The sequence below is a fragment of the Parasteatoda tepidariorum genome, chromosome 5 (assembly GCF_982258835.1).
Source record: "Parasteatoda tepidariorum strain Cologne lab strain chromosome 5, Ptep-v5.0, whole genome shotgun sequence".
In the NCBI taxonomy this organism is placed as follows: domain Eukaryota; kingdom Metazoa; phylum Arthropoda; class Arachnida; order Araneae; family Theridiidae; genus Parasteatoda; species Parasteatoda tepidariorum.
In genome coordinates this window covers 52,250,647-52,304,721 of record NC_141759.1, presented here as the reverse complement: position 1 = coordinate 52,304,721, position 54,075 = coordinate 52,250,647, and the positions used below count along the sequence as shown (strand labels likewise).

The window sequence follows — 54,075 nt, the reverse complement described above, 5'->3', positions numbered from 1 at the left end:
CTATTGGCGACGGTCTGGGAAACATCCCTGAGGATGATCCGAAGACATGCCATCACAATTTTGATTCTCTGCGGAGGGAATGGCACCCTCGCTTCGGTAGCCCGACGACCTGCGCGCGAAGTCGAGCACTTTACGGTAGCACAGTTTAACGAGGACCAATACCGCACACCCTCGGTCCCTACGCAGACTGATCCAAGTGGTCACCCACCTGCACACTGACCGCAGCCAGTGATGCTTTGCTTTGGTGATCTGCTGGGAACCGTGTCTTAATGATCAGTCCACTGCGGGACATGATTATGGATTAGAATCCACATGGTTTTGAATGGCAGTCAGGCTAACTGTGATAGTTTTTAGTTAACACAAATGCAAGTTAGTTCAATCAATAAGTCATGCATGAAGACTAGTTTGTCCAAATGCTTTTTCAAATAGTTCCCATGTCTTCTGGGCTGAATTCAAAATAGCAAGGATATGTAATTGAACATTGATAGTTGTTAACTCAGAATAGGGTCGGCCATTCAACGCTGGTTATAAAACAAAACAAAAAAAAAAAAGACTTGGCGATTTTTCTGCCACAGATCATGGCATAGAAATTTTTCTTTGTTAAATTTAAAAATCTTTCGTTAGTTGGAGGGTACTGATCAGCTTTATATAATAGTTATTAATAGACTAAAAAAAATTTCGTAAGTAACCTGCAAAATTGTTTCTATCAGCAATGCATAACATGGGAACATTTTGTTTAATTATAGTTCGAGACTCGGAAGTTTTTAAGTTAGAGAACTATATAAAGTTTAAGGAATCACCTTATTGTAGCTGTAAATTATTAAAACGTATTACATTATGAGAAGAGGAAGTAATGTTAGTCAGCAAAACTAATAACAAATAAATATTTTTAAAACAGACAAGGTTTGGGCACAAAAGTTTGTATAAACAGTTTATAGTTGCTCATTTAATTTAGTCATTCAAATCAGGTCTCTTATATTGTAATTTAAAAACGATCAATTCCTTACCTATAATATAAAGTATTATACTTCAATAGCAAACGCCAATAATATTGTTTAAAACTTGATTCAAAAACATAAATAAAAGCACAAACACAACCAAGATCGAAGATCAACTCAAGCTTCTTTTTTACGCCTACGGTCACGATCATGAGATTTTATGAATATTTCATTTACATATTTTATTGATTTACTAAAATTTATCGTTTTTTCATTAAATTTAAATCGATGCGAATTTTTAACAGTGAATAATGTCGTTAAATTCGTACTATTTAAAAAAAAATTTAAATAATGAAAGCGAAGTGAAGCTATTTATAGGAGACATTTAAACCACATGGTAATGGCATCATTCTTTCTGAGTAACATTTTACCCGGCTTTACACGACGTTTCTTAGCCATTTCAAATTTCAACGTATAAAGTAAGTTTTACAATTGTGAAATAATTATTTTATGTGTAAATTGTTATAAATAGTGTTCTAATTTTGTTTTATGGTATTTATATTTCTTCTATCTTGGTTAAATAATTATTTTAATCTAATATACCGCCTAGTCCTTTGTTTCCGCCATTTGTCAATCCTTTTTTTCTTTCTAGTTTATAAAGTATAGTATAAGTTAAATTATAAAAATATTAATAGAGCGACATATTATATGAGACTAAGTTTGTACCGCAAGTACTTAGGATTTCCATAAAATTTCGACCAAATACTTTAGTGCCAATATACTTAGATAATTTTCCCGTTTGTAGGTAGATAATTATTTCTTTTGTACTTGCCTAGCTTAAAAATAATTTTTTATATGTGTATTATAGGTATATGGCACTATTGCAATTAATATTTCGAAGTCATTCTTGTATATATTTTATCAATCTATGTTGCATGTCGTTACAGTTAGCATTATAGTAAATTGTTTTAAAAGATTTTACCCTTTATCTCTGGAAACTGGATCGTTAAACTAATTTTTTTTAGTAATTTTAAACTGTTGTCGATTTGAATGATTTAATTAATGATTATAATAAATTGTTTAACAATGAAATAAAATCTTACATGCAAATTTAAAAGGTTAAATTATGTTGCTGTAACATAAAATGAACCTTCGAATAAATTTTTATTATAACATATTATTAGGGGATGTTTCTGTATTCTTAGCTGATCTCTCCATCTATAATTAACTAGATGTCAGACGACTGTTAGTTTAAGATCAAATATGTAGTATTTCAAGGAATAGCTAAGAGTTAATGTCATTCAAGTTGTGCTCCTATGATCTTCTGTTTATTATTTTCTCACATACAGTTGCTGTTTAGCGGCCTATTTTCATTTAATGCATCTGATATTACAAAAATTCCATATAGCTGTCTAATCAGTTGAAATTATCTGTAAAAAAATTTAATTACTATTTGTTTAAGTTATATTTATTAAGTAATATTTTTTTTATTAAACTAGTTTTCATTAGCAGTATTTGTAATGAGTAATAGTTCATATAACTTAAAAGAAATTCTTTAGGAAGTATAAAAACTATTTTATCATAGTGCCTGGAAACGTCATAACTATTGAAATAATGCCTTTTCTATTCTAATCTGATAACACTTCCTTGCACCGATAAGTTTTCAATCCCTTTGCATGTTTATTAAATTTTAATGTTGAAGTCAGGATTTTGATCTCTGGCAGAAAAAAAATGGAGAATTTCTCACCCTTCTCCAAAAGCAGTGTGGTTTCTAAAAATTAAAAGAGCACGAATAGGCTTTTAAAAAAGAAATTTTTCCTTAATTATATAATTACAAAATGTCTTTTTTTTTAAAGCATTAAATCTTTTTGCCTCATCATCACTAAAAGATTATTTTTTCATCAGACTTGAACTTAATATATTTATCTAATTTTAAATAATTTTATAAGCATTATCCAAACTAATAAGTTGCTTAAATAGTGACCTTAAAAAAATTAATTAACCTCGGAAAATAAATGAGTGGTGGTTAAGATTTTTCAAGACTACTAAAAATTGTGAAATTTCTTTCATTTTAGGCATTGTGAAATTATTCAAAAGTTATTTTTTTGCACCAATATAAATTTCCTTTAGATTAAATCTTTATTTATAGCTTAATACATCGAGATATCTCACCTTTTTTTCCACTTTCACCTTTTTTACCACTTACCGTGGGATCTAAAAAATCGAATAACAAAGATAGAAAGAAAGAGTCGGTCTTTATTAATAATTAAGTTAATATGTTAAATGCATCATAAACAAGAAAAAACTTAGCTCTAATGATTAAATTTAGTTTAGGAGCAATTAAAGCTCGAAATAAAAATGCTGAAGAAGGGAAAAATAAGGTATTTCTAAACAATTGCTTCAGTTAAAATTGAAAATATCTATTTAAGTTGCGGAATTTCTAGGATAGAGGGGGGGGGGATATTTTTAATAGAATTCAGTTAAAATGCAAAATGTATCCAAATCATCAAAAAAGAAAGAAGAAACAATAATGGAGAAAACAGCTCTAATGTAACAAGTCAGAAAAATATTCCTTTGTTTTGTACATTTATAAATTCATTTTCACTTGGGTTTTGCAATTTCTAAAATTATCTGGTTGAGTTCAGACGTATTATGAGTTATTAAATTATAATCAGAATTATTTTAATGACACAAATTTTTTTCTTCTTTTAGATACTGAAATGGCACCTATGTCAGTTTTTGTGGGAGGTTTAGGTAATGACACACAGAAAGAAGATCTCGAAAGAGAATTTAGTAAATTTGGTAATTTAACTAAAGTTTGGGTTGCTCGCAATCCTCCTGGTTTTGCTTTCATTGATTTTGAAAATGATGATGATGCAAATGAAGCTATTAAAGAGATGAATGGAGCTACAATTAATGGTATGGAAATAAGAGTTGATGTATCAAAGAACAAGGGTGGTGGACGAAGAGGTGGCGGATTCGGAGGTGGTCGAGATCGAGGTTTCTCCCGCGGTGGTCGTGGAGGTTTTGGAGGAGATGGTGGATTTAGGAGAGGTGGAAGAGGCGGAGGATTCCGAGGTGGACGTGGCGGTAGCGGAGGTGGTTCCAGATATGGCGGCGGTGGAGGAGGAAATGATTATGGCTCTGGTGGCTACCGCAGCAGATCTCCTATGGGTCGACGGTAATTTTTTATCCTATTTTGTGTCTTTTAAATTATTGTCTTATGTGTTTTGGAAAAATCTTGTCTTAGGTAGTGAAAGTTTTATTGAAGTTAAAAGATAAGAACAAAGTTACTACTTTATGTTGATGATCATCTGAAAAACTACATATATCAATGTTTTTATCATAGTTAGTCCCGAAGAAAAAAAGTTACAAAAGTTTTTATTTGAGAATATTGTTCACATCCACTTCTGCATAAAATTTTTCTGTTTAAAAAAAGGAATTTTTAGCCATGCTGATCATATAATTGGTCAAATATCCTAGATGGAACATTTGAAATTTTAAAAAAGATAGTGCAGGCTTTTTTTTTTTTTTTTTTTTTTTGTAACATCTTAGGCATATCATCTTTAATTTGATTTGGGCATTTCTAGCTATATAAAAAAATCAGTTAACTTTAAAAAAATTCTTTGAGTTCCTTGGATAAAGTTTAAAGATAATGTCTTAAAAAAATTTCAAAAATGTGAAACTGGAAAACAAATGTTTTCAAACTGCTAATTCTACAGGCGAATTAAATCTGTTGATTGACACATAGTTGATTTGATTTACTAACTCTTAACTACATTCTAGAATCTAAACAGATTCTATCTTGCTGTTGATACAAAATCCTGAATTTTCAAAGAGATAATAAATGTGTTAAGTTTGTACGAAAATAATTTTAAAAGCAACAAATTATCGTGTGATGATTGTTCCTAATTGAAGTCATTTAATTTTTTATGCATGATTTATGTTCACATAATTTTAAGAGTGAACATTGCAAGGCTGATTGTGCTCCGGATCTGTATTTCCGGATTTTTCGCTAACAATGATCCGGAAGCTTCCGGAGATCGAAGGTCCAGGCGTTTAAAAAAATCATTGATCACAGAAGGTTCCGGAAATCAAATTTTCAAAAATGGAACTTAAAATGCAGTTTATTTTTGTTTGTAAGGGAGAGCCAGAGAGATACTTAATAAGCTTATATCCATGATTAATATTCATTTTTTATCAGTAACTAGTTATTATAATCATAAACTCAGGAAAGAAAGACGTATTTGTAAATTTTAATTACTTCTCCTGGTCCTCATAAGTATGTGTAATTTTGTATATATTTTAAGTAAACTAAGAAATATTGATAAAAAGGAAGAAAAAAACCTTTTTAAATTCAATTTAAAAGTTTTTTTTTTTTTAAACTCAAGAAATATTCCGGAATTTTGACTTGGGCTCACAATCATCCCTGACATTGTTTCCTAAACTTATCGATCGATTCAAAAGCTATAAATTCATTTTAGCTCTGTTTATAAATGATACATTGATTTATTCTATGTAAAGTAATTTAAGATTCTCCTATCGAATTATTGCAAAATTAGTACTATTACATGAAATTAGAATATAAACTAAAAATTTTAAATAGGTTACAAACAGTCTTAGATGTATGATTAAGTGGCAAATTTAGAGTATTAGATAATCACTTTCAACTGTATTTTTAGACCTGTAGTTCTGATATGGCTAAAAGTAATAAAATTTAAATTAGATGAGAAAAGTAGAATGAATAATGCTTGATACTAAGTTGTAAAATTCAGTGAGTTAACATTTTTTTACGGGTTTATATTTCTCATGTTAGATAAGGTATTTATGTTAGTCTTGTGATATTTTATTGATGTCAACTTTTATTTTCAGAAATGAGAGCTGGTAATTCTTTTCAAGAAAAAGGAAAAGCTCCATTCCGAGGATTCTCTTTCTACAGTGGCAACATAACAGCTGGGTTATTCAGAATTTTTTCACAGACTTCAAATGCATTGTAGTACTTTTTTATATGTTCATTTACAAACAACTTACAACCTTTCATTGTAACATAACATTCTTCCATTTTGTTCAATTTAGTTTTATTTGCCATAATAAAATCTAAACCTCCTACAAATTATCTTGAAGTTTTTTTTTTAACGAATTATAATTTGTTGAATTAGGATAATTTAAATTAATGTAAGGTAAAACTTACGTGTTCGTTGATTGTCTAATCTCAATTTTATTCTTGATTCTCAAAATTTGTTATTACTTATATGCGGAGGAGCAGAATGTCTTTAATTGTGTGAAAGAGGTTTTGAGGGAAATTATGCAATTTGCTCGAATTATAAGTTCATCATGAGCACATTTTAATTCATATTTAAAAAAGACTTAAAAAGATGTTTTATGCCTAGGGGTGCAAGAATATTCAGTGAATATGATTCCTTTCATCAATTATCGATTTATAATAATTAGAAGAAAAATATAAATTCTGAAAAAGTGTATGCTCACAGAATGAAAGTGTAAAAAAATACATTTAATTAAAGAAAATTTATAGGATTTTACCAGAAATTAAAACCATTATAGTACAAAATAAGATTCTATATTTATTTGGCTTTACTATTTTTTGAATTATTAGAAGTTTTATGAGTGTTAAATATAAAACGTTTTCTTTGTTTTTTACTAAAAATGTCACCTAAAGCCTAGCCTAAAAAGCAAAAAAAAATGCTAACAGTGAGCAGTTTAAAAACTCGTTTTCTACCGGTTTTTGAATTATTCAGGTTGCAATAATCTTCTAATTGAATATCGGGATTCTAAATTCAGTAACGTTCGAATGCATGGCTTTGTGTTAAATAAGAAATATATACTGAGAGAATTGAAATCTTTGTAAAAGAATATAGAATGTGTCACTTAGGAGAATTGATACTTAACGGGTTTGGGAAATAGAATGCAAAGAACAGTTGATAACGTAAACAAATGCTACGTTTCAACAACCAATCTGGATCGAGATAACCCATCGCGGAAAAGTGAAGTAATGACTGCCTATAAGAAAAATGCTTGGATTTACGATGAAATCATTACAAGTAAAGCAAGTCAATAAGTAATTTAAATGCGTGATAAAATTCGCATGTTAAAATGGAGTGATTTATGATGAATTCAGAAAAAGAAGCGCTTTATTATTAATTTAAATGTGAGAGTAGTAACTCGCATGTCTTAACATAAAGTAACGGAATGGTCAAAATCTCGTGAATAAGGGTAGCAATAACTCCCTTTAAGAAAAATACTTAGATTTACAATGGAGATGGAAGCAGTACAAATAAAGCGAGTCGATAAGTAATTATTTAAATGAGACATTAACAATTCGCATGTAATAATAACCACGTGGGAAAGCATCACAAAAACTGACGAAAAATGGTTGAAAATACCTTTGATTTACGATGGAATTGGCAAAGAAAAAAAAATATCGTGTCAGAAAAGTATTTATTTAAATGTGCGATTTGAAACTCGCGAGAGGTAGTAAAATTGCGGTATTTTACAAACCAGCAATAACTGCCTTTAAAAAAAAAAGATTTTTTTTTTCCATAGTTACAATGAAATCGGCCCAAATAAAGCACAGGCAAAAAGCCTGACTTGAGTCCAATTTTGCGCAAAAATCAGCTTTGTTCCAAAACAGTAAACAATTTTCGTTCTTCACCTAACTGTTGATTAGTGCCTTTGGTTAGGTGTGTTTCTTCTCCATTAAATGTAACATGCCAGGAAGTTATTACTAAAATAACAAGCTTCACTTGTTCAGCTTAAGCGTTAACGTCCAATATTTCAAAATTCATAGAAGGGGCACGAAAAATAAGTTAGGATGTGTCCTTTTTAACATACAATATTCTCCAACAAAAATCTTTTTCTTATACCCTTTTAATCACAACAAATAACACTTTTAATATTAGGTTAGAAAACCTTGTGTTTGTTATTGAAGATCAGATTATCTTGAGCTGTTAATTATTGAGTTAACTATTATCTATTCCATAATATATACATATTCTATGAAGTATAAGTTGAGTTCTAATTTATCAAGCAATTTAGCTGTCAACTACCTTAAGTGTAGGTTCTAATAATTTCTCTTATTTTTCAGAGTCTAATTGAATCTACTCTTAAGATTGATGGTAAAAAAGTTTTAAAAAATTTCTATAGCTTTTATTTAACGTTCAGTAATAAAAAAAACTAAAAACGACATATTGCACTTTATTACATCACTGGTACATTATTGCATTTAAGATATTCTTTGCATCACATAATTATAATATGAAAACAAATTTAAAAGAATACTGCTTGACAAGAGCTAAAATGTAAATAATAATTAACAATATATTGTCGGTAGAGTAATATATAATATAATGAAAATTCACTTAAAAAGTATTGGTATGCAATTGGACCCATAAATAAAAAATAGTCAAATTAAATTTATAGGAAACTATTAGCAGTGTAATATATTTTTGTATTTTATTGACTAAAAATTCCTTGTGTTTAAAATATTCATATTATACATACAGGTCATGAAATTTATATATATTTTTGAAAAATATATAGTCTATATAATCTATTCCTTTTTATGTAATAACTTTGATATTATTCGTAAATACGAATTGATTAGTTTATGAAAGCAAAATATAATTATTTCAATATTTTAGTTGCTAAGACTTTTAAAAAAAATATAGATCATGTTAATTATTGATTTTATTGCTTCGTATTAGGTAAAGCTGTATTGAAGGTTAAAGCAAAATTTGATAATTTATTTATTTTAGAATTTAGCTCTCATCTACCAAAAATAAAATTTTAGTTCAGCATTTTACATTTTTAAACTCACCAGTATTGAATGAGTTAGGATTGATGCTTATATGTGAAAATTTTTTTATTCGATACAGAAGATTCTTTTTGATACGATATAATTACAAAGGGTTAGTTAAAAACATCGGAATAAAATAATAACACCGGGTCACTAGCATGCTTGGATACGAGTCACAAAATATCAAAAGAGTAATGTATGGTGAAAAATGTTTTGGCTTATTTTATTATATTAGTACAATATTTTTAACATTCAGATTAGTGAAGAAACAGGCATTTTCAGTACAGCAGAATCTCACATAATAAAAAATGATCTGAAGTGATACTACTTCCTAACAATATACATAAAAGAAATAGAATCTTAAAAAAAAATTCACTAAATAACCAAGATAAAACAACAGTTCGATGAATAATACAATAATTTTTTTTTTTTTTTCAAAGGAAGACAATATGGATTTTATTTAAGGGTGGACCATGCGAACTCCCACAAAATAAACTCTCATAATCTCAAATGCTAGAATTGCTTAAGTGTATAAAACAGGAATTTCCAACTGGCGGCCCGCAAAGCCTTTTTTTGTGGCCTGCGAACTAAAATATATTAATAACTAAAATATATTTTTGCGAACAATTTTCGTAAAAAATCTGTATGGGTTTAAAATACTTTTCTCGTTAATAAAAACCTAATTTCTTCGTTTCAGTGAAATTTAACATACTAACGGTGCAGGAAAATTTATTTCTCAGGTTTTGCATCAAGAAAACATTTATTCAAATACAAAAATAATCATGTATGTTGCTCTTTTTTATTTAGTTTTTTTTGTATTTTGTGAATATAATTTAGCATGTGCGTATCAGAAATTTTCTCGAAGAAATCCTCCGATTTAACTTTTTGAAACCACTCGTTTTGGACGAAAATATTAACACACACATTTGTAAATTTTAAATTTAAAACGTAAATATCTATTCTCCGGTGGTTGCAGCAGACAAACCTCAATTTTCTCATTGAACATTTTGTGGGCTACTACGTAAGTATTAATACCAACCTTTTTAAAGTTTTATATCTTAACAATTAGATATCTGTTGCACATTAATTGTTTAATACATAGGTGCACATTAAAGTTATTGTAGCTCAAATGTTTTAATATGCTATTAAATATTTTTAAAATCTACTTACTTTAATTTGTAATTCAATACTATTGTTTTGTACAACTTGGTAAAAATCTGACAATAATATTTAACGTTCCTTCAAGCATAAAAGAGTCCTACATAAAATTTTGATTAAGTTGCAGCCCGCCATTTGATTTGTGTTTTTAATTGTGGCCCTCGGCCTCATGTAAGTTGGAAACCCCTGGTATAAAACAATCATAAAAAAGTGTTATATAGATTAATTGGAAAAAAAAAAAAAAAAAACAGAATTACACTGCAATGTTATTCAAACGTGAGATTCATAATATATGCGAACAAAAATCTAAATAAAGTAACTGAAAAATTGCGACTCAGTGTTTGTAATTTGTTTATCTTGTGAATAAGATTGTCTGTACAATGTCAGAAAATGAGCAGCAAAAAACATGATTTGTACAAAAAAGTATTACGTAGTAAGCGAAAATTTTCAAATGTATGCATCTCTTTAGTGCATCAAAAAAAAATAAAAATAATAATTTATGAAATTTCTCACAATTATAATTTTAGACAGTACAAATTTTCGATAATCGGAAGCAACAGTCCCAATTAATGAGGCTCTACTGTATTTTTTTTTAAAATTTTGCTTGATGATTTAATTTCTTGGACCAAGTTTTTTTCACCACACATTACTAATTTATAATAACAATAGAATAAGTCTATAACAAAGAAAACAAAATTGCATTGATGTGCGAGATTCAAACTTGGACGCTTGTAGAATTGCAACATAGAACAATTTTTCTTGGTTTCCTCTCACACTTAACAAATTCAACAGTTTATTTTCCTTTAGAAACAGTTTTCCTAAATTAAATAAATGCATAAATATAATTTTATAAGAGCTTAAAAATTTATTTTTGTAAATTATCAGTGAGAAGTCAACAACTTACTTAGAGGATGAAGTTGGAATTTTACTTTCCGTGTTAAAGCTGTTAGTAGTGGATCTTTTGAGAATTTCTATAAAAAACAATTAATGCACTTAGAAATGCTAAAAGTGAAAGATCTTTTTCAAATGTTAAAAATATAAATATGTACACACCTTAAATAGCACTTAAATAATGAGATAGTACTTTTAAAATAAATAAAAACAGAATTTTCATCCACTGATATTAAAGTGTTTTCATTGTGTTGTTTACTTAAATCGTATTGTTTACTTAATCGTATTGTTATTGCTTACTTAAATTGTATTGTTTACTTAAATTTGAGGATTTCAACTCTGAATTTAGTGTAAGAAGTATATTACAAGTTAGTAATGAAAATTAGCTTCTCTTACTCACAAATTTTTTTGAATTTTATTATAAGCTTCGATTTAAAATTTATAAGTAAAATAATCTTGATATAAAAGTGGATTTATAAATTATTAGAAGATTAGATAAAAACTGCTACTCTATACTCTTCTATGAATGTACATGGGAGGAAAGAACAAAATATTCATAAAATAAATTTTATAAAACTTCATTCTAAAATAATTAAGTAGATATTTGAAAAGCATACAAAATGGGCTAGAAACATGTAGCTTTATTATTAAGCATCTAACTATTGTTTTGCTTCGTTACTGCCGGCTGACAATCGGAAGTTAATTGTATTTAAAATATTTTGGTGCAACTGTTTGCTAAAGTTGGCTTATTTTATATTTGTTTATAAAATCTTTCATTTTAAAACTAATTAATTAGTAGGAAAAATATTGAATAAGCTGTTGTTGTTGTTACTTATTCCACCTGGCTCAGAACAAGAAAGTCCAGAACACCGTTTACCGACAGTAAATCATATACCATCGTCGGACCCTTCAAGATGAAATTCCTTTCTAGCCCCATACAGGACAGCAAATAATCAGGTGTAGCCTGGTGCACATTGCATTGAAGGAGAAGTGTGCAGCTTCTGTTGGTACTAGAACCGTGGACGAACGAGGGAAGAAGACTGACTTTGTTTGTTGCCTTTGTGCTTTAGCTGGGTACAGTGGAATGGCCTTCACACCTTGGGTGACCCTACCAGGAGTATAAAGCTCCGGACGTACTTCACCCATTCCACCCAGGGCCACCACCCCCGCCATGAAGTTTAGACAAAGAATAAAATTTTTCGAATTTCTCTAGATATTTCTAGTCAATCAAAACTGCAAGCAAAATCTTGATTAATAGTTTTGCATTAAATAATAGGAAATTCTAGGGAAATGAATGTTACTTTGAATGTCCCAATATTTTGAATCATCAGCATTTAAATTACACAGAGTCCACTGTATTATATGAAATTTCATTATAATAATAACTAAATTTTGTATAATTCAGTGGATTCTCTTTAACTCGAATGTTGATAATACAAAATATTGGCTAATTTAAGGGAACACTAATTCTCCTAGAGTTTCCAATTATTAATGCAAAATACTTCAAATCAAACATTTAAAAAAGTTTTTTTTTGGGGAGGGGGTTTGGGTTCTATTAACTAATTTAGGTTGAGTTTACTATAAAAACTTAAATAATTTCATTGTTATACCTGGAGATGGTGAAAGTGATCCTTTAGATCTTCGTCTTATTTCTATAACTTTCAGTGGTGATGAGGGAGAAATTTGGCTTATTTTGGATGAATGATTTCTAAGTTTGACGGGAGATTCTTTAACATGAGGTGATGAAGAATTATTACTTAAAACCTTTTTTTCAGAACTGGTTAAAGGTTTATTGCAATTTTTTTCTGAAGGACTGATTAAAGGTTTATTGCAATTTGTTTCCAAAGGACTGATTAAAGGTTTATTGCAATTTTTTTCTGAAGGACTGATTAAAGGCTTATTGTTGTGCTTTTCGGACGATATTTCTTTGTTGCTTATATCTGAGAGACGTCTAGGAGGCATTGGTGATGGGCATCTGTCAAGTGAATGCTTTGGTATGAAAGATGAACGTTTTTGTCGAGGCCACGTCCTTTGTTTTTGTGCTGGACTGTGGGGTCTGTAAAATAAAATCAAACCTTTAGTGCAATTAAATTCTTGATAGCGAATTCTTATTGATTTAAAATATGAGAGATGTTTTGTGAAATACACAAACAAATTAAAAAGTAGTAGCCCAGCAGGAGAAAAATGATTTATGGCAAATCATAATTCCAGACTTTCTGATTTAACTGCACAGTAAATTAGTCATTAATACATTTACTCAGAAATAGTTAGAAATACATAACTCAGAAATGCTGTCATAATAAAAGTGCTGATAGAAAGAAAAGCTAATAAAAATATAAAAGAGAAACAAAACAAAAAATTGTTTTCAGTTCTAAAATATGACTTTAACGTTGAGAATCACAGTTTTCTATGTTACTAGTTATTTGTCCCATACAAGAAAACATGCTTTGTTTAAAGTTAAAAAAGAAAAATAAGCAAAAATATTTTTAAAAAAAGAGTTCTCGTTTTTTAAGACATGGAGTGTTAAAAAAATGATGAAATTGACTTGCATGAATATAATTAGAAAGAAAGAAAGAGAATCAGCATTACAAAACTCATGGTACAGTATAACGTAATTTAGTTTAAATTCTTCATAGTTCGCTTTTCCACATGTCTTTCAAAACCTAAGTTAACAAGTTTTAGAACTTAACAATTATGCCTTAAAACTAATAATGAATAGTAAAAAACATTATTTTATACAATTCTTTATTGAATCTTGTAAAATTTCCCCCAAAAAAGCTTTGCCAAAATTTTTTTTCTCCAAATCCTCAGTTGAACATTCGGCAAAAGAGCCGGATACCGAATAGTGGCCGAACATTCGTTACATTAGTTAGTTATAAATTATGAATGTAAGGTAAACCTAGGCTTAACTGGTTAAAGGTAGGATTACCAATTTAAATTGTTTCAAGCCTGAAGAATATCTTGCACTTTTACATTTAATTTGCTAAAACAAGATCTAACCAATCTTGTTTGGTTTAGAAGTTACGTTATACATGCTGAAAAATAAAATATTACTCGATAATACATCACTAATCAATGTCTAGTAATAATGCCTTTGTACAACATTAGGATTTATTAGGTAGATGTTTTATTCAAATTTAATAATGATGTATAGAATAATCTGTACTGTATTTGATAGTGACTTTGGTTTTAATCAACTAGGATCTGTGAGATCCAATTTTAGCAAGTTAAATGTTAGAGATTCTTAAGTCTCAACCAATTAGGATCAGTAATTCTCAATTTTATACTCTATTCGAATTCTTGCTTAATACTAGATACATGTGTTATAGATATAAAAATTTTTTGAAATACACTTATTACCTATGCTTTGGAATGTTGTCTTTGGCTGAAGAACTTTTAAGTACATTGGCATTGGGTGACAATGATCTTGTAGTATCTTTATTATTAATTACTGGTATAAGTAAGTCAGTAGATAATGCAGGACTAGAAATGCGTCTTTCTTTTTTAAGAACTGCAAGACATTTTATAAATTAATAAATTAAAAAAATAAATAAATAGACAATTTCACTCAATAAATGCACACATTTTTCTACATTAACATTTTTGATAAAAAAAAAAAAACTTTTGAAATTGAAAAATTATATATAGTTTTGGTATACATTTGGTTACATAACCATACCATAACACTCATTTTTAAATGCTTAATTTTAGAGCTTAATTGCCAAGGAAAAACAGTCATTTCATTAGTTGAGGATATGGTTAGAGTTAAGTTTAAAGGCAGCTTAAAAAACTAAGGCAGCTTAGAAAACATTAAAAAGCTTAAGAATTTCAAAATTAAATTTTCTTTCGAGCGCGCTTCTGACAGTAATGCACGACTTCAATGCACAGTTATTGGAACAGCTTATCATACAGCATTCAAATATTGCAAAACATTCAGAAAGCGTGTCATTTCACTCAACAGCTATAATCCACGACTTGCGAAATACTCCAATCTTAGCATTTGGATATTTTGCGTGTGATAACAGGATGTTTCGTCTTGGCTAGCTCTCTCTATTCATTCCCACACCAACTGATTTTAAAAATAAAAATTTTGGGAACAAAGGACGATATAGGAATGAAACAAATAGTAAAGACGGCATATATTTTATGCAATAATTTTGGAATTTAGTTACAAAAGTTGCTAACAGATGCTCCTGTATGATGCACAGAGTCCTCGTAAAGGATACAAATGTATGAAACTATAGCTAATCAGTGATATTCCAGTGCTAAAAAAACGCAATATTCAATTGAATATAAGGTTCAAACCTCCTTAACTGGTAGAAAATGCTCCTATCACTGTTTAACGCTAGAAGTAATCGGTTTGGTGATTGGTGGTTAGCTAGGTCATCAGATTTTAAATTTTGAAATTGGACAATACTCCGTTGGACACCTTGTGTATACTACAAATATTTTGCAACTAACAATGAACTGAAACATATAAGCGACATTCTAAACCGTGCACTAAAGAATTTTTCATAACAGGAAAGGATAAAAGAATGGGAACTCTTAACAGGGAGCACATTTTTTAATTTTCTCTTTTAATCTATGTCTATTAGTGCAAATAAGGTTACTTCAAAATTTCCTGTTTTCCTGTGCTACTCTATGTTTGAATTCTAATAACACAAAATATTTAAAGTTTAATAAAAAAAATATGGATGTGGTAATGCATCATAATATTTGAAATAAATGTATGTAATTAAGATTACAAACTTCTTAGGGATTTAGGTTGACTAGATAAGGGCACTTTTTCAAGTACTTCCTTTGGAGAAGATTTTGGTTTTGATTGCTTTGGAAGCGTACCACCTAAAGAAGTAATAAAATCTGTTTTAAAATTACACATAATAATATATGTACAATTCCACTAACAAGCACTCATTTTTCAACATAAAATAATTAAATTAAGCTTTATTATTAAGAGCAAAAATTTAGCCATTTATGCTACATGTTTCAGATTTAGTTAATTATTAAACAATACAAATGCAAAAAAATATAACATGGCTAATTGTGGGTTTTTTAAAATTTTTTTTTTAATAAAGACTCTTTAAATTTTCCCTTCTTTATATTATTTAGGGAAACAATTAACTAAAAGAACACAGACAGATTAGCAATATATCATATCTAATTTATGACAATGGACTAAACATTTAAATTAAAAAAAAAGTAATCCCATGATTCATAAATGAAATTTTACAAAATAAAAAAATGTTGTCTTCAAAATTACTAAAGTGTTAATCTTGTAAATTGAAAATTAAACTGTAAATATAGTAATGGTAAGATACAGGCAATTTCATATGTAATTTATTTGTTGATTCTTACAATAAAAATGATTTATTTGAGCAATATTTAATGTTGTAGAATGAATAACAAAAATATAAATTGATGGCAAATATCATGCAATTCTTATTTATTAAGCTGAAATACATAGTATAAGTCAAAAAGCAGTGTAATTACTCAGAGAGAAAAATATACTAATATCTTTCTTAGAAGAATCTTAATTCCTCATTACCACTACAATATTTTCATGAAAGCATAGTTACCTATATAATTTGGATGGCATTCAATAGTTATAACTATATTTATAAATTTAAAAGAAAACATGATTGTGCTTCACTCACTGTTGTACAGTGTACTGAGAAAATTAACAGATAGCATCTACAATTTCTTTTTTTTATTTTTTATTACATGACTTGTCCAATATCATTTCTTATAATTAAACTCTTTCATGTTTTCAGAAAAATTGCTTAGTTTTTTCAGATTTTTTTTACAATTTATTAATCAAAATTTTCAGCATTTTAAAATATTTTAAACATAATATATGAGTGCAATAAAATATAAATAAATTAGATACGTGTAAGGAAAAAAAATTCAAACAAAATATATTTCAATACAATATTATCAATTGGAAATTTTTGGTTCAATAAAGAAAAATATAACTATAAAATTTTCTATTGCAAAACAATTGGGTTGCTTTACAAAATTTTCCCTTGTACAAAAATTGGAAGGGAAAATTATTACCGCAGAAATTTTTTTTACAAGAAAGAAGAACAAGCATCACCTAGATGGACAAAAGTGAAAAAAATATTTTCTGTCATGTTAAATGAAAAATAATATTTCTCTTACGTTAATAATAACATGAATGTCTGGTCATTTGTCAATTTACTTATTTATTAGTTAGAACTCCTTAAGTTCTATCAATATATTTAGTTTTATAAACATATTTTATTTCAATTTGTTTTAATTTTCATTATTTTCAACAAAACTTAATACTAATTTATTCAAGAATTGAATAAAATCAAAGGATTTTTTTTTCTTCGTTGATGAAAAAAATTATAAAAATTTTTTACAATAAGTTTCTAAAAATACTTCAGTTTCTAAAAATATTTTGAAAAAAGTATTGTTATGAAAAAAGCACTAGAATTTTGCTGGAAATTTCCAAACAAAAAAGAACTGTGTTCTGGGAAAATATGAAACTCTGAGAATTTTCTGCACTCTTGTCAAATACTATGAATTTTTTTAAACAAATAGATAAACCTTAACATAAAAGCAGTCTTACTTTTTCTAACAGGAATTTTTCCTGCTTTATTTACAGCTCCTATAGAAAGCAAGGTTTGAGGTAGAGTATTTTCTTGCATACATTTTGAGTTGAATTCCTAAAAAGGGAAGGAAAAATTAAACTTATTGAATTATATATAAAAAAAACTGAGTTTGTATTATTTCTTAAAAAATATATGTTAGTAGTTTTTAAAATAATTTGGTTTATTTCATCACTATTATTGCCATACTGTTAATTGAAGGATTATTGCTGTTTTTAATAATTGAAACAGTAACTTGGAATAAACTGTTCTAAATTTTGAAATTGCAAAGTAAAATATAATTATCCAGTATTATAATTTTTTTTTATTTATTATCATTTTTTTTCTTTTCTGGGACATAAAATTATTCAATGAAGTCTGTTTTTAAATCCAATTGGTGCAATATTTATATGCTTTCCTCAGCACATGCAATGAGAATGCTTCCTTTCAAATAAGTTTATGGCAATTTTGAAAACAAGCTAGGCAGAAATGAGAAATTGAAAGGGTGATACTTTATAAATCTAACAATATCATGTTCAAACAAAATATTACAGGATCTTGAAATAGAAAATTGTTACTTTCTATACATAATTTTTTCCGATGCATATAAAAATATTAATGATTTACAATCATCTAGAAAATTTCATAATTACCTAAAAGTCACTCTCCTTTGCCTGACTAAAACTTATTAAATTTATTTAAAAAATTTTCTGCCAACATTTCAATAATTAAGTAGTGTTATTAAACTATATTTGAAGGTGTAAAATAATATTTTTTGAATCTATTCAATTTATTATGTTGCAACGTTTGAAAGTTTGTCCAAAGGTTTTCATGCCACTCTCCTGGCCCAGAGAATTTTTTCATTATTTAAAAAAAAAAAAATGTATAATTTCATAGCTGTCAATTTGTCAAAAACAAAAATAGGAACACAAAGCATAATAAGCCACCAATTAAAATTTTCATAAATGAACAGTAGTTAACACATTTTTTTATACATATTACAGATTGATACAAAAGTGACAGCTAGACAGCTTTTTAGCATTTGATTATCTTTGAAACAAATCACGTGAATATGAAGTGCGATGTTTGATTTTTAAATCAGGTGAATATTAATCACGATACATAGTTTTTAAGATAGGGACACATTCAAAATGTATGAATTATTCTTAGCATATTGATAAAGAAGACAGACTCAAGACGACAGTCACACTATATCAGAATATGGATGAATTCATTTCTGTAACCAGTTTTGTTACGTTTTATTCAACCCGAAAAAATGCTTCGTAAACGAAGTGGGTTTTAGTTACAAAATAAACATATATAAAATTTAAAACAGAATAAAATACAAACTCCACTCACTGAAATATTTATATTTCACTTATTCTCACATTCAAATGTGCCTTAAAATTTTTAACCTTTTTTAAAATTAATTAATGCACTAATGCATTGATGAACATATACGTGTAAACATCAATTGCAAAGTGTGACACTTAAATTGCAAAAATATGAATTGCGATGTTTGATTTTAAAATAGCAAGAATAGGAAACACGTTATTGGATTTTTAAATCCTGATGAGTAATTTATTAATCTTTTGAATCACAACATGCAGTATTTAAAACAAATCATCTTGAATGGAATTTGTAATTTAAAATTGCATGAATACCAATCATAATGTACAATTTTCAAATAACAGGAATATGAAACACAAAGTGTGATTTTAAAATCGCATGAATACGATTCACAATATGTAATTCTTAAATTAGGAGATTACAAATTGCATTGTGAGCTTTTTTAAATCGCATGAATACAAATTACGATGAGATTTTTAAATCACATAAATATGAAACATGATGTGCAATTTCAAATCATATGAAAACCAATAATTTGGTTTCATTTTTAAATTATGCAATTACGAATGTGATGTTTGATTGTTAAATCGCTTGAATATGAATCGCAATAAAGAATTTTTAAATCACTTTTAATCACAATTTTTAAATTACCAAAGGATTTATGTCATTCGATTTGTAAACTATTATCAGGAAAGTATTAAAAAATTAGAATCTAAACTAGAATTATAAGAAGGAAAAAGGTCCTTTTTAGCTTCATACCATATCACTTAAGTCACAAAAAAGTTGTTTTTAGAAAAATATCTTGAAAATGAAGAACTTGTTCTTTATACAAACATTGAATCTTACAAGCTATGATAGATATTGAACCGAATTCAGAATCTTTTTATTATTAACACGCAAAGAGGAATAAATTTTATACAATCAAAATAATATTTTTGATTAAAGTTTATAATAAAATGCATTCACCATTTCTAATTGCCTTCTTTCTTCTTCTTCCTTAAGTCTATCTTCTATATCTAAAGCGATTTCTATGCAAGAGGAACGTCTGGAAATCTAATATACAAAATTTTATTTTTATCAGCTCGAAATTTACTCAGAAAAATATTACAAATATAATATATATACTTGGCATATTAAGTTGCAAGTTTGACATTTATAATACAGAAAACAGTGTATACTTGAACAACATACAATACTAAACACAGCATTAACAGCAATATTCTATGGCATTTAGGAAAATCCTTTCTCTTCATAAATGAAATATTTTGTAACAATTGAGAAATAAGTCATGTGAGACAATAACGAAAATTTCCATGAATGGTGGGTTTTTAGATTTAATTTTTTTCTGTAGATCAGATAACATTCTATTCTCTCACAATCAAAAAGAGTAAATATTATGTATTATTATTTTCCTAAGTTGTTCAAATCTAATTTTAAAATGAGATAACTTTCTCCTGTATGGAATCAACTGACAAATACAATTAAAAAAAAACAACAACAACAATAAATCGAATAACAGGCATCAATCCCTAAATCAATAAATCGAATAACAGGCATCAATCATAAAAAAATCAATCCCTCAACAGATAGTTGTGGTCAAAGTGTGCCAAGGAGTATAAAGCTCAGAGTCTTTAGTTTCAAAATTGTGGTGCCCTTCCATAACTTTGAGACAATAAGCATGATTACGCATGTCCAAGAAAGATCAAAATTACTGAAGTTTAAGAAAGCTGGTTCAAGTAATCAAAAGGTGGTTTGGCTTCAACCAGCATAACAATAATAATAATACATATCTCAAATAGTCAGTGGAAATAGGACCTCAACAACAGTGAAATTTCAGTGCCTTACTATGCCATCACAATTTATATGGCTTTGATGCAAAATGTAATTCTTTAATTAATTTTGTAATACTTCATTTTTGCACATAAAGTCATTTTAAAGCAGGGCTTATATGTTTTTCTTGATTAAAAACTATTTTTTGTAAATGCAAAGAAAATGTACAAGAAAGAAATTTTACATTTGGTAGATAGTAAACATAATAACAGGTAACTTACTGGTTCAGCTGTCACTTCGATTTTGTCAAGTTCTTCAATGGCCTATTGAGACAAAAAGAATGATAATTCAAGTATTAGTAAAAGGGTTATACTTAAAACGTTCGTTCAATTATATCAAAACAAGTAGAGGTATTTATATAGTTTAAATAACCAACTTATATAATGTGTTTTATCTAATACAGTCAAATTTGAAACCAAAGTGACCAGATAAAAAAGTTGAAATACCTAAATATTCGAACTACATATATTTTTAGAAGTAGGAGAGATAAAACTTTACAGCTATGTGCTTTTCTGATGATATTGTACTCTTAAGTAGATGTAGATAATCAGTAATTTCAGAAAAAAGTTTTAAAATAAGGACAATTAGAATGGAAATTTATTAATAATTGCACTTGTGTATGTAAAAGATTTAAAATATAAAATAAAATATAGTTTCCTGAATAAAAATACAAAAATCAACAATTAAGGATTTTAAAAATTGTCAAAAATTGGCTGAATTCAAATTTGATGTAAATTATTTAATTACCACAAAGCTTCTTTTAAAAATATTTTATTTTAGATTTACTTAGTTAAAAGTCACAAAAGATAAGATTTATTTTTGAATTTTAAAGCAACAAAAACGGCACAAAATTTTAAACTGATGAAAATAATAGTTAATAGAAATGTAATATTTTATAACTAATATGAGGAATAATTAAAAAATTATTGGAATAAATACTTAATTGACAAATATATAAATACAAACATACTTTGCTAACAGAAAAAGAGACATCTTTGTCACTTTCATCTGTCATTAATCTTTTGACACATGATTCTAATTCTTGAAGAAGAGAGCTATCTTTTGGCAGCTTAATTAAACTCTTTAAGCGAGGAAGAATTGCACATAAACGCAGGCGTATGTTAGGCACAGGATCAGCTAATATCAGAAAAAATATAATGATTTATGAAAGAATGGCAATGAGTAAATATTTAAATTAGAAACAAAAATGTAGCTTTACTAGCCTGTTTAGAATCTTGACAAATGAACAAATTACAGCAGTTTATAAGTGATATATAAAACCATTATATATCGCTTATAACTGTATTAATGCATGCTAAAAAGTCATTAAATTTTAAAATTCACAAAATTTAACCATGTTTTTTATATGCGAATTAAATGCTAAAACTGATTCAATTATTCCATATTTACTAAATGCTAAAATTGAAGATAAATTATGTTAAAAATAAACATTAATTACGGAGAACATTAAAGCTTTAATAATAAATACATTTTTGTCTAATGTATTTTATTTAAAAGTGACATACATATTTGTACTAAAGAAAATGATTAGAAATTATTATTTGTTACAAATATCAAAAACTAGTATGAAACCTTTTTATCAATAAAATGGAAAATACTAATAAAAAATAGCTTATCTGTAATGTTAAAAGGACACTTTGGGTTCTAGATGGTTCTTCTTGTTAAAATTTTCGAATTTTTTGAAGAAAAAAAAATTTTATTCTGAGCGATTTGACACCAAGTATAAGATAATATTAAAAAAACTTCCAAAGTTACAGCAAAAATAGTGAAAACCACTTATTGAAAACAGAAAATAATACATCCATTTTTAAAATTGATATCACAAGTATTTTATTTAATTTTATTCATAGTTTTACCTTTAAATCTGTTTTTTCTCCTTGCATGCAAGATTTCTTGAATTTGAATATAGCATGCTGCTTAAATTCACACTAGCACTTGAATATTAGTGAATATTTTATATCTTTTTTGTCATTTTTTTTATAATAAAAGACATTTTTTTCTAAATTAACAAAACAATTTTTTAAAAAATGTTTTGAGCTAGTTTTCAATTTTGAGTTAGTCAACTGCCTATTAAAAGATGTTTCAAGTTCATAATGTGATTATTATAATTTTAATCGTGTGAGCAAGACATCATAGTATCCTTTTTTTTTCTTTTCAAATTTTAGCTCTAAAAGAGAATTAAATCATAAAAGTTTTTTGCATTGTTTCAAAAAGAAAAAGAAACAAAATATTAGCAGTTAAATAATATCTATGCTTTTGTTAAACTCCAGTAAAAAATCAGAATCCCAAGTAAAATTTTACATAAATTATAGAAAGAAAATAAAAAGTTGAACATTGATGCTTTCTTGATAAAATCAAAACCACATAAACCCCTTAAATAAATATTTTACACATATTAAAGCTTTACTGTATTTACCTGATAAATTGAGCACTGGTTTGAAAAAATAGGTTTTAAAAAATGCCTTAGAAAATAATTCTATTACAAGCTCGCACACTTTTATGAACAGCATTCTTTTATGACAACTTCTGCCATAGCATAAATCTGAAAAACAATTTAATAACTTGCAATTACAAAACTTAAAAACATCATCATAACAGATCATTATAACAGATCATCATAACAGATAATAATAGGTTATCATAACAGATATTTTAAAAGCTGAACAATGACTTTCTCAGGATTAATTTTCTTTCTTTTACATAATTAGCTAAATTGAATAAATTAACTTAAGCTAATTAAACCCCTTACAAACATGATGCATATATTTTTGAATAATAATGATAAAAACATATCATTTAAATAAAAATTAAACAGTTATTTAATTAGTAGCACTTTACTAATAAGTTTTTATTTCTAAGAATATATAGTTTGTAATTCGATTAAAACATAAGTGCACTTTTAAATGCAAAGTTAAATTTAAAAAGAAAACAACTTTTTAAATAATTGAAATGGAAAAACAATTTTTATACTCAAAATCTAACTGTAATATAAATAAATACCTGACTAAAAAGTGTTTTAAACAATTAAAAATTGTTAGATACACATAATTAGAAGTCTGATTAAAGAAGTTGCATTAAATTTCATTTCAATGTAAACTAAAACAATTTCTAAGATTAATAATTTAAACAAATTCTAACTTCAAATTGAGCTTAATTGCAATGAAAATAAATTTCAAGTAAAATTTGGAATATATATTTGCTTCCATTGTGATTGAAACTGTTTCTTGGATCTAATACATTCAGAAGAGCATAAAAATGACTGAAATACTTTAAACAATGATAGAAGTTTTGGAAGGCTTTCAAAGAATAAAACTAATACTCATTAATATATTAAAAAAATTATTATAAATAAAAAGTACTACTTTGAGTAAAAATTATTTACAGAATGAATCAAGTTCAATACAAGAATAATAAAATTTCAGATAATCTTTTATTTCATAAAAACTCACCTCGTATTAATTCATTAATAATACCCTTTCTTCTTTCAAGACTAGGCACATTTCTCAGAAAAACTAATAAACTATACGCTGCAGAAGTTCTACATGGTATTGGACGCTAAACACAGGGAAATGAAAATTAAACTAAAAACAGTATTGTTACTATATTAGCTTAAGATTAAAAGTATTTTGCCTCTTTTTACATGAAAAAATCAATTAAATTCATAAACTAAAAACAGTATTACTATATTAGCAAAAGCTAAAATTATAAGTATTTTGTCTTTTTTATGAGAAAAAAATTATTTAAATTCATAAAACAAATAAAATAAAAGATTGAAAACAAATGGTTATTAGATCAATGTGTAGAATATTTACACACTTTTACTATGGAACACTGAAACAGAGATAACTAGAACACTGAAACTAGATAATAAGTCACCAAAATTACAATTAAATACAAAGATGCACAGAAGTTTCATTGAGTATGTATTAGAAATTAACAAGAAATTGTTCAAAATTTTGAAATTATTTGTTTAATTTTCAAAGATACCCCTACCTTGTGTATGTAACTTGACTTTATTTTTCTAAAAATTAATATGAATATTTCAAAATTACAGTAGGTACTTGTTAAAATAAAATGGAATTTGAAGTCAAACATAATTTCCAATATAATATTTCAGTGTTAACCATAGCAGAAAAGATCAATCAAACAAAAAAAAAGTATGTTATAAAATGTGTGTAATAAAAAAAAAAGGTAATAAATCAAAAGTACATTAAACATACACAGGATATTGCCGATTTTGTCCCATCTATATATATATTTCTCTTACACGGCAACAAAAAAAAGCCTCATTACAACTCCCCGAATGGCAACGCTAGAAAATCGACCAATGATTGTCACTAAAAATGTCACATGCCAAATCTTGCTGAGGTGGCTCAACATATAGCGCTTTTAAAAACGGAAACTGAAATAACCAGAGACAGCATTGGCAGGTTGTTCAATTCAGCTGCTGCAATCTCATACTATTAAGCTAGGCAGAAGTGAGTAGTCTTTGTCGATAGATCTCTATTTTAGTATTTTTTCGAAACCGCTTTTTTTCACGAATTTATATAGACTAAACCAGTTTTTAGTCATGGACAACTTTATGTTGGCCTCTCTAGGGTTAGATTATTTGACAGCCTAACAGTGAGTGATAGCTCCAAGTCCAGAAATTTATAATTGTGTGCTTAAGGAAGTTCTTAATCTTTAATAGTAATTATTTTTTTGTTATTAACAAAGCGCTTAATCTTTCTCAGTATTTGTTCGCATTTAGTATTTATTGCAAATTAATGCAAATTGTTTAGTTTAAGTTTTTCTTTTGTATGTCAAACTTCTAAGACTTATACTAATGTTTTTAACAAAGTTGTGAATCATTCATGATTATTATTTTTTAAAAACATAATGCTTTGTTTATGCAGGTTTTTCCATTACAATTCACTTATTTCAATTTTTAATAGACTTAATTATAGCCAAAATTTAAACTTTTTAAAGAGATATCAGTTTTAGAAATTTTATCTTAAGATTTTATACTATAGCTCATTTCTAATAGGTTTAACGAATTACATGTCATTTATTTCAATTCAAATTTATTTTAATGACTTAGTATTTGCGAAAAAGATGTATTTCTTTTTTTTAAAAAAAAGTTGTTATATGGATTTGAATGATTGTTTTGAATTCTTAGAATTTTGTGCATTTGCAATGTACCCAAGTTAGTAGCAAACCATATAAAATTGCGTAGCAATTTTTGGGGGTTGGCGAGCGTTAGCGAGCAGGGGGCGCAGCCCACTAGTATATTCAAATGAGAGATCAAGATCATGAAAATTTCCCAAAGAATACACGGTCATAAGCCCCACTTGAAAATTACAACAATAGTCATGCTGGGTTTAAGAAAACATTCTTCAAATATAAATAAATTTCAACATTGCATAACAAATGAGCCTCAATAAAAATGCATAACCCAGTAGTAAGAATTAAAATAACTTATACTCACAGCGGTATGAAGTTTTACAAACAGTAAAGGCACAAAAGTAGTAAAAATAGTTTCAGAGGAAACACATGAAGGCAGGCAAGAGAGGCAGGATAAAAAGTCAGCATGTAGGCGCCAGCTGCTTGTGAATGATGTCGTTTCTTCACACAATATGAGTGCTTTCACAAGGTCATTTTCATTGTTATCCTAGAAGATAATTCAGATTCAAGCAATAGAATATTTCTGTTAAAAACTTGGACAGATAATATCAAATATGAGGAATAGAATGAATATCATTAAAAATTATAATATGTACTCACTGACAAAATAATTGAAAAAGAACCTACAATGAAATTATTTACAAAAATTTTCAAAACAAATTAAATATCAGTTATAACAATAAAGTAATTAACATTTACAGAACTGAATTTGAGCATTTTAATTTTATTAGTTACTGATTAATGATAACTTAATAAAATAATAGATCCAGAAAAGAAAGCCGAACTGAAAATATTTTTTAAGCTTAATTTTATGTACAACTTCTTTAATATTAGAATTTATGTTAAAATGTACTTATGTATTTTGTCAAAACAAGTGGGCATTGGGAAATAAAAACATGACTTTCCCATTCTTTTTATTCAGTTCAATTTATCTGATTTTTTCTGATAAATGTATTCTTTATCTATTTATATGTTTTCTTTTTTAAATTTTTTTAAGTAATCAGTTTTGTAGTGTTTAATTTTAAACATTTAAAAGCAATTTTATGCAAACATATTACTAAGTTAACTGATAAAAAAAATTTTTGTGCATAACACAATATTTTTTCAACAATTACTACCCATAATTGCTGTCAACATGTCTAAATATTTGGGCAAGCGACCCTTTACTCAAGGTTGTGCACTCTTATATGAAAAATTAAAATAACTGTTTTGAGTATTATTATATGGTTTAAAAGCATTAAAAGTTTACTTTGTTAAATTTTACTAATTAATTAAGGTTAAGATAAATAAAACATATTGAAAACCTTTTTTAAAAAGAATTTAAATAGTTACCTTAAAATTAGAGGAACAGCAAACAGCTTTCAAACATTCAGGCAGATAAGGAATTAGACCTTTTAATACCTTTATAATAAAGAAAAATAGAACTAAATTATGGCAATATTCAATTTTAAGGTCAAATTATTTAAAAATTACATGCTTTTTTTTAATTGCATATTGTTTTATAAAACAAATGCCTCATTGGATAATTAAAATGTAGCTACAGAGTTCTTCTATCTAGTACTTTAAAATGGATATTTTATTTTTTTATTCACTGAACTCTTAAATTTTTTTTCTAAGAAAAACAATTTGAATTCTTAGGAAATCTAAATATCTCATATTATTAGTTTAAAAGAACACAAAGACATTTTTTATTTCCACTACAGTGAAATCTCTCGCGGACCATTCTCTGTTCCACAGTAAAATGATTGTTAGGCTGGTCGTTCTTAGGGGGCACCTCGCTCGCCTTCAAAATGTTTTCGAAGGTACATGAATTTTCGGTAGAGATTTAAATTTTACTCACCTTCATTTTCGTGGTGCAGAAATGCCACTTGTGTTGGCACCTTGAATGAAATTTGATGAATATAATTCAGCGTCAATAAAATGACCCCTACTGATATTAAATGTAAAATAATGTCTGATGTGTAAAAATGAATTTACCGCTTATAAATGAGAGAACTATTTTAAATAAATAAACCATTTTGTTTTTTGTACTTAATTTTATATCATAAAATGATTTTATTTTGAAAAATAAAAGATGTTTGCTTGAGATGCTTAGTTTTTTTTTTTATATGATTTTTTCTAATTTAACTTTTAACTCTAAAACTAAATCATTGATAGTATTGTCTTTAGTGCACTCTGACTGTAAAATGAGGTTGTCAATTTCTCGCCAAGATTGCCAAAAAGAGTTCTCAAAGTACAAGACACTCACAAATATTTTGAATATATTTTAATCTACTTTTTTGTTTTGTTAATATTTTTTATTTTGATACTTTATCATATTTCCTTATTTGACCTTTTCCACATTTGGTGCTGAGGTTTTTCTCGGTCGTTGGGAGAGGTTTTGATGGTCTCTCCCCGAAAGGTTTTCTTCAACAGAAAGTCTAAGGAAAAAATTCTGTGCCTCCCAAATGTGGTCATAAATAGAGGAGGTCGCTACATAGAGGTGGTCTTTCCTGAAGATTTCATTATATATTGTTAGTTAATTTCTAAAAAATAATTAATCTTATAAATAAGACAAATTAATTTTAGCTAACAAATATATTTTAATTTTTGAAGAAATATTTATTATAATTTTTATTAACAATTTAATTTACACTTAATTCATTATTTATTTTGATTAATTACCTTAACAATCAGTGTGGCATGCATGCGGTCATTTTTTTATATGAAAAAGGATATACAAAGAAGCCCTGTAATATTTAACCACATTAGCAACATTTAAATTTTCTAAATGCTTGGAAATTTGAGAAAAGTCACATTTTAGTTAATATTACCATGGTATCATTATTTACAACACTATTTAGCACATATATTCTAAATCATACAAGTAAAATATTCAATTATTTCAAACAATGAAATTTTTACTTCAGTTGTTTCATCTTGCAACAAATTAATAAGCTCTTTATGAAGTAAGCATGCTTTTGAACCCAGAAGTCGAGCAATCTATACATAAAATAAAAATTAATTCATCATTGTAATCATAAATTTGTATCTACATAAAATATGACACAATATAATTTATATTTACTATTTTATAGTTATATTTACAGTTTTATCAAATTTTAATACTGGGGGAGGGGGGGAACCTGTAAATCCAAATATGTATAAAATAAGGAAAATAAATTTGCACACTTTCTACAGATAATTAAATAATTTATCAGACATTATAAATAATTCAATTATATATAGATAATAGAATAATTTTTTAGAAATACAAATATATACAGTCGAATCCCGTTTTTGCGAAATTCGAAATAGCGAAAATTTCAAAATAACGAATATTTTCCGAATCCCCAAATGTATTTCCATGTGAACAATGTATAAAAAATACCGATATTACGAAATCAATTATCCGATTTAGCGAAGGCGAAAATGAACATCAGGTCTTATTTTCTTTGATGAACAAGACACATTTTTTCAAAAATGTTCTCAGAAATCAAATGTTTTATCACCCTTAAAATACTAATAAGTTTCAAATGTGAAAAACCTTTCAAAAAAAGAAGAATCACTGGAAAGAGACCACCCTGAGTTGACCCTTGCATTGATTCATTCATGTTTTAAGAAGTCAAAATACACATGCTTTCAAAAGAGGGAATTCTATTCAATAGAAAGGGCTTGTCAAGAATGATAGATTAGAAGTGACCACCCTTAGCAGAACAATTCCTTCCTTGAATTACAACAGACTAAATAGGGGGGGGGGAGAGCTGTTCTAAGAACTCAAAGTTTAAAAGGGGTGTAAACAAGTTTCAGAAAATTACCAGAGTGGTGTGCAACTTCAATAGGAGAAGGTTAGTTAAATCAGTTTGTCTGCTTTCAACGTTTGCAAGCATTTTGTTTTCCTTCTTGAGCATAATGAGTGGTCAAAAGCGTAAACAATTTTCCATTAAGGAAAAACTGGAAATTATTTCAGAAGTTGATCATGGGATAAAAAAAGTTGACGTTGCGACAAAGTATGGACTATCCCCATCTACTCTATCTACTTTTTTAAAAAATCGAACGAAGTTGGAACAGCAAGTTCAATCAGCATTGATCGGATCACATAGAAAAAAGATACGACTTTCAAATTTTCAAGATGTCGATGCAGCTGTTTTTACATGGTTCCAGGATATTCGCTCCCGAAACATTCCAATTTCCGGGCCCCTCATTCGTGAAAAGGCTTTAGAATTTGCAAGAACTTTTGGAAACGAAAATTTTCAAGCAAGTGTTGGTTGGTTGAATCGATTCAAGGAACGTTATGGTATTGTTGCAAAGCAAAGTTGTGGTGAAGCTAACTCTGTTGATTTAAAAGCTGTGAATGACTGGAAATCAGAAAAAATATCGAATGCAATTAGGTTTTATAAATCCTTCTGATGTTTTCAACGCAGACGAAGTGGGAATTCTTTTCCAGTTGTTACCAAACAAAACCTTGGCGTTTAAAAAGGATAAATGCATTGGAGGCAAAAATTGAAAACTGCGTTTAACTGCTTTGTTTTGCAGCAATATGTCAGGCACTGAAAAGAGAAAAGTTATGGTTATCGGCAAATCTGCCAAACCTAGGTGCCTAAAAAATGTAAATTCACTACCTTGTGATTATAGATCTAGCCGCAAAGCGTGGATGACGGCTGGAATATTTAATGAGTGGTTGGTTAAGTTTGATGAAGATATGAAACGTAAGAAAGAAAAATTCTGCTTCTTATTGATAATTGTTCACCCCACAATGAGCCACCAAAATTGGAATGTATTCACATCGAATACTTTCCTCCTAATTGTACGTCAATTTTACAACCTCTTGACCAGTGTATAATTAAAGTGGTAAAGGGTAAGTATCGAACACAACTTCTGAGGCGTATGCTTGTGCAAATCGGAAACAAAGAAGCAATTACGAAACCAGATGTAAAGCAAGCAATGGATATGATTGCTGGAGCATGGAAAGACATTAGCCAAAAAGTCATCTGTAATGGATGGAAGAAAGCAAATTTAATTTCGGCAATTGACAACGAAACAGTCGATGAAATGAATGATGTTATCATCGATTTGCAGCCTTTATGGGAACATGTGACAAAAGAAACATCAGTGCAAAAAGAAGTTAGTCTTGACGATTTTCTGACTGCAGATGATGATGCTAGAACATGCGAAGCATTGACAGACAATGATATTGTACGTATGATTCAAGAAAACAAACAAAAATCACTTTCGGACAGCAGCGATGATGAAGAATGTCCAGAAGAAAACAATGTACCTACAGCTTCACAAGCCTTGGCCAATTTGGAAGCTGTAAAGATATATTTATCGGCACAAAACGTTTTTCGGCACTTTTCAGATATTTTGTTTGAACATGTGCATAATTTGGAAAATTTTTTAATTTCTACTGTTTCTAAATAATTTGTTCAGAAAAAAATTACTGATTATGCATCTGCCTAATTAGTAAGTGTTAATAAATTCATTGTTTACATTAGTTTTGTGCGCTCTTTTAATATTACATTGATATTTTCCCAAATCTAGATTAAAAATATAATATCAAAACTGAAAATTGATTTTTCATACGAATAGTAATCCCAATGTTACGAAATAATATTTGTTAATGTTGAAAATTCGTAATATCGGTATAACGAATTTTCATTATTGCGTAGAAATAGCTTCGGTCCCATGGAATTCGCTAAAACGGGATCCGACTGTACTTTATTTGCCCGGAAAATAATAACATCAGTCATGGCTTAAAAATAAATATTTTAGAAAACAATTTCTATAACATACGAATTATAGATAACCCTGGTAGCAGAAATCCTCCAGCACTGCAGATTTATCACAGCTTCAACAAATTATTTTTCACAACAGATTTTTAAATTTAAATAAATAAATGGATAAAAAAAATGATAGCAAAAAAACTGAGAATGAGTAAAAAAAATTTAAAAAAAAATGCTTTATCCATTTTTAATTTTAATTTATGAAAAGTAAGGATTAGCTTTCCTTTTTTATAAGTATGATTATATAAAAAAAAATAGACAATTTTTTAATGTTGAATTTCTTCATTGTTTTATTTATTTGCAAAGTACATGTAATGGTAATAAGTTTCATAAGAATAATTCATAAGCATCTGTATTTTCTATTTTTTAGGCAAAATTAAAGAGTGATTATATAAAAATAAAATTACATAACATAAAGCTTTTGTGTATAACTTTATATTTAATATCTTCCTAATTATGCTAAATACATTAAGTTTAATTTTAGATTAAAAATGGCTTAAGCTTAATTTTAGATTTAATTAAAAATTAAATTTAATCAATAATAAGCTTAATTCTTACACTAATAACCTCTGACTGCATTGAAGTCACAGATAAAATCTAATTTTGATTACAATACTGCAGATTAACACTGGAAATTCTGCTACCATTTAGATAACCATATAAAACTCATATACAATCTATAAAAATTCTAACTTCAAGTTAAAACATTTTATAAAAAAAATTTTACTCAATAACTTCATAGTGGACTTAGAAACTTCTCTGAATGGTCTTGTAAAAAAGAAATCAAGAGCTAGACATGGTCAGCAAATACTTTTTGGAATACCAAAAAAAGCACCACTGTCCCGTGAGAGCAGATAAGCAGTGCCATTTTTGATGTTATCCTTTTAACGGGTGAAAAATCTGTCTCTTGCATACATTCACTGGTTGATTTGAGAAGTTTACAAAGCTACCTACTGCCAAGCTGACAGGAAATTTCACTACTTCATGACAATGACTCTCTTTGGACCAGAGCTTTATTGAACTCTTTTGGCAGGGAAGTTTTGGACCCCCTCACCTTTCCTCTCAGACCTTGCGCTGAGTGATTTAAATTTTTTTTCTGATATTTCAACCATCATTTTGGCGGCAACCACTACTACAATGACGAAGATGTCAATACGGCCGCGATTATCAGAGCAGGCAATTGAAGAATTTGAAAATAAATGTGCTACTTTAAAATTTTCTTTCATTTGATTTCCATCTTCAAACTTAAAAAACAGTCCTCGTAGTTTCAAATTGTAAATGGTTACTAAAGCTGCATTTTTCAAGTTTTTGCAATGTTTTACGTATTGGTGGCTCCTTGAGTTAGGCCTGTGGGTGGCTAGTGATTTATCTTTCATCACATAAGCCACTAAGACCCACTGATCGCATGGCAAGTGATTTCTTTTAATGGGTAACTTTGTTCATTAAACACTCATACCGAAAAACATTGCAAGAACTTAAAATGAGAGGAACCATTTATTCGGCACTATAAACACAGGGTGCGTAACCAAATCTTTCAACAAAAAATAAGCACCTTTTCAGTATTTTTTAAGCACTCAAAAAATATTTTTAAGCACTATATACATTAACAAAACGCAAAATAATTTTAAAAGACTTTTAGTGATCATGATAAAATAACTAGCTTCTGACAAAGAACTCTTTTCTTGATTACATTAGCCATTATAAAATGATGGAGATTTTTCTGTTTGATATCAGAGGGTCAAAAATGAAGCCTGAAATTGAGAGTATCTTTCAAAATGCAAGAGTTGCACATGAGAGTGCAATAATCTCACCGAACCCAGCTCAGTAGACGCACATGCGGACTCCCAAGTATTTCATCAAATCTGTAAAATGATTGGCGCTTTCATACGTTATGGACCGACGGTACGCCGAAATAGATTATGGTTGAATGAATTGTGAAAACGTTGAATAGAACAATGAGAAAATCTCGCTATTTTATAATACGTGCGAAAATCGATATGGTAAAGAGAAAAAATCCCATTTTGGAAAAAGGAAAATTAGAAGCACTTTTTAAAAACACCCAATGAAAAAAGCACCTTTAAGAGCTTTTAAAAAATGAAAATAAGTAACTTTAAGTACTTTTTAAAAATGCTACGAACCCTGAAACACCATTGACGATGCAAAAGTGCAAAAGCTTTGAAACATTCATTTGTGCTAAATCTGTATAATGATTAAATTAAGGTGCTATGACAAGTCAAATGATAGAATGAATTTTGTTTCATACCTCATAAAAGCCACATGCCATTTTCTGTCTAACACTTTGATATGGATCAAAGCATAACTCCTGAAAAGTGGGATACAGTTCTTCTTCAAAAGATTCAATTCCAATGAAGAGAACCATGGCCTGAAAAAACATGCAAAATGCAATCAGTAACTTTAATTGATAATACACCATAAGATCTATAAACTGCAATTTTCTATATACTACACCACATTAACTTTATAAGCTCTAAAGCAATTCAAAATTTATAAATTTGTGGAATTTTCTTATGCTCTTAATAATTTAAATTGTTTTCTAAAAATAAGGGAGAGCTGAAAATAGTTCTTATAGTAAGCAAACATATCCCAGTCACAGTTGACAGAGATTGGTTTTTGATAATTTCACATTTCTTCCGCTAGGCTTTAATAATGACTAATCAGAGTATGATAATGTTTCTTTTTAATTCATTACTTATAAATTTTAAAAGTACTAAGTACCTTAAATAAAATTTTATTTAAGGAATATACAATAGCAAAATAAAACGTACCGGAAAATTGTAAGCACAAGCTTTTCTACATTCTCGATAACGATCTTTATTGTCAACTGCAGGTAACAAGTCTGGCAACTGTAAAATATGTAAGATGGTATTTGTCACATGGTGAACTAAACATACTTTCATGATAAGTTTACCAGTGAAAAATATAATTAAAATACCGGACTATAAGAGGGCGGACTTCTTTTTTCTTTGTTAGGTAAACCCAGCTTTGCTAAATCTTGAAAAAACGTTAGAAACCATTGCTTTTGTGCAGATGTCAGAATATCTGTAAAAATAAAGTACAATACAGTTCATCAAATGATAAATATTGCAATAAAATAAAAAGTATTTGAACATAAAGAAACATAAGGGAAAAAATGCAATAAAATTAATATAATGAATTAGGCAGATGTAAAATAAAACTGAGTGAATCAACAAAAATAATTGTAAATAATTTTTAGACAGTTAAATTATTTTAAATATGAACAGTTTCGTATTATTAAAAAAAGTAAATACTTTACAAAGCATGTAACAGGCTATCAAAACATAACTAATAAACAATTTTTCTGAGATCCAGTAAATAAAAAGGAATATTTAACTAACTAGCTATTTCAAAGAAATAAATAAATATTGCAAACAACAATTAAAATTTGAGAGAATGTTCTCTTTAAATTTCAAAAAATAGTTTTACATAAGTCTAGCAAAAATATAAAGGAACTATTTATTTAATGTTACAGAGACAACAATTATGGACATAAGATTTAGATTTATTTAAAACATTTAAATTTATAGGAATAAAAATTATGTTAAGTTTAAACTCTTTAAATTAGATAAATTATTAAGCACAGAAAAAAAACTTCTAGTAGTGCTTTATCATTTTTTTAAAAAAAAAATATAGAAACAAAATAATTTTTTGTGCTATACATAATAAAAATATATACGAGGGTTGCTATTTATATTTCTGGCCTTGGCAACAGTAAGTGTTGCTAGGCGACCGCAGACGATTTTAATCGAAAGTTTGATATTTTTAAACATAGCTTCAGCAGACGATTTACCGTTATAGCTTCATTTGTGTTGTTGACAGCAAAATGAAAAGTTCTTCTCTTTCAAAAAATGGAATTGAATCGTGATTATTTTCGTGCCATTATTTTTCATAACTTTCGACGTGGATTGTCAAGACAAGAGTGCTTCGATGAACTTAATTCTTTATTCAGCGATAAAGCGCCATCCTATAGCACTGTAAAAAATTGGTATAATGAATTTAATCGTGGTTGATGTTCGATCCAGGACGAATCCCGTGCAGGTCGTCCAAAATCCGTTGTTGTGCCAGAAAAGATTGATGCTGTGCGTGAACTGATAAAGCAAGATCGTCATGTGACATACCGTGAGATAGAGGCGTCTTTGGACATTAGTATGACTAGCATCAATATAATATTGCATGAACATTTGAGCATAAAAAAAATTTCGCGTTGGATCCCGCATAATCTGACAAACGCTCAAAAAAAGGCTCGTGTCGATTGGTGCAAGGAAATGTTGGAAAAATACGTTCAAGGTACATCAAAGGCTGTGTATAACATCTACACAGGTGACGAATCATGGATCTATGCATATGAGCCGAAACAAAACAGCAATCAACTGTATGGGTCTTCCAAGACAAGGCAAAACCAACAAAAGTTGTCCGAGGAAGAAGCACATCGAAACAAATGATTGCCTGTTTCTTCGGCATTAACGGTCATGTGGCAACAGTGGCGTTAGAGCAAACCAGGACGGTCAATTCTGAATGGTACACGGCCATTTGTTTGCCAGAAGTCATAGGAGAAATTCGAAAAAAAGCAGAAGAACAGGTGAATCATTCTGCATAATGACAATGCGAGCTCTCACACATCGACTCAAACAAAGGCATTTCTGACGGAGCGAAAGATCGAACTGATGGGTCATCCGCCGTACAGCCCTGATTTGGCACCTAAGGACTTCTTCTTATTCCCACACATCAAAAATAAATTACGTGGACAACGATTTTCGACCCCCGAAGAAGCAGTTTATGCATTCAAAACGCATGTTTTGGAGTTACCTCAATCGGACTGGAAAAAGTGCTTTGAAAATTGGTTCAAAAGCAAGCAAAAGTGTATTGATCATCATGGAGAATATTTTGAAAAACAATAAAACCAATTTCGATCCTACATATTTGTTTTTTTTTCATTATTAGGCCAAAAATATAAATAGCAACCCTCGTATCAGTTAATGAAAGTATTAAAGATGAAAGTATAACTTGTGCTCAAAAGTATACGTCTAAGAAGCAATTAAAAAGCATCGTTATTGAAAAATGAAGCATTTTAAATATTTAATATGGTAAAATTAGAAACATTTAAAAATTATATACAAATTTTAATTCAAATTTTTTTGGCCCATTTTCTTGAGAATGTTCTGTAATCATCACTTTCAATATACATTTTTAAAATCTTTGTGAAAAATGAAATAAAAAAACTTTACCAAAATCTGATGAGTTACAACTGTGAATGCATTTTTAAGCTTCAGGTAGCAATCAAGCAGGTTTTGATATTTTTTATCCCTTCTTCCATTCAGATTCCATTAGCATTTTTCTTTTCTTTTTTTCTAACTAAAATATTAACTAGCAATTCCCAATGTGCATATTTTTTACCTTCATTGACAAGGATTTTAAAAATATATATGAAGGGTAGGGATTACAGAACACCTTGTATAAATCAACTACTATCTCAAAAATGAGATAAGATTTGAAGAGATAAAGTAAAATGAACCAGTTATTAAAATATATACTTACCAGCTAATCCACAACATAAGCGACCAAGTTGCTTGGAAACTACAGGAAGTGTAGAATCTTTAGAACAATATGAGTTTTCACATAATTTTTTTACCAAGGGTATAATAGCTTGAGTGCATGTATCTAAGAAACATAAGGAAATTGTATTAAAGTGCCTAACAATTATTTTGCTGCATAAAAAATATACATTATAAAAAGCAAAAAGTTTGCTTTTACTTACCATACAAATTCCAAAGAAGATGCAGAAACGGCAGAGAATAGGAAAAGAAAGAAAAAGCTTAGGCAAAGTAAGCAATAAATGCAAGCAATAATAATATGAAAAAAAGAAAATAATGAGCAAATGAATTGAAACATAAAGCTTACAAAGCAACATAAAAAAAGCCAAAACAATTAAGAAATAAAAATTTGCTATAAAATTATTGAATTGATTCAAAAAAATATAAATTGATCTTAAACACAAAACATTATATAAATGTTACATTTATTAAATAAAGATAATTTATAATAATTACTTTTTTATTATATTGAAATAATAAAGTTTCCCAAAATTTGCTTTGATTAGACTTGTCAATTTTTTTTATTTGAATATGAAACATTACTTACTCTTTAGAATATTAAACATTATTCTTGGAATTCATCTCTTTTCGAATCTTGCTTATTATTGATAAAATAATACAACATAAAAATTACAATAGCTACTTCATTTTGTCCAATTATATTGCATATTTAGATAATAATTTTTTTCTCTCTTCACGTCAGCTTAAAGCTAATAATAATGCATTTAGCAAAAATATACAAAGTTTTCTTCTTCCAATTCAATATTGCATGTGACACTTAGTACATAAACACTTTCGTCAAAAACACATTCAAAAGTTTGAATAATATCATTCACATAAGTAACTGTACTTTATAGTTTAAGAATTTGATAAAATAAACATGAAATCCATTTCAAGAATTCAAACTTAATGTTTGAACTATTTTGAGAAATAATTTTACCATTTAACAACTTTTTTTCTTCGGAAATTTCATTTGGCTATGATCGAAGTTATGATTAAACTGTAAGAATAGAAATTAATTGTTACTTAATATTTTCAAAAATATTTTACTAGACATTTTTCACACACATTAAATAAAACACTGTTTGGTGTAGTATATTATAATGGCTATATCACACGAGAGAAAATATGTGCAACTGCAAGTGTAAGTGCAACTGTAAGTGAAATTTCTCCAAAAATTGCTCGTGTGATATAGAAATCACGGTTGCACGAAATATCTGCAACCGTTCAGGCAATTTCTTTCATGAACCAATCAGATCGTTTGCTTTTATTACGTTTCAATTTTATGTGATGACGTATACAAATGTAAATAAAAATGGCGGCGACGTTGGTGAAGAGTATGATCGGATGAAATTTTTTTATAGACGAAACGGAACAGTTTTTTAGTTTAATAATAACATTTTCTTTAAAATCAAAGCATTAAAAATACTTTCACACGATGAAATAACCATCTCAATGCAGTTGATGTACTACCATAACAGGAACCTGCACATCATTTTAGTATCGGTGAGTATAGTACACTATTTTCTAGATAAATTTTCTTTTAAAATATTTATTTATTTTAAGCTAACAAAATTAAAACTTATTATAATTTGTTCCGATCAAAGTTTTAATTACTTAAAATAGAAATAATTTCTATTTTTATATATGTAAAGATTTATACTGGCGAAAAGCTTTACTTTGAAATATTCGCCAAGCAACTCGCCAAACTTTGTTACATTATTATAACATAAAATATAATAATGATTATATTTCTTTATTTTCAAATTTTAAACTTTATTACTGTTGATTGTAAAAGCATGAGTCCGATTATTTGAAATTTTTTTATTATTATAATTATTTGTGAATTAATTATTTTATTCTTCCCTAAGAATTCTTTTAATTTTTGAAAATCTAAAATGCAAATTTCCAATCTCCTTGTCTGTTTCTACATTCATCCCCTCAATTCTTTTTTTTTTTTTGTGTGTGTGATGATTTACTAATGATACTTTCCTTTTTATTTATACTTCACATTTATATTTTGATACTTAGCTTTTCTACAATGACAGTAAGTATGTAAGTGTACCTTACTAATTTTTCAATATACATAAATTTTTAATAGTCTTCGATCATAAATACAATATATTTTTCTTAAAACAAATTTCAATCCAAACATAAGAACTACAAAACCAAATATACCTGCCATCTTTCATTAGTGTATAGAATAATCTTAGAACTCTAATCAAAATATCTGTCAAACTTAAAATAAGTTTAAAGGGGATACCTAAGGACTTAAATGATTTCAAATTAATGGTATTTAATCTTTCTTATTCTAATAATGTGTTGGTAAAATTTTATCATGAAAGTGATTTCTTTCTTTTATTTCAGATATTTCGTATAATCCTGTAAGGTTTGTCTGGTGAAGAAGGAAAGAGATGAATACTGTTTTTATGAAAGAAATTAAAAAATAAGAAATGAAAATGAATAATGTTCTAAATGTTTCACTTGACAATAAATGTTTTGTTTTTTAAATTGATTCTTGTATTATTTAAAATGCAAAACAAAGCATGTAAAAGTCTGTAACAAAATAATATGATACATAAAAAGTATGTTCTTAATAAAATATTGTTTTTTTTTTCATAGTTATAAATAAATTTTATTTTATATACTGTATATTACAATAAATTTGTCCTAAAATAAATCCTATAATTTTTAATGAAATTATCTCATATCAATAAAGAATGTTTTAAATTTTACAATAATAAATTGTAAGTATGACATTGAAAATCCTCTTATATTTAAAAAACAATTTTACTAAGAAATTAGAAAAAATAATTTTCATAAAAGTGATACTCCTGATATGCAATGTGTAAATGAATAAAATTGATGATCCCTTAAAAACTAAACTAAACTCAGCTGCACAGCCCACAGAGGGCCAAGGCCTTCTGTGCCCATCTCAGTTTTCTTGACCTTTGGGCTCTGGGATGCAGGAGCATTTGTTCCGGTTAGGTAGTCAGCCATACGTGAAACCCCCAGTGTTTAGCTCCCAAGTATGCTTGGTACTCATTTATCGACCCACTGAAGGAATGAAAGGCTTAGTCAACCTTGCTCGGCCCGACGATCGAACCAGGGACCTGTGGCACGACAGCGCGATGATTCTTTAATGCAATGTAAATTAATTTGATGACAATAAAATTCTGACACATTGTAGTATAGACATTAGTAGTATAGACATTATTTATTATGTATTTTTAGACTAAATTAAAAAAATAGAATTGATTTGATAGAACTAATAGTTTTGATGTTATAAATATTTTATGAGCAAAAGGAAAGTCAAAAATTGTATATTTCATACATTAAACCCTCATTTCTTCTAAAGAATTATTTCAAAGGACTATGTTTTTTAATTAAGCCTAAAAAATTAAATTTGAAGAAATGCCTTACTTGTTTAGATAGCAATGTCAGTGGCATAAAATGGTATAAGTCATAAAATTGTCCTTTCTACACATGAAACTTTTATAAATTTTCGAGTAGCTAAACTATTAAATCAGACAGCTTGTTTTTATTCTCATTCGATTTAGCGTATACATAGATAACGATACCGCACTTGCCTAGCTAGCATGTTAGATAGTAAATATATATAAATAAACTATGCTTTTACAGGGTGCGGAGTCAAATTCAACAAAAAATAAGCAACTTTTAAGAACATTTTAGGCACTCAAAAAATATTTTTAAGCACTATGTAAATTGACAAAATGCGAAATAAATCTCAGAGTTCACATGATCATGATAAAATAACTAGAATTTGACAAAGAACTCTTTTCTTGATTATATTAGCCATTAAAAAATGATCAAGAGATTTTTCGGTTGGATTTCAGAGGGTGAAAAATAAAGCCTGAAATTGAGAATATCTTGCAAAATACAGCAGAGTTGCACATGAGAAAGCAAGGATCTCACCGAACCCAGCTCACTCGACGCACATGCGGACTCGCAAGTACTTCACCAAACCTGTAAAATGATTGGCGCTTTCATACGTTATGGACTGACGGTACGCTGAAATTGATCGTGGTTGAATGAATTCTGAAAACGTGAAATAGAAAAATGTGAAAAACACGTTTTTACATAATACGTGGCAAAAATCGACATTCCCTTTCATAAATTTCATTTTCGAAAAGGGAAAATAAAGCACCTTTTAAAAACACCCATTAAGAAAAGCACATTTAAGGGCCTTTAAAAAATGAAAATCGAAAATAAGCACCTTTAAGCATTTTTCAAAAACGCTACGCACCATGTTTTATACCTTAGTCACTCAAATCAAGATTAAAAAAAATTGTCTAAATTCTAGATACTATTTAAGTTCATCCCCCTTTCACCCCCTTATCCTTTTAGAGACGCAGCATGTATTTAAGTCCATCTCCCTTTCACCCCCTTATCCTTTCAGGGACACAGCATGAAATTCAATGATATCTTAATATCATCTCATATTATGAGGTAGAAATCATAATCCTTTTTATACTATGCTACTTCACTATTGGGGAAATAAAGTTTTTTAGAATTTTAATTTGCTGCTGAAAAAAAGACTTAACACAAATACAAATGTAAAAAATTAAATCAAAATCAATCAATATTCTACAGCGTCTGTGATTTCTTTTTCTTCCCTTTACGAACATCGTTCAGAAACTATGATATAATAAAATATGATAAAATAAAATATGAGCCAAAAGTAAAGATAAATAACAAAATGTGGTAACCCAATTACATGCAACCGTTCAGGCAATTAAGCAACCCTTTCGGCAACTCCGAACGGAGGAATTGCGCTTAGAGTTTCACTTACACTTGCACATATTTTTCTCTCGTGTGATAGAGGCATAAGTAAAATTAATTGTTTGTATATATAAAAAAGTTTTTGTAAGATAAATGCAATTGTGAAAATTGATTTCAATGATTAAAAAAAACTTTCAAAACAATCATAAATTTAAAAATAATAAATACTTTTTAAAGTTCATATAAAAAAATTCTATAACTATATTTAATACTTTACCATCATCTAATAGTGGCAGCATTTGTACAACAGTTTCAATACTAGCCAAGCGAACAAAAGTTTCTTCATCATTAGCAAGCTCAACAAGTTCAGGTAAAATGGCACTTTTAGTAGCTTCAAGTCTATATAATGAATACATTTAAATATTTAATCAACTAAATACATCATAGTATTCAATACTACAAATGTCAAAGTAAACAGTAGTAAATCTCACCCTATGCCTTTAGCTACTATGTCCAATTGCCTGCACATGTAACCACGAACTTCAAAATCAACATCTTGGCACAGAGAGAGAACCACAGGTAATACTTCTTTTTTAATTCTAAAATAAAAATAATAAAAAACTCCATTTTTTTACACGAACAATTTAATTTTATTCTGCATTGTTAGTTAATGGTTAATAAAAGGAAAAAATAAAACATGATGTTAACAAATTATAATAATTGCATACATTTAATAAAACTTATTATTAAATGAAAGAGAAAGAAATCAGAAAGAACGAAATCATCCAAATTTTATTAAAAATGTTTAAGTTTAAATTCTGAAATAAGTCAAAAAAATAATGCAAAAATTAAGCTTTATTCATTTTAAATTGGTTAAGGTAATTAATTTAGTTGGTTATGGTATGACAATCTCAATGTAAAATATCATTTCAAATTATAGAAATACTAAAATTACAGACACTTAGATTAAATAATATTTACTTAACAATTTAATTAACATGTAATTAGTGGAAATAACAGTTAATTTAACAAATTGAATAGCATTTACATAAATATAGCATCAAGTTTTTTAAAATATATGGCAAAATTGAATAAAATTTCTTCTAAATTTTATGCATATAATTGAATGTAAGTAAGTAAAATTTAAAGGAATGAAAAATAGATTTGATATATGATTTAAAAATTGAACTATCAAACTTACACGAAATATCAGATTTATTACTAAATAAAAATTAAAAGAACAATATTCCAAATTAAGAAAACACATAGAAAATGAATATTAATAATAAAGAAAACTCATACATTTGCAATCCGTTATAGAAAATATAACAAAAATAATATCTTAACACAATTGTACAAATATCAATTACAATTGTACGAATTGGATATAGAAATAACAAAAGGCATAATAAAAAAATTGTTTTAAAAATTTTCAAGGATAATTAAAAAAAAAATTTTTTTTAAATTGTGCACACATAAAATTCAAAATGCACACACATAAAATTCAAAATATACTTACACATAAGGATCAAACTTTAAACAAATTTTCCCTAAAATTTTACAGCAAAGTAAACGTGAAGAAACAGGCTGAGACATTTGACCTTTGTTTACAGCGAGAGTGAGAATCTACAAAATAATTTAAAATAGATAAACATCTATTAAAAGATTATTTACAAGCATTTGTAAAAATTATGTAAAAAAAAAAAAAAATCATTTCATTCAACTACTTATTTTTGTGCATAAATTTTATTTCACAGAATGTTCATCACAACAATAAATTTTTTATGAAAAATAAACATAATTACTTCTCCTTTTACTATTTCCTTAGGAAGTAAATCAATGACATCTAAAAGGGTTTCCATCCAAGCATTGGCAACAACTAAAAAAAATTAAAAAAATTATTGAACACTTTTAAACCATGGTGGAATGTAAGTTAGACTTTTTTTCTTTTTTTTGATATTATCAATAAAAAAAAGTAAGTGGCTGAAGAAGATACGAAATACTTTCAAAAAATTATGAGAAAATGGAAAATTTTTTTAGATAAAAACAAAATTAGGTTACAAACAATGGCCAATATTTTTTAAAAGCAAAACTAATCTGGTTTTATTACATCTAAGATTTGCCTTTTAACAGCAAATTATTTACATAATAACAATGCACTTTATTTTAACTTCAGATACATCAACCATATTAAATATTTTTGATTTAGTTGAAATTTTTAAACAAAAGTGTTAAGCTATATCAAGAAATACAAAAAATAGGATTTAGCATGTTTTATTAATTACAGTAACATATAAATTAAAGAAACAAACTAATAACCTGTAATAAAAATATATTTGAGAGCGAATAGAGGGCTAAAGAAAAATATTTCAGGAACAAAAAATTTCAAAAAAAAATATGGATTTTTTTTTTGGAACTGTACATATATATATACCAGACAACTTTTAAAAAGGATAAATGGTAAATTTAAAAAAAAAAGTTGTTATAAAGCTTAGATAGTTGTATTAAGAAGAGAAAGTTTTAATAGTTTCCAGTATAAAATCATTAATGAAGCACTGAATCAATATATAAATAAAAAATTTTCATAGTATTGTTGCCAAAAAAAATAACCAGTATTAAGTACTCAATTGAGGATAGATTAAATTGTGCCACATATGAATGAAGTACTATCATTTGTGACTTATTCACACTGTTTCGCTTTATTTACTTCATGCCAAAATTTAATTAAAACTTGAAATCAAGTTCAAAATTTCCATAATCAAATAATTTTAAAGTAGGATTTAATAATATTACAATTTCAAATTGATAACTCAGTGACAAAAGTAATTTTTCTACAAAAGTAATTTAGTCAATGGTATTCCAAATTATCAATTAAACATTCCATAAAACTGCATTGTGAATTGGAATTGATCATTTTTAAAATCCGATGAAAGAGACAAGCCAATAATTACAAAACTCCACCCTCTAAATGATTTGTTACTGCATTAGCTAAAAATAATAAAACAAACGTATGTTCACTGAGTGTATTACCATAAAAATCAATAATGTGAAATTGTAAACTGCGTTTCTTTAAGCCTCACTTACTTCAAACTGTTAGGGATTACTGACCCTAATCCCTAACAGTTTGAAGTAAGGCTACAAGCCTGAACCAAGTATATAACAAGTGGACCAATCCAAAGTTGTATTGAATTTCAAGATTTCTACTAGCATTATTAATTTTAAAAAAAAATGCTGAATTAAAAATTTAAATCTCTTGGTTCTTCATATTGATTGTTTTAAAGTTCACATTTGTATTCGTAGAAAATGGGATGTTCTGAAAGGAATGTTTTTATAAATATTTAAGAAAATCAGGATATTATCCTTTGCTTCAGTCAAACAAAAGTTTAAATTATTTGCCCTAACATATTGAATTTTAAATTAGCATTACATTTTTCTAGATAAAAATAGCCATTTTATTGTTTCATTCAAAGGAAACAAATTGCAGGGGTCTATCCAGGCCGAATTTACTACCGTTTAGCGGTACCTTAACAAATTCAACTTTAGGAAAACACAAATTCAATTTTAGGAAAAACGGTAGTTTCACAAAATACTTTTTCTTAAAATTTCATTTTTGTATCCCTTAAGAAACGATAAATCCATATTTTTGTGTTGATTTGTTAATATAATTTTTAATTTTTCACAAGTTACGTCTAAATTTTCACAAAATAGGTACCTGTCAGAAAAACCTAGACAGACCCCTGAATTGACTAAGCTGTATTTAAAACAATATATATCAATTATAATATAAAAAAATATTTAAGATATAAAACAAGGTGAAATGCTTACCTGGATCTGAACTATCAACACTAGACAAAATGCTCTGGAGAAAGGTTTGTGTGAATGTGTTTACTGGAAGGAGATCTTGATTGAGAAGAGATATAAAGTTCTTACACGGCAACTTTTCTGCATTTTCAGTATGGAAGACATCACTCTTTAAAAAAAATATATAGATATAAATTCAAAATTTGGCGAAACAATATTTGTCGCATATTTTATTTACGCAAAAATAAATAACCTGTGTAGAAGGACTAACACTTGAAAAGCTCTCTCGATCCGAAAAAGATCTTGATGGCTGGAAGGGTTTCATTTTATCCGCGGGATCAGAGCTAAAATGCAAAGCAAGAAAATCAATAATGAAAGTATTAGGCAATTATCATGTAAAAATCTTTTTGATGTTAAAAAAAATAAACATTAAAAAAAATATACTAGTAATTTTGTAATTATGAAACATTTTTTGAACTAATTACTATAGAATAATGGTTCCCAAAACGTGTTCAGTGGAAACCTAGGATTCCGTGAAAGAATAACAAAGGTTCTGACAGTTAGGATTTTTTTTTACCAGTAATAATTATATTTGTATCCAATCAATAATTCATAATTTATTTAATATTGTGGCTGTTTATATGAACTTATACATAAAATGCTAATGAAAAAAAATTACAAAACTAAAATTTTTTTTAAAAATAATGACGTTATGCATAGAAAATGATATGCATTTATAGAAAATACAATTAGTATTCTTCATTCAGATTTTTAATTCAAAAGAAAATTTAATTCAATTTAAACCCTAAATTAGCTTATTACTTGATTAAAAACTTTGATTTATAAATACACATAAATTTAATAAAATAGGCGCCCATTTTTAGTGCTTGAAAGATGTCGACTGTTTTTTCCAATTTGTATATTTTAAAACTGAATGAAGCTTTAAATTAACTTATATCTCGGAGCTTCAGTTTCTTGGGATTATTTATTCAACATAAATTAGCCTATTTAATTTATTTTCAGAAGAAACAAGAACAAATTGATAAAAATAATTATTTCACTCTTCACATTAAATATTTTTAAGTAATTAATAGCCTTTTTTTTTTTTTAAGTTAGTCATCTTCACAGCTGCTTATGATAATAGAACTCTATCAATATTTGGGGTTGAGTAGCTGGGGAAAAAAAATGCATTAACAATATGCATTTTTTCCCCCCAGCATTAACAATATTCAAATTTAAAAACATAAAATTCTTCAAAATCATTCATGCCTTATTTAAACTCTTTAATTTAACTATCATATGAGCACCAAAAGAAAAAACAGCAACTTCTAGCATAATTTTCAAATTTTTCCTTTATTTATTTATTTTTGTTATATCGATTCACTTTGCCAGTAGAAATTTTGTCAAAAGATGTAAAAAAATAAGAATAAAATAATAAATAGTGTTTTCATATTTTTAAGTTAGGATAAAAAAATAAAATTTCACCAAGACATCAAATGTTTTTACACCAAAGTTCTCATGGTTTATTTAATGCCAAAAAACCAAAATTTTGTGGGATAGAATTTAAATTTTTAACATTTAAGTTTTAAAAGCAAGGAATTATACCAGGGGTAGCAGCAAAGTTTTTTAAAATTTTAGGGTAATTTTAGGAACTTTTTTCAAAAAATTTTAGGTAAATTTTAGGGGTAACATATGATTTTGCTAGGATAAAAACAGATCACACGGTAGTTTATTACATAACAGAAGATTATTACAATTCATCCACACATATCATAAATAGTTGCAAGCCATAAAATAAAGCTCTGAAATTTATTAAGTCAAGAATGAAATCTCTAAAGTGTAAAAATGAAATTTCAACTTTACATATTACCTATCAGAAATTAAGTGCATAATTCAGGAACAGGCAAAAGTGAGAATAAATCAAGAGAAAAAATAAATTAACACCAACTTGGATTTTTATTTAATTTTTACTTTCTTAATCAAAACTTTATTATTACCTTACTTTATTAAGAAAAACTATTGTGTGATATTATTAGATTTCAAATCAGCAATTTATATTAGAAGTTAGAGAAAAACAAATTAATCATGATCATTTTTCTAAAATATTCTTGATATGATTTGTGAGATTCTTTTACTGCCCTCAATAGTGTTGTGGTGATCTTCAACACTCCTCCATAATTTCGAATGGTATCTTTGATTAGTCTAAGCGACATAATAGTATACTCATGGTGACTCACATTGAGCATTGCTTTATTTATCGAAAAACCTCTCTCAGGATCAGAATTCCCATGTGGCAAAATTAAAACAGTTTTAATTAACGTAGTTAAATTCTTATATTTTAGATTATTGCTTTTTTTATTTATATTTAGCCTATAACTCTAATTTTTTAGGAAAACCAACAAAATTTTATCAGATTTTTAGGAATTTTAGGGTTTGCACATACTTTTAGGAATTTTATGAATTTTAGGGGGAATGCGACCCCTGAATTATACTCAATTTTTAAATATTGCATTATTTTTTATTTATTTACTCTTTTAGAAATACACTCTCAAGGCTAAAAAGGGTGCGAATGTAACTTCTATAGATCTATAATATGTATTTATGAAAATAATTAATTATTAAGTGAGGGTCAAATATTACAGCTCTGGTTATGGGAAATTTATGCTATTCATCAGAGAATCTGTTACTGTATTTTCAATTAACATACTTATACTTTATTCAGTATTTTGGCCTCATACAAATAACCAGACCCCTATAAATTTTATTTTATAACCCTCATTGAACAGCTGACCTAATTTTGGATTTACGACTACCAATATTCAACTCTGTAGCCTTGTAATTTTGAACCAATCCAGAAGACAAGGAAATTTCTGGATCAGTACCCCCACAGGTATTGATTTGTTATGGGAACATAGAGGACTTTGCGACTCGACAGTTTTAACTTGTATCAGTCACCTTTTACAATTGTTGCGAATCCGCCACCTCCATCTGGCGGAAAAAAAACCAAAACCTTGTACCCGAACCGAATAGCTGTAACTAAAAACTGTTGAGTTTTATTATTATTGCTTTTTCGAACGACGGGAGCAACCGCTCCGTTAAAAATGGATACTTCTACTCTTTAAGTGTACATTTGTATATTACCTTAATAAATTTTCCTATTATTTCTTTTTATCAGTTATTATTAGAATCTCAACGAGAAGAATGTATTTATTTTCCGGTAAAGAAGAGGTAAGCTTTTACCTAAATGATACTTTATTGTATTTAAATCATGGAAGAAATATCTCATTTTTAATAACTACACAGGGAGTCTTCGGTCGGCTGGGATCGAACCAACGAACTCTTGGACATGGGCCCAGTACCCCACTAACCAGGCTATCCTGGCCTGTGCCCTATAAATCTAAAATATAAAATTTGTGGAGATTTCCGTATTGTGATCCATGGTGAAATAATCACCAAGTCTTGGCAACTTCCGGGCAGCAGCCCACGAGAAACTAAAAAAAACATCACAGTAAGGGACCAACTCGAAAGGTATAACTCATAGCCCAGGCAAACATCTACACAGGGGCGGATCTACGTAAGGGCTTTTTGGGCTGCAGCCCAGGGCCCCGTGAATACAAAGGGCCCCAGTCCCCACTGAAAACAATAGGTGATATTTTGAATTTAAAAAAATATCTAATATTAAAAAAAATATTATTAAGTTGGCAACCCTGAGATTACTCAACCCATGCATGTGCGCGTATATCGAACGGAACGGGGAATTTCCCTTCTCTTGTTTTTCGTCAGTGTATTTTTTCGCATCTATTACGGGGAACTTCCCGGCACGCCGCTTAATGCCCGACGTAAATTTCCCCCCGCACTTCTGTTTTCATCGTCAAAGTGACAAACTTGTTTAGTTTACTAATAAATGATAACTTAAAAGTTATAAAGAGCAGACCTTTCTCTTATTTTACTTATAATTGAAAGTACATAATCAGCATAAGAAAAGATTTCCTGCTCTTAGTTGGTAAGTAAAAAGAATTATAAATCATGTTTTTTTTTGTTTTAATATATTTTTTTAATACTAAATGAACTTTTTAATCGATTTTTAATGATAATTTGTGAATTACTGCACTCATTACAAAGCATTAAAATGTGACGTGAAGAACAATATTACATCGATCATCTCGTTCCCTGTTTATTACCAGAAAATTATCAAAGTCTTATTTTACAATATGTCTGGTATAAAATATATATGTGGAGCTGAGAAACGGAAATTTCAGCTAGATCGAGATAAAGAAAGACAGAAATATGCAAAAATTGAAACTTTTTTCAAATTAGAACATAAAAATGAGAATGGAATAGCTACAAATTTATTAATAAGCGAAAAGGAAGGGATCTTATCCGAAGACAATCTATTTGAAGGGAGCTGAAAATCGCAACACCAGGAAAAAAATACAAGTGTTGAAAATGTACTAAGTCTTGACTACCAGCAACCCTCTGATCCCACTGAAAACTATATTGGTGCTCAGCAAGAGGACGGTAATATCGAGGCAGAAAGAAATTTAGAGAATATTAAGTTTGAGTTTGAGAAATATGTTGACGTGGGCTTATGGCCAGAATCGCTAAATAATGATTTTATTAATGACATCCTCTCACATGATATGACTGACTTTCAAAATAAAGATCCGTAAAATATATATTCAGCTTCAATAAAGAAATACAAAGAACAACACAGAACATCTTCAAATAGGTATTTCATTAAGAAAATGAAAAATGGTCAATCGCTGGAAAGATCTTGATTATGTAATTCAACCAGGGTTGGTACTGTTTTTTGTTAGACTTGCAAACTTTTTTCCAAAATCCCTTCTCAATACACAACCGGATTTTCTGATTGGAAACACATAGGAACCAGTTTAGAAAATCATGAAAATTCTAATGAACATAAGAAATCAATGTTAGTGTGGTTGACACGAAAAGAAAATAGATCTGTTTTAGACAAGCAGCTTCAGAAGCAATTAAGGAAAGAAACAGGATATTATTATAATGTCCTAAAACAGGTTATTGCAATGGTCAAATTTTTAAGTATAAGGGGCTTAGCATTTAGAGGTTCCGAGGAAGTATTTAGTTCTCCACATAATAGTAATTTTATGGGTGCTCTGGAGCTATTAGCAGAGTTCGATCTATTCATTCATGAACACATTGACTAAAACCGATAATATCATACTTATCAAAAACAGTATATGATGAAATAATTGAGATTATGGGCTGACCGATAATTAAACAAAATATAACTCAAATAAATAACGACGACACAAAGTATTATTCAATTGTGATGGATTCTACTCCAGATCTATCTCACAATGATCAACTTGCTATTGTATTACAATACTGTTTTCGGGGGAAAGTGTATGAAAGATGTGTATCCTTCATTAAAATTAGTAGTCATACTGGCATACATTTATTTAATATTCTACAAGACTTTTTAGAAATAAATGGACTACTACCGGATAATTGTAGGGGACAATCTTACGACAACTCTGCTAATATGGCGGGTCACTACAATGGTGTACAAGCCCTACTAAAACAAAAAAATAAATCCGCGGATTATGTGCCATGTGCTGCGCCTTCCCTTAACCTAGTTGGTGAAGAATCTGTTAAGGTTGCAACCAAAATTGTGAGCTTTTTTGCAGTAGTGCAAAAAATGTACATTTTCTTTTCTACTTCGATCAAGGTGGGAACTATTAAATCATGAAACAATACTCAAATTTGCGTTAAAAAGTTTAAGCCAGACCAGATGGTCTTGTCACTATGATGCTGTCAAAGCTTTGAAAAATAATTATGATGACATTAGGAAAATTTGCGAAAGTTTCAACGAAAATGAGGATGACACAAATAAAAAAAAAATTATTTTATTGTCCTATTTTTTTTCTATATACTTATCTACATCACTATGGAAAACAGTTTTTTGACAAAATGGCTATTAGGGCCCCTAAGTAATTTTAGCCCAGGGCCCCACAAATTCACGATCCGCCCATGCATCTACATGTTTTTTGTTAAAAAAAATTTCAAGTTTTTATTTGGCACCTTGTCAATTGTAGTTGGCGCGAAAGATCACTATATGGAAATATCCCCTAAAATATTTATTTCAACCAATTGTCAGAGTTATGTTCAGATATCAAGGTCCTACAAAAAAGTTAAAGCAGAAACATTATTAAGAAGAATAAAAAGATGTTTCATTGTGTTTGTATTTTAGTCATTATTATTTTAATTATTTGAAATTAAATTAAATATAATTAAATGAAGAAACTAATACACTGCTTTTTAATAAAACTATACAACAGATATAAAATCTTATATTGAGCGATCCATCAGTTTTTAATTTTTTCTACAGAAAAGATGGTCCCCGAAAATAGCATAAGGATTATTTTATTAGATATTTATCAGACAATCAAAGTTTTAAAAACTTTGGTTGTTAGAAAATTTTAGCTCCTTACTAACTATACTATTAACTAAAGAATATTATATTAGAATAAAGAATGTTAACTAAAAGAAAAGTATAATGATAATGTAAATTATAAACAATTCACAAGAATGCCAAAATATTTTGAATATTTCCTGATGAATAGGCAAAATTTAAAAAAAAGCTTCATATAAATCACCAATTGCCTCCATATTTTTTTAAGAAAAATTTTGAATGTGCTTTCTCAAGAAAAAAAAAAACTGAGTTAAATCCTTGCTTGAATCATGAATAAAAAAAATTAAAATAATTGATCTGTATTATATTAATGTTACAATTATTTGTAACCATACAATTTTTGAACAAAAATATATTTTATAGAATGAAAATTGTTTCAATTTTATGAGGTTGTTATGGTACAAGTTATATTTTAAAACTTATATGTGTTACATTTTAAAGCAGAGAAGATTCTGAACCATATAATATAGTATTAGTATATATATAGCCAATGTTATAAACAGAACAAATAAAGAAAAAAATATATACTTACGGGTCTAAATAAAATTCACACAAAGATTCACCTCCCTCAAAAGGAGGTGAATTTGATCTAACTTTCATTCTATCATTAGTTAGATCCTTTGAACCATCTTTTGGGTTATTAGAATCATTATCTGGAAGCCACATTTCCAATTGCCTAAAATTGATATAAATTAATTTAATTCCATTTTGTCAAGTAATGATATTTATTTATATTTTTATTATTTTCTAATACATGCTGCTCGTTGATATTTATCCTTGTGCAATTTAATAACATTAATTCTAATTATTGATTTAAGAGTGTTAATTCTTATTTTATTTATTGATATTATTTAATAGCATTATTCACAGATATTAAATCTTATTTTTAAATTTATTGATATTAAATTTATTACTTATCAGATATTAATCTATGCTTAAATAGGTCACATAGTCAGAGTTCATTTATTTCTTATCAATAAAGGAGTTAAAAGGAGTCAGAAAATAAATCAAATAAAACTTAAAATGTTTATTAGTCTCTTCATACAAATTGAAATACATTACGTTACCAAGTCGACTACAAAAATTACTAAATTTGGAAAAATAAAACTAATTATTGTAAAAAGAAATTATAAAAAAAATACTTAGCATACCGTCAGATTAAATGAACTTTTCCTTAATAAAAGTCATTAGTTTATAGCTTAATTAACATGCAACTTTTATTCATGTCACATACTTTCATAGGAATGATACCAAGTTCCAAGGAAAAAATAAATAAATCCAAAAGTCATAAGAAGTGATAGATTTCATTTTGTAAAATAATTTCACAACCTTAGGAACGAAATAGCTGCTGTGATTAAATAGTTTTAAGTACACATTATATGATTATTCAGTTATTAAAATAAATATCACAACATAAACATTAAGTTTCGTCACATCCTCCCTCACTTTTCACCTTCATCAGACAATAGATTGGTTTTTCCGAATTTGAATCCGAGAAATTCCCTATTAAGACATTCTTTTCCCTACTTGAGTCAACGCAGGGAGTTTCGTCGAAAAGGACTCGAGTGCTCTGTTGGGAAAACAAATAACAGGAAAAGAAAATTACAATAAATTCAATTAATACTTTTAAAAAAAATGATTTTTTTTGGTAAAATAATGTTAAAATATTGTTTTCAAAAGTATTAAGTCTTATAAAATGCATTCGAAGTAATTTATAATTTTTTTTTTTCAGTAATGGAATGATTGTTTAATATAGGCTTCAGTGAAAATTTCATTTAATAATTGATATTTTATTGTACCTATTTAGTTTTAGCTTACTTATATTTATATTAGATTTTAACTATTGGGAACGAAGTAAAAATCTAAATAAATGATTAAATACTTTGTTTATTGCGTATATTTTATCTTTA

The 54,075-nt window shown here is 27.9% G+C and overlaps 2 protein-coding genes and 1 long non-coding RNA gene across 6 annotated transcripts; 2 read left to right on the top strand and 1 right to left on the bottom strand.

The window, feature by feature from the left end:
* Positions 1–1,099: 1,099 nt before the first annotated feature.
* LOC107452817 (RNA-binding protein Rsf1) lies at positions 1,100–6,051 on the top strand. Its single transcript, XM_087163931.1, has 3 exons — positions 1,100–1,417; positions 3,651–4,119; positions 5,811–6,051. The coding sequence occupies exons 2-3, from the start codon at positions 3,659–3,661 to the stop codon at positions 5,824–5,826; spliced, it is 477 nt and encodes a 158-aa protein (XP_087020057.1). The 5' UTR covers positions 1,100–1,417; positions 3,651–3,658; the 3' UTR covers positions 5,827–6,051.
* A 4,441-nt stretch (positions 6,052–10,492) lies between these two features.
* On the bottom strand, positions 10,493–53,699 carry LOC107452837 (serine/threonine-protein phosphatase 4 regulatory subunit 4). Of its 4 annotated transcripts, none has more exons than XM_071184960.2 (26): positions 53,400–53,699; positions 52,698–52,841; positions 45,965–46,055; positions 45,736–45,880; positions 43,716–43,789; positions 43,430–43,536; positions 42,402–42,509; positions 42,188–42,309; positions 37,112–37,219; positions 34,491–34,597; positions 34,324–34,401; positions 33,801–33,920; positions 28,680–28,757; positions 27,108–27,176; positions 26,080–26,262; positions 24,062–24,167; positions 23,029–23,154; positions 21,562–21,728; positions 20,813–20,854; positions 19,728–19,814; positions 17,393–17,489; positions 15,550–15,642; positions 14,161–14,311; positions 12,411–12,856; positions 10,814–10,880; positions 10,493–10,727 (listed from the first exon to the last, which is right to left on the bottom strand). In XM_071184960.2, the coding sequence occupies exons 2-26, from the start codon at positions 52,829–52,831 to the stop codon at positions 10,703–10,705; spliced, it is 2,931 nt and encodes a 976-aa protein (XP_071041061.1). In that variant the 5' UTR covers positions 52,832–52,841; positions 53,400–53,699; the 3' UTR covers positions 10,493–10,702. The 4 variants fall into 4 exon arrangements, with proteins under 4 accessions (XP_071041061.1, XP_042903186.1, XP_042903184.1 ...); XM_043047252.3 differs by having other exon boundaries at positions 37,112–37,234; positions 53,400–53,669; XM_043047250.3 differs by having other exon boundaries at positions 37,112–37,234; positions 53,317–53,632.
* On the top strand, positions 38,534–39,678 carry LOC147809349 (uncharacterized). Its single transcript, XR_015433721.1, has 2 exons — positions 38,534–38,673; positions 39,535–39,678. It is a non-coding gene; the product is annotated as an uncharacterized LOC147809349 (long non-coding RNA).
* Positions 53,700–54,075: the final 376 nt, after the last annotated feature.

Coding starts and splice junctions, on each gene's coding strand:
- LOC107452817 (XM_087163931.1), top strand. CDS start 3,659: ATGGCACCTATGTCAGTTTTTGTGGGAGGTTTAGGTAATGACACACAG.
- LOC107452837 (XM_043047252.3), bottom strand. CDS start 52,831: ATGTGGCTTCCAGATAATGATTCTAATAACCCAAAAGATGGTTCAAAG. Junction 37,235..42,187: donor GCTGCCACTATTAGATGATG/GTAAAGTATTAA, acceptor TATGTTTCTTAG/ATACATGCACTCAAGCTATT. Junction 27,177..28,679: donor TGCAAGATGAAACAACTGAA/GTAAAAATTTCA, acceptor TTTATTATAAAG/GTATTAAAAGGTCTAATTCC.